A 57,879-nucleotide genomic window follows, 5' to 3' on the forward strand; every position below is an offset into this window, starting at 1 on the left:
TAAATAGTTTTAGTTTCCACGATATTGTTTTTTTTTTTAATTTTAGCCATATTTCAAAATCTCGTATTTTCAGCCCAGCCGCCCAGCGGGTCTGAAGTAGTGTCGTCTGCTTATTTATCTGCTATGGAAATTCTAGTAATCGCGACAGCGCGTACTTAGAACATGGATCGTAAATGCTCTTTTTGGACTGTAGATAGTTCGTGCCATTTGGAAACGTTTGCAGGAAACGGTCGGAATAATTACACGTCTATCTGAAGATGATAAAGTAACTTTAAGTTCCAGAACTTCAATACCTATAACTAAAATTCGAAACATATGCCATCATCACAATGAAGTACATATGAAAAAGTATTCCCTTCGGCAATTAAAGTGCGCGAATCCTTTCAAAATTCATGAAGTTTATAGACGGAAATCTCTTAAAATAATTTCCTTAGACTTGTACCAACAATTGAAGCAAGTGGGTGTCGATGTTGTGGTCGGAAAAAAGTTATGCTTCCAGTGTGTAGTGGCTGTTCAAAATAGAGTTAAGTGTGGATCTTCGGCGGACTGTGGCAATGAAACTGAATCATCAATGGAAATAATAGAAACCTCTTCTCAGTCCGAAACTCAGAAAAGTGACACATCAAGTCCATCTTCTTCGGGACTCCAAAGTCAAAGCGATAAAGAAACTGCTACGCTAGTGGTCAACGAAGTATTTCAGCAATTGGAGGAATCGCCGATAAAATCAAGTAAAACTTTATCAGTTTTGAACGCTGAACAGTGGCACACCCAGGAGTTTATACAGGTGTGAAAAAATTGGTTAAGACAATTCTATGTAAATTGTTGCATTCTGGAGGAAGCCCGGCCTAGTGGCGTAACTAATGTCCTTCGGGCCCGCCCGCGAAACATAGATACCGTTTTTTTCGGAGTGTCTTTCGTAGGCACATCCTCGCCACGGGCCCTATAGTCCGTAATTTACGCCACTTACTTGTCTTGTTCTCTGGGTATGCCAATGGTTCGCGTTCTAGTATATTGTATTATTTCTATAACGCAAAGATGTGTTTTAAATTATCAGAAGGGCTCTCAGTAAATCACAAGGTAAACCTCGCAAAGAAAAAACTTATTTCTGGTAAAGAATCCCTTAAACGCAAACTGGAAGAATCTCTAAATATATCTCTGAAAGATGCGGAAATTGACGCTGATGATATTAAAAATAGAGTGATAGAACACAAATTGTATGAAAATGTTCTAAACGAACTGAAAGTTAAGTTTAACGATTCAAAACATCGTACTCTGAAAAACTTCAAATACTTACTATATCCCCATTTGGAATCCAACGTACAATGACAGAATTTGGAGCAACTCAATATATGGTCAAACGCAGCAGAGAGCTTAAAGCTGAAAAGGGAATCCTTTCACTACCTGAAAAGCAATCAAAAGGACGAATACTTTCCGAGGAAATCAAATCTAAAGTCTCCGATTTTTATGAAAATGATGAGAATAGTCGTATGACACCGGGCCAAAAGCAATACGTATCGGTTAGAAACCCAAAAACTGGCGAAAAAGAACATCGGCAAAAAAGACTTCTTCTACTTAACTTGAAAGAACTATACCAGAAGTTCAAAGAAGACGGTAACGATCCTGTTGGGTTTTCATCATTTTGTTCTCTTCGACCACCATGGTGTATATTAGCAGGTCCAAAGGGCACACATTCTGTATGTGTTTGTACTTACCACCAAAATGACAAATTGATGATATCTTCTTTTCCATCAACACTTCAATTAAAAACCGATGCAGATTTTATGGCTCTTACAGTTTGCGACATTCAAAATAGAAACTGTATGATGAGGGTGTGTAAATATTGTCCCGGGAAACAAGGTTTATTAGAAAATGAACACTTAAATCGGCTATTAGAAGATCATGATGAAATTAAATTCATGCAATGGGTGTCCACTGACAGGACTAAACTAGTTACCTTGAACGAAAGTAGTGAAGATTTTATAAACAACATGGCTACTAAACTTCTTGAATTAAGTAGACATCACTACACCGCCAAATCGCAAGCAAAGTACTTAAACACTCTGAAAAACACACTTTTACCTGGAGATGTTATAGTTCTTGGTGATTTTGCCGAAAACTATTCGTTCGTTATACAAGATGAAGCTCAAGGATTTCATTGGGACTACACGCAGGCCACGGTGCACCCATTCGTTATCTATTTCAATATACTTCCTAAAGGAAAACTAGAGCACAAGAGTTTTTGCGTTATAAGCGACACCAGGGTGCACTCAACTGCTACTGTCTACACCTTTATCTCGAAATTAGTACCAGAAATAAAATATCACGTTCCTGGAGTAAAGAAGCTCATATATTTTACAGATGGTTGCGCTGGTCAATATAAAAACAAGTACAATTTCTCCAATCTTTGTCGCCATAAATTTGACTTCGGTTTGGATGTAGAGTGGCATTTTTTTGCCACTTCACACGGAAAGGGCCCTTGCGATGGAATCGGCGGAACTGTTAAACGAAAAACATCGAAGACAAGTCTTCAAAGGCCGGTATCTGGGCAAATACTAACTCCAACGGACATGTATAATTTTTGTTTGACAGATTTTGAAAACATAAAATTTATCTATGTTGCAAACGAAGAAGTTGTCAAAAATACCGAGCTATTGCAAGAACGATTTTCTAAGGCCATCACTATAAAGGGGACGCAACGATTCCACAAGTTTGTCCCTAAATCTGTCACTGAAGTTATGGTAGCACCGTTGTCTGTGGACGACAATCTAAAAAAGGTCAAGGTATCTTGTGATGAAAGCGGAGACACCAGCTTAGATGAGTCGGAAAATCGGAAAATAGGTGATTTTGTTTCATGTTTATACAAAAACCAACTGTACATTGGAGTTATTGAAGATGAGTCAGTAGAGTTCGCGGACTTTTTCATCAAGTTTATGCGTCCATCTGGTTTATCAGATAACTACCACTGGCCTAGAAGGAATGATTTTGGTTGGGTTCCAAGGGAAAATGTGCTATTCAAAATCGACCCCCCTACCTACAACGGCACTGAATATCTTATAAAATGTGACGATAAATTAAAAATTATGCACGTCTTGCCTAAGTAAAACGCCGTGTCAAACCACTTTCCAACGTAGAAAAACGAATAAATTTTTTTTTAAAAATCAAATGTTATCAATTTATGTTCACATTTTGAAGTACGGGGGTAAATTTCAAAAATCAATATCTCGGGAAATAAAAATAATACTTTGAGATTTTAGGTGATTCGTATGCATTAGAGGGTGACAAACTCGAAAACAACCGAATTTTAATTTTAAAAAAATAGCTACATTTAAAAATTTTAAAATTCCAAAATTTAAAATTTAAAATTTTTGAAAATTATTAACGTATGAAATCGTTGACTACTTATTCTCTTTCGGCTGCTGAAACTCTATAAAATGAGCTCTTGCACGAGTGTTTACGATATTTATGAGCAGAGAAATGAATATAAAAATTTTAGGGTTGGTGGTCATTTTCGAGATTAACCAATCGCCGTAAAAGTTTCAAAATCTTTTTCACTGACCCAAAAAACCCCCTGCACCAAATATAAAGGTTTTCGGAAAAGGTGGGGTTCAAAATTTAATTTATTTTGGTTGATCTGTCGTAGAATTACTCTAAAATCAAACAATCCTCTGCTAAGTCGCACTATCACCTGTTTTTAATGTGACTAGCGCTAATCACTCTTAGTTTCTGTAAACCTGTTCGGGTAATGTGAAATTTGTTGATCCACTATAGACTGCATACAAAGTAATTAATCGAAGCGAAACTCTCACGCATGAGCCATTTTGAATGTTAACAGCGCCCTCTTTAGTTTGTGGTGTTTATGGTCAAATTTCGTTGCTGACGCCACTGGAATCTATAGACCATAGAGGGATTAAGCCAGCTACCGAAACCCAGTAGGGTTAACTTGTAGGTTTAACTTTGCGTGTGCAGCCTGCATCTCCTACAAGTTACTCTAAAGGGCTTTTCACACGAGCCAACTTTTTGATCCAACTAGATGAGGCAACTAGTTGGTTCGTGTGAATAAAAGTTCGATGAGTGGATCCACCAAAAATGTACGCGAGAAAAAAATGGATCACTGATCCATTTTTGCTGACTCAGCATTTTGATTTAAAAAGTTGGCTCGTGTGAAAAGGTCTTTACACGTTTTCTGGTGCTAGCTTCACCCGTTTATTGTCCTAAATATTGTGTAATAATAAATATTAAGTGTTCTTAAATTGATAATTTGTTTTATTTTTGAAATTTAGAAATATCTAATATACTAATTTTAAGTATGCCATTCGGTGATTCCGAAAAAGATTGCTGGTCACATGATGTGGTTATATTCTGTCAGATGGTTAAAGTATTTGAGGTCGTGCTTCTTATTTACATTTTCAAAGCGCGCGAAATCTCGCAAGTCGCAATCTACTAATATATCAAGAACACGCGCCCAAAAAATAACTATTTTATGCATGTATTTGTCGATATGATATTTATGAATCACCTATTGTATCCCGGAACTAATTGTCAGAGCATTTACGCAATTGAGATTTAGTTCAGCACTCATCCCCTTAGTGTCTACATACATTTCTATAAAAGGATATGGGGCTAAGTCATTTTTGTGACTTGTAAGCCCCGAGTTTATATTATAAAATTATAAATATACTACTACTGTTATGTCTTTTATCTTGATATTTGGATGACAAGCAATAACTAAATACCTGTTAATTCGTTAAGCATCGTGAGATGAACGACAAAAACGCCATCTAGTGATACCGCTTGTCATTATTTTTTCTGTGCCCATGGAGTACCCCTTAAACTACTTCTTTCCCTCGGATGAAACCAGTATTTATCTATCCTACCTGATATTGCATTTTTCCTTTATTGCCTATACAGTAGACCCAGTAGCAGCTACAGCCTCAGCGATTTTAAGCCTTGGCAAAATCTCGTAATCACCTATTTTGAAACCTGATTTGTTTGAATGGGTATGGTTCGCTTCTTACTAATATCGTTCAGGTATAGATTACATTGCGTTGACACGTTCATTATAAAAATATTTTAATAGAATGATATTAATTTAATTTGAATAATGGGCGAAAATTTCGTTTAAGCGACCTTTTTTTAACGGTGAATTTCTGAAATTTCTGAAGTTTGAATTTGTCTTCCGATAGGACGATGAGACAAAGAGCTCCCATTTGACAACGGATAAACCTCGTTCTGAAGTCAACAAAAAATTTGTGGTCATTCTTGAAATGACTCTCAGTAAACATTTAGCATGGGAACTGACACACTTATGTAACCGTAATTATAAACTTATGTTAATAACATTGAAATAAAAACGGCAATTTCTAATTTTCGGCGCTACACACAAGTTATTTAAAATATAGTTATAGGATTCATATGCGGTCTTAGAACTCACGTATTTAAGGCCTTGGTCACTGGTGATCTCGATGTTCATAAAGGAAATCCAAATTAAAGGGATATCCGTATTTTCTATGATGCGGTCACTAACAAACGCTAATTTTGATCACAAAAGGGAGCTTCTCTGTCTAGCTCCGATGAATTAATGAATTTGAACATTGAATTAACATGAAACCGTTCCACTTTGGAGATATGAACTTAAAATATCAGAGATAAAAAACTTAAATATTGGGTTCCGTAGTTATCAAATACGAGATTTGCCGAACGTTTTGTTTAATAAATAGTTATCCGATAATATACGAGTTAATGTCTTTTGTGTAATTTGTTTTAATTAATTTTAACATTTTTTAAAATATTCACTTCAACTAGGTGTTTAAGTCATATTTTTGCCTAAAAATTTATAATTTATGTCATTATTACAATAAAAAAATTATTTATAAATTAAATAACCATATAAAAACTTTTATTAATTCATTTACTATGTAGCGGAGGTATCAACTAATTAGTTAGCTAGCTAATAAGTTTGAACTTTTATATGTAAGACTTAAATTTTGTTAATGGAATTATGTACCGATCTGCTGAAGGCATGAACTTTTTCAAAACACTTGTAGATATTAATTTTAAAATTAATCCAGACTTAGTTTTGTAATAAAACTTGTCTCTGAAGAATGTGTCATTTAATATTTTGAAATAATTTATCGTTAATTTTGGAATACTTTTTTAAATAAGGAAGGAGCCAACTTAATGCATTTAGATTATTTATGATAACTGTCATGCTTCAAGACTTTATTTTTTTGCAACGGATCTCACGTTAAACAATTCCCCCATTTAACTAACATACAATGTAAATATATTAATTATTATGGTAAAAAATATTAAACTAGCAACAATATATATTTAAGTTGTTAGTAAAACTTACTATACGTGCAATCTAATAAGCCTAGTACACGAGCACTAAAACTGCTGTTCGTTTTCCAACTTATTTCAATACGTCCTGGACCTGGACCTTCTGCCATGATAATTACTCTTTAGATACTAATCAATATATATTAAATTTAGCGCGTAATAGAAAACCCCTTCGACCAATCGACTAAAAGTCTAATGGAAGCGATAGATTCGTTTAACATTCACGTGTTTATAATATTCGTAATTAATCGATCCCAAAAACATTAACTTCGTAGAAAACCATTGCTTAAAACCGAAATTTGTAGATTACAAACACAAAACATTAACGATAACAAATTATTTGCTAACTCATACATCTGCTCATTTTAACGATTGTTAAGAAACTCCGTTGTTTTTTTTTTCTTAAAAATGATGTCGTAGTTTTTAACTGATAATATTTTGCTACGGATAAAATATTAAATTATTATAAAAAAAAATATTTTTAATTTATTCAATGATCAAATCATTAACGTTAAAGCATTGTTGTATTAAAAATTTCTATAAACAAAGTGTAAATGCCGTTCTGTAAAAAGTTACCGTTAACTGATTAGCGGACCTGAAAAAGAAAGATTTATAAATTAACGATACTACATTGTGCTATTGAATTGGGGAAAATGAAATAACCTTTATATGGTAAATAACTTTAACCCGTTTGCCGAACACTACTCTAAATAGTATTTCTGAAAAGTAAATTTTGTTAAGAATTTAAGTAAAATACTTTTAGCGTAATGAGTTTTCTTTAAATTTAGTTATTTATTAATAACTATCTTCTTACCGTGACAAAAATCAGTCCATCTATGGGTGTAAAACATTCAATTAAATGATCGTAAGGGGAACGCAAGTTTCACTCATTGACTTTCGTGGCAAGACATTAGCGCAATGAAACCTAACTTAAGAGTGATAATGACTAAGATAAAAAAGGTGACCTAAGCAATTAATTTTTCACGACATCTTCAATTGTGAATGTCCTATCCAATTTACTTTGACATCTGAAATGCGGAACTTAATCAACTGTACCCAATAAATTCCGCAATTTAAATTACGACGATGAATATTAATTTGGTGTTTGAAATTTTTTGGGCGTTTAATATTAGAACGTTCTCCGACTAACACTAAAGATTATCATAAATATCTAGCAACCATGGTAGAGCACGGGTACATAAATTTATATTAGAAAAAGTGACAAAATTACCAAATATGTGCTAGTTCTTATACTTTCCAATGATAAAAATTTAATTAATGCAGATATTGAGATAGAGCGCATAGGATAGCACAGGGCTCACGATGCACTCTCTGGTTTGTTCCTTGTTGTTTTGTATAAAAAGGTAATTAGAGGGCGGTAGCTTTACCGTCGATTGCCAAAAAAAAATTAATAAGCCTGCTAACTTTTACCAGTTCTTTATTAGTTTTCGAATATCTCCCCAGGCGACACTATTTTTACTCTTATACTGTATAGCCTACCTCTTCTCAGCGTTTTCTACGCTTCATTTCGAAAACGCTTCCATGTGCACCTTTATTGTATAGGTCTTTTTCACATTATTTTATATTTTCAAATTTTGGTATAATTTCTAAGTACGTTTGAATGTTAAGAAAGACAATTTAGGAATCCCTAAATTAGAATTTTTCTACGGAAATTTAAATAATAAACATTTTAAATAAATGCTTTTTTAAAGTCTCCTCAAAAACGTGCGCCAAGTACCTTTAGCTAAACTTAGACATGGTTACAAACGTTTAACAATTCCTCGCGGTTAACATCTTTTAGAGAACTCTTTGACCTTGTAACTTCAGAACGGAACGTGGTGGGGTTATAGTTCTAATTCAACTTCTTTATTAACAGTTGAAATACAGGGTGCAACAGTTCTTGATGTAGCATCTTCTTTTTAGAAAAAATGCTAGTTTGTACCACGTTATCTTAAAACTTTAATCTAATGTGGTTGATATTGTTACGTAATTTTTTGCGCTTTATATTTTAGTAATTTTTAATTTTGGTTTTTTAATTCAATAAAAACTATCATCTGATATTTAGTACATAATATTTAATCTATAAAAACTTGAAACAATACCATTTGGCGTAAAAACTGTACTAAGTGTTTATCTTTTTTCTTTATTCGAACAGTATCGTCCACTCTTAGCGATACTTGTTTTTCTCAGCTAACCTTGCCCGACTCCCTTAGTGTGATTGGTTTACGGGGGATAAAAACCAGGCTTTCTACCGATCCTCTAAAATCTACTATCCATGCACTACCTTAAACAGGTTACCTCGTTTTAAATCTCAAAGACTGAAGATTAAACGGGATCAAATTATTTAATAATAATAATAATAATATTATTCAGATAGGCTAATACCCAAGCAATCGAAACAGAGAAATTAAAACCTTCAGAAATTTTATTTACAGTAAAATACAAAACAGCATAAATAGAATAATAACGCGTTTAGGCCTTCCTGACGTCCACTTGCATTTGGGCGCAGGCAATGGTCTGTCCCTTCTCGTTCTTCCATTCGTAAGTAGTCTTAAGCAACTTCTGCGAAGAGAAATTGAAATTAAGAGAACGGGATAATTTGTCGCATAGTTTTCAAATTAAATCTTACAGTAGGAATAAATCTCTTAACGGTGTAGTACGTGACATAAGTGTAGACCTTCCCAGGCACCATCGGACATGAAGGCTTGATCTTTCCGGCGCAAATGTCGTCGTTTTCTTTGGGGAACACCAATTGGCGACCACGCAAAAACGCGGTTATGGAAGTGTTCACAGATTGAGCTGGGAACGCTATTGAATAAACATATACCCATTGAAGGATTATCACAGGTAGTTAAAGACTTGTTTAAAAATACTTACGAGCACGAATGGCAGCTTGTATAAGTACCGTGTCACCGTGTTTCAAAACGCACGGCTCGCTCTTGCATAGCGGAACGTGAATTTTCAAGACACTGCCGTTTCCTATTTGGTGACAAAGCAACGTTTCATGATACTAATGTACTCGATATACTACTGGATATAAGTCGCAAAGTTCTGCTTATTTCAAACATATCTTACCACAATCTTTGAATTTGACGGCCAAAATGGTTTCAAACGCGAGGCTGAAAAACACGCAAGTGATCAGAGTTAATACATTTACAGAAGGACTCATTTCCAACGAAAGTACTTTAAACAAAGTAAAATAAAAACGATATTGAACACTCGGAATCTGCTCACGATATAATGATTAAGTTTGGGTTTCGTCGCCTTTTATCTGTTCAAATTGCTGGTTTTTTTTTGCGTTTTTGCGGGTTTTTTTCGAATATATTTTAGAATATAATCCCGAACCAGTGTTTCCAACACCGAAAGATTATCCGTTACTTTGTCTGATAGCACCAAAACATTTCAACTTTATCAAAATCACATTAATTTTTTAAACATTCGCAGATAGCAGTTAGCTGGTTTACAGTAATTCGTATAAGCCGATAAAAATACAATTTCATACGTTTCCTTTAACCAAATGTGTAATAGACAGGTTAAAACCACTTCTCGAAAACGTGAACGTGGGAACTTGTAGAATGTACACAATAAAGTTACATCTACATTGCGACTATTTTCCATACACGTTTTCACATCATAAAATAAAGGTTTTAATGCTTTTAAAAAAATCCCTGTAGCCTAAAATAGAAACCGTTTCTCCAAATGTTTTTTTTATTTACTGATTTTTTCTACAATCTCAAGAGAATAGCTGTTTGATGGACTGATTTTTTTCTTTAAACGCAGATCAGTTAAGGAAGTGAGGGGTGGTGGAGTGGTTAGCACTTTCACAATAAAAAGAGCACGGTTCGATCCCAGCTTGCGGAACTGACTGAAAACTCCGAACCATTCCTTCCGCGTGTTATCTGCCCAATGGTTGAACTGTTTTTTCCCCACCTTCTATTAAAATCTTGTTGAGGTTAACGGTAATAGTAAGTAATGGAAACTGTTGGCTCCCATGGCATGAAGGGCTTACCACCCCTTAATACGCAGCATAACCCGGCCACCGGAAATAATGGAATTTCAAGTGGCTATATGAGTTTGGCATGTGCCAAGGGTATTAGCCTAACTTGCGATAGACCAATTTTGATATTCGTGGACAGGATAATGACTAAGAACTGAAGTTGACCGCCACTGTTTAAAAAACGCTTGATGATTTAGGACTAAGGTGGTGCCTTGGGTATTAGTTTTCTTTTATGCTATCTGTATGAAACAAGAGTATTACTGATATTCCTTAATGGATAAAAATGCCAAACACTATCCTGAACCGAAAAAAAAGGCAGATAACGGCGACGTGTTTTATTGGAACTCCGTCACAGCCTTAGTCAAAATTCGGTCTTCCACATGTGCGTTACAAATAAGCCAGATACTTACACATTTTTACCTCTCCGAGAGGACATAGTCCCCTAGGAGGAGTATTACAATCAGCGTGTCTGTCGGTGTGTGTGTGTGTGTGTGTGTGTGTGTGTGTGTGTGTGTGTGTGTGTGTGTGTGTCTATATATATTAACCGTGATACTATTCAGTATGGACATTATAATTAATGTACTTAAGGTATACTAGTATGGCCACCTTACCTAGTGTTTCAAGCGCCATGTAAAATGACTATGTGCCATAAAGAAGGTATTAAATATGTTTACACAAAGTATTTAGAAAGTGATTAATGGATTATTTATTTATTGTTATGAAAACGGTAAATTTATACAATGTTTTTTACGGGGGGGGGTAGTTTAATTTCGTTTCAAAATAAGAGGGGCGCCAAAAATTCCCCTTTGCCCAGGTGTATAAAATTACTTGAGTCGGCCCTGGCGGGACATGTTTTATTTGATTAGGAGAATTAGGCTAAAGTTTCAACTTTATCCAATCGTGTTGGCGCCATCTGTTTCTATAAGCAGACACTTTTGTAAAACATATTACGGTTTAGTTTTCGAATAACACGATTTGATTAAGTTCATTTACTAGGCCTAACTCTCCAACCCAACAAATACTGTGCCGCGAAACCGTAGGCTCTGGAAGGTGGATTTGGATCTCTATTTACTCTACCTCATTGGTTACACCTCGGGTAGCCTCCTCACGGGTAAACTACTACTAGTAGTTTGCCCATGGTCTCCTTGTGAGTGCAAGCCGGAGACCCTCTTTCAACTTTTGCAGACGACGGGGGAGACAAGCGAGCCTAGCAAGGCAGCGACTGCGAGCATGGCGCTATATAGCGCACGAAACACACAGACGGGTTAGAGAAAGGACAAGATTTTTGTTGGAAACCGCAACACAGTGTTTCAAAATCGACTTTTTTGTGCCAAAATTAAATTTCAACAAAATATAATGAATGTGTATATATTATTGATCACTGTTTTTAGCTCAGTCCGAAAATATAACTTATATTCTGGTAACTGCCACCAGGGGGCCAAACGTTCCCCTTTGGGAATTTTGTGGAATTTCTTTAGTCAATGTGTGTATAGGCTTCTGCTAAACGTAAATTTAAAATTCGGTGAAAATCGGTTGTACAGAAGTTCTGTAAAATGCGCTCAAAGGTTCAAATTTGATCAAAATATGGCATATTCAAACGGCCTTTTTCCAAAATGTTGCAAGTAGTTGCAGAAAAAATCATCATAATTTGGTAGAATAAGTTCCGCATTATAACTTGCAAAAAGTCCGAGTGCGAAGTTGCGCGAAGTTTTCAAGATATATACATTTTTATAACTCCGAAAAACATTTTTTGAAAACGCAATTTCGCCAGGTCTCTGTTCATCTTGTTTTCCTTCTTTCCACTACAAAATATTCTACGCCGGATCATAGCCGGCTGTATTAGAGAAGGCCAGGAAATCCAGGCGATTTTTCTTAACAAAACTTCCCGCGCTCCTGGCGGCTTTATCCACTAGATGGCATCTTTTGGCCCAGTAATATTGTGAGGTCAGAGGCTAGCCGTCTGCTACCGTTAATGTATTTCCATACCATTTGAATTTCGCGCCTATGAAAACTAGGCATATAAGCGCCATCTAGCAACAGGAGCTGCATAAAAAATTTCTTTAGGCCACCCCCTCCGAAAAAACGATTTCCTGGCCTTCTCTAATACAGCCGGCTATGGCCGGATCAACTTCTATTTCATCCTCCTGTTAGTAAGATTTTGCTGTGCGCTTGCGCATGTAATTTCCAACAATTTAAAATTTGAGATACAGTAGTTTCATGAAGGCAAAAATTAAACTAACAAATCTAATGTCAACAAAATATTATTACAATGGAATTTTTTTTAGTTTATTTCTGTCTGTTATTTTTAACTTATTTACACAATCGAGTCTTTGCGTTTCACAGTTAGTAGAAACTATACTTAAAGCAAACCGTGCTTTTAAACAGTGTATATATTGCAAACCAAGTAAGTGATGTGTGCAGTGGTTACTAGTTTTGTTTCAACTCTTAATTTTGTGTTCGTCATGTACCCATTGAATTTAACTTTTTCGAAATCGCCACTTTCTTTAACTGTTTGTCCAATATAAATTTGTTTTTAAACACCTCCTAAGCTCTGAAAAATTATTTTTAAAATTAAATTCAACGCTGGAATGTCAAAATTAAGAACTAATGAGGTTTGTGTTTCTACTTGCGAATCACAAGTGGTTAAGAATAGAGATCTAGTCGAGATTTTCCTGAAGAGAAATGATTTTGCAGAAGAATTACGCCTTTGTTTAGAACTTATCAAGGATCCAGAACATTTAACACTAGATGAAGCAGGATTAAAGTTACAAGTTAAGAAAATAAAAAATTTAAAAACAAAGTTTCTAAACAAGTACAAAAGCAGCCATCGCATCAAAAACCATTTCCTGACAAAGAATGCGGATTGGTTAAGTAAGACGTTCACCAATATTACACTAGAAAAAACCTCGGTTAGCAAAGATATTTGTACCGAACCCAGCACTAGTTCCACTGGAAGGCTAACTAAGGATTTTTCACTGATGCGTCCTCGCACACAAAAAAGGGACATTTCAGTATTATCAAATACCTTGTCTGATCAACCTTTGACAAAGGTTTTGAAGGCTGTACAGTTGTCCGCTAAGCGAGATGGAGAAAAAGACATTTCCACTCTATTGAAAGAGGTGCTAAAAAGTCCAGGTCTCTGTGCATCTTGTTTTCCTTCTTTCCACTACAAAATATTCTACGCCTGATAAACTTCTATTTCATCCCCCTGTTAGTAGGATTTTGCTGTGCGCATGCTCTCGCAGAAATTGATTTAGATTGTCTCACCATAGCCGGCTGTATTAGAGAAGGCCAGGAAATCCAGGCGATTTTTCTTAACAAAACTTCCCGCGCTCCTGGCGGCTTTATCCACTAGATGGCATCTTTTGGCCCAGTAATATTGTGAGGTCAGAGGCTAGCCGTCTGCTACCGTTAATGTATTTCCATACCATTTGAATTTCGCGCCTATGAAAACTAGGCATATAAGCGCCATCTAGCAGCAGGAGCTGCATAAAAAAATTCTTTAGGCCACCCCCTCCGAAAAAACGATTTCCTGGCCTTCTCTAATACAGCCGGCTATGGTCTCACATGTCTTGTTCCTATGTAATTTCATACAATTTAAAATTTTAGATACAGTCGTTTCATGAAGGCAAAAAATAAATTAAATTAAACAAAACTAAATCATTTTAATATTTGCTTTTCCTTTGTTTAGCAACTTTAGAACAGGAACCTACAATAAATTGAAAGTACCATTTGCCGATTATTATATAAAGAATCAATATAAATGAACAAACACACATTTATTATCTTGTATTGTGCATTTTGAACAAATTACGTTGAAATAAGTAATGAAATGAATACTTCATTTTTGAAAACAAAAAATACTCGTGTAACAACAAGTAAAATTAATAATAAATAAAAATACACTTTCATTATTTGCCCGAGTTAAGTTTTTAAGTGATATAAGTAAAATTAAGTAAATATTATTTAAAAATGTTCCTCATTTTCCAAAATAAGACCAAGACCTTGCATATCCGCATGTAAATCAAATGAATCTTCCAAATCGATGTCGAACTCTTCACCAGCATTAGCGCATGGCGGTTGCAAAAATTCTACTTGATAACTTTCTTTCAACAAAAGAATATTTTTTCTCTTTCTTTCAACAAGCGAAAAATCTGAGATTACCGGGTCAGACGAATCTAGAGATCGGTTGAAGATGTCAAGTAGGTTATCTCTTCTGCTAGTTTTTCTAGAATGGAACTCTCTATACTGGCGATACATCTTGTTTTTTGATTCTGCAGCCTGTTCGCTGAGCAATCCCAATGGTAGAGTAGAAAACTTTATTATGTCTTTACCATGAACCAGAAGCTTATGCACGCTTACAGGCATGTAGTACCAACCGTAACTTTCAAGGTATGTGTGAAGTAAACCTCTACAATACTCTCCAAATTTATCTTCGTCTACTGGTAATTCGCATGATATTGCGACGAGAATTACGTGCAGCTGTTCTATTAGCCAGTGCTCCAATCCTAAAATGTCGGCAAATATTCGACGGTTCCTTTCGTGGAACGCTCTTCGTGCTGTGTTGCCATCATTGGAAGACCCACTTCCACCCGGTTTCGGAAAGTCAACCCTAAGTGCCAATTGGGACAACAGTTTCTCTTGAATTTCTCTTTTACGCTTCTGAAAGATTTGCTTTTTCTCGTCCCCGTCTACGCGCCAACATCTTAAACCGTCGCAGTGTCGATAGCCAAGGTGAAGGCAGAATTCTAGACATCGTATCCACGCGTGAAGTGAACTTATTCCGTATTTGAGGTTTTCAGGTTTAGGGGTGAACGTGTAGTTAGAAATGTTGTTGAATTGAGATGGGGTAGCTCCACAAATGGGACACGATTGTTGAGATTTCGTTCCGGTGACGATGCTCAATACCTTTCCATCAATGATAGTAAAGGCTAAATCATATTCGACCGATAACTTTTTATCTATTTTAAAAAAAAAATTCTAGTGGTGAAAGAGCCTTTATTTCTTCATCGACTCGGCGCTTTTCTTCTTTAATTACATCCGCCGTCTCCTTGCAGAAACTAAGTCGTAAAGGTCGACAATATCGAACAGATTGGGGCGTTTGGTTATTCCATAAGACGTGACCATTTTCAGACTTAAACTGAAGTGGAATAACGGTGGTGGCGAACAATCCCTGGTCGTCGTTATTTGCCTGTACTCCCATCAAATCCCCAAGAAATTGTAAGAGTGAATTTCTGCTCTTCCATATGTAACATATCGAAATACTGACTTAAAACTTCAGCTTGTAGGTGTACAATGCGCGTAACCGTATGGTTTAAAAGGAATTGCAATGGAATCACCGCTGATGTGTCGGATATTTGAACAGGGACCATGGGTCTGGACTCTTTTTTTATTTCGAGCACTTCACGGTACGCTGGGTATAAATCGATACCATGGGATTTTGCACCTTCTCTCAAGCGGTTATAAGTCTTCACCGTTAAGCCCTCATCAATTATCAGAGCGAAAGCTTCTTGTGGGGTATATTTCCGAAACATATTAGGTTGTTTAATTTGACTAATAATTTTATGTGGTCGTGCAGGACTTTTTAGCACCTCTTTCAATAGAGTGAAAATGTCTTTTTCTCCATCTCGCTTAGCGGAAACTGTACAGCCTTCAAAACCTTTGTCAAAGGTTGATCAGACAAGGTATTTGATAATACTGAAATGTCCCTTTTTTGTGTGCGAGGACGCATCAGTGAAAAATCCTTAGTTAGCCTTCCAGTGGAACTAGTGCTGGGTTCGGTACAAATATCTTTGCTAACCGAGGTTTTTTCTAGTGTAATATTGGTGAACGTCTTACTTAACCAATCCGCATTCTTTGTCAGGAAATGGTTTTTGATGCGATGGCTGCTTTTGTACTTGTTTAGAAACTTTGTTTTTAAATTTTTTATTTTCTTAACTTGTAACTTTAATCCTGCTTCATCTAGTGTTAAATGTTCTGGATCCTTGATAAGTTCTAAACAAAGGCGTAATTCTTCTGCAAAATCATTTCCCTTCAGGAAAATCTCGACTAGATCTCTATTCTTAACCACTTGTGATTCGCAAGTAGAAACACAAACCTCATTAGTTCTTAATTCTGACATTCCAGCGTTGAATTTAATTTTAAAAATAATTTTTCAGAGCTTAGGAGGTGTTTAAATACAAATTTATATTGGACAAACAGTTAAAGAAAGTGGCGATTTCGAAAAAGTTAAATACAATGGGTACATGACGAACACAAAATTAAGAGTTGAAATAAAACTAGTAACCACTGCACACATCACTTACTTGGTTTGCAATATATACACTGTTTAAAAGCACGATTTGCTTTAAGTATAGTTTCTACTAACTGTGAAACGCAAAGACTCGATTGTGTAAATAAGTTAAAAATAACAGACAGAAATAAACTAAAAAAAATTCCATTGTAATAATATTTTGTTGACATTAGATTTGTTAGTTTAATTTTTGCCTTCATGAAACTACTGTATCTCAAATTTTAAATTGTTGGAAATTACATGCGCAAGCGCACTGCAAAATCTTACTAACAGGAGGATGAAATAGAAGTTGATCCGGCGTAGAATATTTTGTAGTGGCGAAATTGCGTTTTCAAAAAAAGTTTTTCGGAGTTATAAAAATGTATATATCTTAAAAACTTCGCGCAACTTCACACTCGGACTTTTTGCAAGTTATAATGCGGAACTTATTCTACCAAATTACGATGATTTTTTCTGCAACTACTTGCAACATTTTGGAAAAATGCCGTTTGAATATGCCATATTTTGATCAAATTTTAACCTTTGAGCGCATTTTACAGAACTTCTGTACAACCGATTTTCACCGAATTTTAAATTTACGTTTAGCAGAAGCCTATACACACATTGACTAAAGAAATTCCACAAAATTCCCAAAGGGGAACGTTTGGCCCCCTGGTGGCAGTTACCAGAATATAAGTTATATTTTCGGACTGAGCTAAAAACAGTGATCAATAATATATACACATTAATTATATTTTGTTGAAATTTAATTTTGGCACAAAAAAGTCGATTTTGAAACACTGTGCGCAAAAAGCGCGTGGCAGCATTTTAGACAGATTTAATCGGCGTCGCGCTGGAAAAAAATCGGCGTCGCCGGCGTCGCGGTTTAGTCTGTGGGTCTGTCTGTCTGCGCTGCGAAAGCGTTCGCATTTTCGGAGCAAAGTGTAATCGCTGCGTACGCAGTTTCTTGAAATCACTACGGTCGCATTTTCGGAGCAAAGTGCGTACGCAGTTTCTTGAAATCGGAATTAGGGAAAAGGTTTTTCCAAAAGCGCCCTCTTTTCGTTTTTGGGTGTAGTATAATTTTATTTTGCGAATTGCGATTATACATGTGAAGAATCTTTGACTTATTTGACGAACCGAGTGCTGAGGGTTACGGTAAACGTCTTAATGTCCAAATGGCAGGGTTTCCACCAAATGTTCACGGTATACGTCTTATTACCAATTTGCGATAGTATCGGGTAGGATTTGAACCCGAGCCCTCCTGCATGACAGGCGATGGTTCTACCACAGAACCACCGATACATGTTACGTTTCATTGAAAATTACAAACTCAGCTCAGGGGAAGAGTATATTAATAGTTTTTAAAGTCTACATTTTTTACGTATGAAATTTTAAAGGTCAAATCTGGTTTTAGCGAAGTCAGCAGAGATAAGATGGTTAAAGGGTAGAACCCGTGGGTGGTCCACTTAGTTAGTTTTTTTTTCATTTATTTACGGATTTTCTTATAGACTTAGATATAGTCGTTTATTGATACACGAGCTGTCCTGTAGTCGTGTGGGTTTCTGTGCTTTGTTAATGGTAAGGTTTTCGCTTCTTGTTAATACATTTTCTATTGGTGTGGATATTTTGATATCTACGATTCCTAATGCAGTCATTGATTTCCTGGGTGTGATATTGGAAATTGGACGGCATTAGAATTTTTTGTGCGGTATGTGGCACAACATCAACAGGAAGTCTACGAGTCGTCCACTACCAGATGTCCAATAAAGGTATTCTACGGTATCTTCATCAAGGGCGAGTGTTGAAATAAAATGAGCGTTAAAGATGCGGCAAGTATTTCGTAAGCGAGAAAAATACAAATACCCTGTGTAGATATTTCTTTCATTAAAATTTGCTTCGTATTATATTCAACTGATAAACTTGTACTGTAAAAAGGGGTTAAATTCAATTGTGCATTGTTTTAGTACGTCTAACTCACTGTTGTAACTACTTAATTTATAATATTCTGAATAAATTGAAATCGGTTGTTTCGTCTCAATTATTTTAATCATAATTAAAATTTATACCAAGAGGGATAGAACCAGGATTACGTTTTTAGTAAATAACTCTGAAATGCGGAAATATATCTTTAATGGTCATCTCGAGAATTTAATACCACTAGGGACAATTCTTCCGAGGTATATTTTGGCAAGCTTGCCAACTTGTTATATCTGATCTTATTTTTTTCTGTATAATCATTACCTTGAACATTCAGAGTTGCTAGTCACTATTAAAATCTTTGTAAACCTGATTACTGATTTAAGAAAAACATTCGGTGATTTCCACTAGTTTTTCAGTATGCAGATCGCTTGGCGGGTAAATTTGGCCCGTTTAAAAATTAATTTCTCGACATTAAAAAAAGATACAATTTTACGACTGATATTTTTGAGTTTATTTAAACATGATCTTTCAAATAAATCAAATATTACCCAACCTGAACTTTTCCTTTAATTTTCTTAAGATAAAAACTATTTAAACTAATATTTAAATTTCTTATGAAAGTTATCTATCTAATATGTTCTTTAACTTCCTTAAGATAAAATATTTCAACTATTCTTTAACTTTCTTTAGATAAAGTATGTGGCCCGTGTAATTGTTTACGTATCAGTCTAAATAAAATATTTGAATAATAATTTATTTTCAAATATATATTTATTGATATTGGTACGTAAAATATATACATAAACATTTGTATAGATCACAATTATTGGCTTTGCAACACAAGTAGTTTTCACCATCCTGTATTAACACATCTTATCATTGATATGTATTGGACTAGTCAAGAAATTCAAATTCGAAGCTAGGAAGATTGTGTTTCGAATGGAAAATATCATTATAGGCTGAACATATATTTAATTCGTCAACAATTGCTATGCGAAGCGAATCAGTTTCTGCCGAATTCGATAATGCCGTAATACGATTTGGTGTGGTTTCATTAGCTTGTCTAATGTCTGGATTAATAGCAGGGCGATACGGCTGTTTATTATTAGTAGGATCTAAATCTGTATTTATAACATAGTCACCAGGTTCACGTTTCATAAAACTCTCTTGGTTTCCAATAGACGCTTCTCCCACTTTGCTCTTTGATTCATCATCAACAGGTTCTAATTTTACTTTAACAAAACGCGGGTACGTAAAGCTGGAAAATTCTGACTGCTCATTCGCGTTTCCCAGTTTATCACAAGAGTAAACATTTTCTCTTTTTATGAGTAATGGAAGTTTGGATTGATAATCACAATCTGGAATTATAATTTCACTTTCCGATTCGTCAAAAACGCATTCATATTTGACATTTACGTGATCTTGAGTTGATTTTCGATTATGTTCTACGCAAGGCGATTTACGAACGCAAGTATGGCTCTGCAGTAAATTTTCGGATTCAAACAACAATTTACATAAGTTACAATAAGCGTTTTCATTTGTGTTAATTACTTCTGATATTATAGCATTTCCTGGCAGCTTTGGGTCAAATATCATGTTCGCCTTTTTACTTATTGGTATGATATTTGATTGGTTAACCGTTACTGGCTCAGGTATTTGTATTGTACTATCCGAAGACGCAACAGCAATTTTGATATTCGTAACGCCAGAAATCGACGGAGAAATACTTCGTGTAGGTTCATAATCTGTCCGGTGAGATAAGCCCTTTTCAATTTGCTTAATTTCCAACTCCACACTTTTCAAGTCGACATAATATTGTTGAAGCTCGGTATTACAGTATTTTACATTACCAAAATAGCCTACTTTAGGAATGAGTTGTTGTTGGTCCAATGCTTTTTTAATATACGTTTGGATTAAGTCTCTTAGACTGTACAAACCTTGAATTCGCTCTTCCATTTTTTCTGTCGACGAAGAAAGCTTTTCATCAGGATTCGACTCGGTCTCCGTAGCCTTTACAAGGGCAATATGGTTCATATTGTTTGAAGAGGGTGGTTCATAAATAGGAAGAGCTTTGACTTGTTTTTCTGCGTTATAAGCATGATCGTCCAAATTGTTTTCCAAGGGCGATATATAAGTAGGTTTAACTACACCTCCTTTTACTGCAAGATAAATGTTATGGTCCAAATTGTCTGGCGTCGGTGGTAATTGAGCAGATGTCTCTACGATCGGTTTCTCGGCGACAGTTTCTTTTGTGAACTCGTCTCTATTGTACTTTAAATTTTCAAATTTTTTAAATTTATTAATATTAGTACAGTCTAAATTAGGCATATCAGTTTGAAATACACGAGTAGCCGCAGAATTTTCATTTGGTAAATTCACTTCAGTACCAACGTTGGAAAAGGATGGCGTATATGTTGATCTAGAAGATTCGCCAATAAACACTGCATCCGAAAAGGAAATAGACGATGTGTTTTTTAATTCGGTTAGTTTCCTATTTACATTTGTACTAGTGTCGGGCATATCTGAATTAAGAGGACTGATATCACCAGTACCTAAATCTGTATGGCTTTGGCAACTGGTAACATTAATCGTGTCATTGGGAATTATCGAGGTCCTTAAAAGGGAAATGTCTCTATTTACAGGTAAAGTAGTTCTATCGAGTATATTACTCCCAGAGATAAATTCATCGTATTCAATAGATGATTCTTCCACATCGTTCTTCGATTCATCATCAACTGGTTCTAATTTAATTTGAACAAAACATGGGTAGGTAGTGCTAGACAATTCAGACAGTGCATTCGTTTTTGACTTCTCCAGTTTATCACTAGAATTTATAATTTCTGTGCTTATGAGTTCCGAAATTTCAGACTGATCTTTACACTCGGAAATAACAATTTTCCTTTTCGATACGTCAGAAACAGGTTCAGCTTCTACATTAACGTGATCTAGAACTGAGTTCAGAACTAGTTCTACGGAGGGCAATATGCGAACACAAGTATGACTCTGTATATTGATTTCGGATACAAACCATAAATTACATAAGTTACAATACACTTTTTCTTTGGTCTTAATTACTTTTGGAAATTCTGTAATATTCGTATTTGCGGATAGCACGCTACACTTTGGGCCTTTCTTCTTTATCTTTTTACTTCCGGTTATATTTGAATCTTTAGATAATTGAATTATACTATCCGAAGATGCAACAGGGATTTGGCCATTTGAAACACAAGAAATCGACGGGGAACCAACTGGCAATGGATAAACTATATGTGCGTCGTCTAGGTTTGTAGGTGTTTCGGCACTACATGTAGGTTCGCAACTTCTCCCGTGAGATAATAAGCGTTTTGTAATGTCTTTCATTTCCAAATTCACACTCGTCAAGTCATCGTAGTATTGTTGAACCTCTTTCACATCACATTTAGGATAATAACTCACTAAATACCCTTTTTTAGGAATTTTTTTAAGTTTTTCTAATCCTCTTTTAATATATGCTTGAATTACTACCTTGAGACTATATAACCCTCGATATCGCTCTTCCAGTTTTGCAATCAATGAAGAAACGCTATCACCAGAATTTGACACTGCCTCGGTAGGTTTTTGAAGGTCATTTAACAATCTCGGTGAAGTGTTTGCGTTGAGCTGGTTCTTGGTTTCGTTTTGTAGCTTCCGCTTTCGAGATTTAGCTCCCCTAATAGGGGTCTCGGCACTCCTCGACACGTTAACAGCATCAATCATGCTACTAGCAACGTAAGTCGTTGAGCTTGAAACGGGCATGTCTCCCAGTTGTTGTTCATTCGTAGTACGGAACATATTTATTTTCACAGCGTGTTTTATTGCATTGCGCTTGTCCTCCATTTGAATCTTTTCCTCATATCTCAGACGTTTTCGAGTTTCAGGTTTGGTACCATTTTTTAAGGCGTATAGTTCGCGTCGTCGAGCATTGCGCTGGACCTTCCTTTCCTCGTGCAGTTTTCGTTTATGAGCTTCTTTCGCGTATACGTTCTCGGCGTATATTAAGCGTTTTCGAAAATTAATCTTTTCCTTTATTTCTTCATATCTCTTTCGACGTTTTTGGTTTATATTCTTCTTCGATATTGTCGGAAGAGGTACCTGGTTTATATTTGTACTATTAGTGACGCTATTTGATTCATCAACGACTACTGGCACAGGCAATTCAATGGTACCATCCGAAGAAGTAGTACGTCTCAATATTACTTTGCAATCACGGAATATTACTGGTAAACTGACTGACCATCGATTAGCAATATTTTCGATCTCTGGATTAGTCAGTGTGGCGGTACTAAGATTGGGCATAAATGCAGTGTCTGGGTCAGCTGGTGCTGCGGTTTTCAGTTTTAACTTATTTATACCATCATTACTGTCTACGTCAGAACAATTGGTGGATAATACGACACTAAGCTGAGATTGTACGTTCGTTTCAGTAACAAAGTTGGAAAATGACGAGCCAACACTTGATTTCAAAGATTCACTAAACATCGTTGCACCAGCTAAGCGTCCAGCTTCTCGGTTACAAGTTTTTTCGGCTTGTTCGTTTAAACCATTTATACAAGCATCTTCACTAGTAAAAGAAAAAGAAAAAGCAGTTGCCCGACTACTTTCAGACTGTGTGGTAAGACAATCGGTTCCACAATCCAAACTGGAAATAGAACTAAATGACTGAGAATTTACTATCCCTCTCGCTCATTCGTCATTCTCATGCAATCGCTCATTTAAATTGAATGCTTTTCTGAGAATATATTTAAGTTTTTGGATTCGACATTTTCTCGTTCATTGGCCTCTTAATCATGCCCTTTCCCAATGGACCGGTTATTCAATAATCTCTGCTGTATGTGTAGGATTTGAAATTTTAATAGGATTTAAAATGTCATCTTCATTCACACATTTCCCATTTAATCATTTTTCTGCTCCTACTGCAGTTACAAGAACCGGTTCATTTTCTAATGCTGTCTTGGTTAGAGAGACATTTGAGCAATTTCTCATTCCTCGACATTTTGACACTGGATACTGAGCTACCTCGATTAAGCTTTGTTTATTGGACAATCCTTAGGTGTTTCGACACCACAAGATTTCCTTTTGCTTGGTAGTTTCTATCTCAGGGTACCGACCTCGGGAGCATCTCTTTCGTTAAATAATCTGCTTTATATTTATTTAAGGCATTTTATTTTGAAACACTTTCGAATTTCAATGTACAGGATCTTGCCATAATAATATAACTTCATGTTTGTGTAGTCCTTCATGAAAAATTTTTAGAGCATTTGATATCCCCTTTCTTCCTTGCATACGGCTTTGTTTTATGATACCATTATCATTCTTTGTTTTGTGAGTTTTCTTTGTTGAGTTCATAGATAATATTTTCCAGCAATATTTATCCGCGTTTTGTCACATTATTTAATTCAAATAACGTGGATCTTAATGAGTTATAGTTGTATCTATTTTCAATAGCTGCAATAAATTAAAAAAATTAATTTCCTCTTTTAATGATTAAATCAAAGTTAAAACCTCACTTTTCAAGAAAATTTATCCCTCCATTCGATTTTTGGTAATCAAATCTTTTATGTTTTCTTCCAACTACACATGTATCAAATAGAAAAGAGCAAAGTTAATTATAACTTATATTTATTTCAAAGTAATGGTTTTCATTTAATATAATAATGTATCACACCCTATTACGCCTCTGGTTGTTAAAGTAGCACAAATTTAATTTAATCTATAGAAATGATGTCTTTCGTCGCGTTCTTAGCTACACTGAACATGTTAAACATTTATCAAGATACCGACGTGTTGTCCAAAGACGAAGCAATCTGAAACAGTATTAACATAAATAAAGCTTAGTAAAACACGCATTTATATTGAAAATATTAATAATACTGCTGATAGTCGGCTATGATTACGGAATCATCTTCAAACTAGTTCGTAGAGATTTTATAGGTCCATTTCTCATAAAGAGTGAAATCGCCTAGGCCTCGCATTTCGTACCGTTTTTTCAATCTGTAAAATTATTTTCAAAATTCACAAATCCAAAATAACAAAGATATGACTAAGGTTATCAATAAATTACCAGAGACAATTTTAGGTGTATCAGATAAATATAGTCATTTCTATCAATATATTAAACTAGCCGATTTTGACCAGCATCTATCACGGAGCCGATAGAATGATGCGCGACAGTCTACCTCTAACTTTAATAGATTTAGTACCTACTTAGTAAAGCTGGATACGCGACTTCAAAATAGTTTTTTTTTATTATTCTAGATTAAATTATTATTATTTCTTTGTACTTAAAATTAATTTCAAAAAAGGGTAGAAACTCAAGTTTTTCATAGTGTATAAGAATAATAATTTCTTATATATTTTTTAATCTGCCGAGGAGAACCTGAACCCCCATTCTCATAATCCACTGTGGGCGAACCGAAATCCTTTATGCGCCATTCCACATGATTTGTTTCCATGTTATTGCACATTTTATTCGTTCAGAAAGTTATAAAAAAAATTTCGTTTCGAAATTATTAGTTATTCTCACTTTTTGTATCCAAGTTTATTCCTTTCCACGTTATTTATCGTCTCCAACAGAATCGATTGGTTTCCCCGATCCGTTCGGAGCTTTATTTGCTTCTGTAAATATTAAACCTCATCTGAAAGCCTACACCATCACGCCCTTCGGGAGTAACAATTAACATGTAACATAAAAAATATTCTTACAATTCTAAAACCTGCGGCTAAATTTATCATTTTTCAAATAAAGGTTTATCTGTTTTTTTCATCCTCTATATTAATTTCATTTAATTTATTCTAACTAACCCTAAGCCACAAGTCACTTAATCGCACTTTAATTTAGATTTCTAGTAACGTATTTCAAGTTTCGTTTTACCAATCACTATAAATGTAAATTAGAAGTACTAGGTATTTTGAAGTGTTCACCGAACTTTTAAGGTAGGATAAAAAAAATTGCTTTATTTTAACATTAGTGAAACGTCGAAAAAACCAATATTATTTCGATTTGTAGACGATAATTAAGCAAGTTAATGCTTACAAATTTTAATAAACTTATCTAAATTTTATCCATTAAATAAAATTTCGGGCTAAAGCAAGCTTAAGAACTTTCCGCGGAGAGCTCCCAATGTCAAAGGACGAATTAAAACCATCAACTTATCAGAGTCTGTAATTTCTTCTGACTTGATTACGGTCTTTGTGGTGTCATGGTTACATTTACAGTAACTTTTAACCTGAACACAACCGTCATTTGTTCCAAAAATATTCGTATTTATTGTATTAAAAACCAGTTTTATAGATTTTTTTAACCTACTGAAATCAAGAGGGGTAGAGACGGGAGAGCCGTGAGTCCTGGGTATAGGTTAAGTATCGCTTACCTTTACAATTCGCAGATTGTAGTAAGGTCAAGGGATAAATAAGAGACGCTGATTGGTTGTAAATTGATCTCCAGAGCGAAGTCACTACCACCCGGGCCTCTAGGTTTGGGCTTTATTGCGGTCCCTCTGGCTTTGCTGATTTGCTCCCTAAGCCTCGTCTCGGGTCCCCTACCTTTTCGCAGTTTCCGGGGCCCTTAGGTTTGAGCCTACTCAGTCTATTGGCTAATCCGCCACTGGATAATATCTCCTTGCGAAAATGGGAGCAGCACGAGCAAATCGTAAGCCTATGTTTGCGCAAAGTTTTAATTATTTAAAAATTTAATTTCATCGATTAAAATCTCGAATGATCTTTGTTCTAATTATTTTTCGAAAACAAATCGATTGAAAGTAAGTGATATCTCAGGTTGGAATTCAGAGTCCCTTAAATTGTATAAGCGCCTTATTCTTTGTTTTTGACAAGATGATCTTTACATTAATAAGTTAACATATATATATAAATATTAATTTCAATATTTACTTTACCAATAATATGTTATATATAAAATTTCAAATATTTAAATTTTAAGTTAGAAATGCAAACCCTTACTATTTTTATTACTTTTCTAAAGGTTTAAAAAATCGTTTTATTTTACATATTTACTATTAAAATTGTATTAAAATTTAATACCATATATTAAATATCGGAAGAAATGAATTTAACGTCTAAGTGGTTTCTGATAAACCACTATATGGGGTGTAAAACCATACCAAATCGAAAAATGATCGCCCTAAATCGTGCGTCGAGCATAGCGCCACCGATCCAACGCCGATTTTTTTTTAATTTTCAAAAGGGACACCTTCACGCCGCCGCCGATGCCGAAAAAAATTCAAGTTGTACACCGTGACACCGGGTGATTTTCGCCAATCACCGCCGCGCCGCCGACCCAAATCAAATCGGCGCTATCAGACTTGCAAAAAGTGGTCTTTTTGACGGGGATCCTTGGGACCTTCTACCACTCGTAATTTTTATTCATGAGAGTCACTGACTAGTGGGGTAGTGAAAATTAAACAAATATATGCAGAAAAGACAGGAAAAGCATATAGTTTATGATATATCGTTATATTTTATAATACGTTTTTCATTTAAATTATGGGTCCCGATGACCATCGACCGCTCTTTGTATGATTAATTTCGAGGGTCCAGCAAGTAATTAGAGAGTCAATGACCCCTGGACTGCCCCTAATTGTAAGTCTGGGTGCTATGCTCCAATCGTGCGCGCTTCAGATAGTGGCGTAACTAGAGGGGGCGGTCCACCCCGGGTTTCACCCACCTGGGCCCGTTTTGGGAGTGACACCCGACCGTAAAAAAAAAAATTACACAAACTAGATAAATTTGAAAAAACGTTTTACACTTTTTGACTAGTAAGTAGCACACCATGATATCCACACCGGGTGCCACCCATGCTAGCTACGCCACTGGCTTCAGTATTAATTACGTAACTCGTTTCGTATATTCCTCCGAATGGCGCTGCGTATAGCGAGAGCAAAATGGTGCACCTAAAGTATTTTGGAATGTATAAACATATTATGAAAATAAATGCATTATCGCTTACTAAACTTAAAGCATTTTAGACCAAATATTTATCTTTAGATGAGCTAAACGCGTACTAAAACGATACATTTCTCATTACCTAGTCCATACATATTGTCTTGAAGTGTCCTGCTTTACTATCACCGCCAAACTATTAACAATATAGTAAGACGGTCGCGCATCTATTGGCTCGTCGTTAATTAGTCAAATTTCAAAAGGTAGAAAAAATCACTTCAATAATGATGTACGCAACAAAACGAAACTCATCTACAGATTTAACTAGAGGAAAACATTGTTTTGAACTTTGAATAATTATTGTGGAAAAACTTCTTAATCCACTTTCAATTTTCTGCAGCGATAAAACCGAAATCTAAGAGAAACATAATTTCGATGGAGCATATTTAGAAAAATGCTTGGCGATAAGGTTAATTTTATTTACTAAATACATGGATTTTTGATATATTACCTTAAATTTACTATTACAATAGCGTTTTCCAGTGGATGTCTCGACTGCTCTCGGAGCGCTCGTTTAGCCAAGTATTGAGGTTTTCAATCGCAATAACCAGCAGAGTGATGCAATGGCTTGACCCAATAAATAAAATATGAAAGTAATTTATTTATAAAAGCACAAGGTTAAATGAACTGGTAACTAGAGAGCTATGACGAAGTGAAAAGAGCTGCTAAGTGAACCCAAGCTAAGTGACACCGTTAAATGAGCTATGTAATATACTATACAATAAAAAACCAGGCAGATTCTAATCTGACATAACCTTCGGTCGCTCAACGGATCTGGTGGTCAAGCCATCACGCCTTGCATCTGATTCCGGCCCATGAGAATTCGGTAACTGCTCGCCCTGGCTGGAACCTTCAGTGCAGTTATCGTCGATGGATCCGGACAACTGCTCGCCGTGGTTCTCGATATCTCCGGAGTTATTAGTACCATGTATTCTTGGACAACTTCTTTCGATGACTTCTACTCAAATATCTCATTTAGCTTGTCCCACATCTCCTGCGGCGTGTCGCAATTCGTGATCATATCCTGGATCTTTTCGACAGGGTTGATCAGATCAATGAACTCCGGGCAACACTGAAAGCTACTTAAAACGTCTTCTGTTTGGTGGTATACGTGATCATTGCTGATTCTGCTGCAGTTGCAGACGGTGCTGTTGGTGCAAAACGTTCACCAGTGACAATGTCGAAGACATCTCGGATCGTGAGCATGTCTGACCCAGTTAACTTATCAACGTCATTCCGTGGAAACCCTTCCATTGTGATCAGGATGCGAATCGTCAGGAGCATGTCATCACCAGGATACTGATCTTCAGGAACGTGCTACTACCAGAAACCAGGAACATTCGTTGTAGTCTTCGTGGTCCTTAATATCATTTGCGCAGTGGAAGCGTGCGGGGCCCATAACCTATTGAGGTTATTTATCTAAATAACGAGCAGAGGGATGAAATGCCTTGACACAAAAAATTAAATATGAAAGTTATTTATTTATTAAAGCAACATGTTAACTAGAGTTGCTAAGGGACCCAGTAAAATGAGGCAGATAAAACAAGGCAAATTCTAACCATGGGAAAAACATCGTAACGTGAGTAGTTTTGTTATATACGCATAAAAATGTATTTTATCGTAATCTTCAATACTATTTATATTAATTCATTATTATTATATTTAGGGCCGTCCCCTAAACCAACCGATGCTACTGACTAATTACATAATTATTATAATAGTATTGCTTAACCCTCTTTCTATAGTAGTTCTAAACCTTACCACTAGAGGTCTCGAACTTAAGCAATTTATTCAATTTTGACGTCATATGCCAAACGTGTCGCTGTTCCGTATTCAGGTACGCTAGATATAAATCGTCGATGATAACAACTATGTTTTTTAACTTTTTTAACGGTTGTTTGTAAAAGCGAGTGCTCCTAATTTTAATTATTATTTGGCGATAAGTGCTCGAGATCAAACCATTTTTCAGTCAGAGTTAAATCTATTGTTTTCTATTAAAAGGGATTATATTGGCCAGGATTGTTTCAAGAATATTTTGGTAAGAAATTTACTTATTTTAATTATTCGATTCTATTGATTGAAGGGTAGTAATCTTTTTCTTAATTTAATTTTTTTAATGTATTTAAAGCTTGCGGTACTTTTATTATGAACTATGGCAATATTATTGGTTTAAATATTATAATTATAATTGATGCACTCTATTGACTCATTATGAAAATCCGTAGGCCTGGACTAAGCATATACACAGTGCTTAGAGATAATTTAAGAAATTTCACTATCTCAACGAAGCTTTATTGAAATTACCTTAAGAATTGTGTGGTCTACAGTCTTTCTGAAAATATCTCGATAATGGGTAAGAAATCACCCTACCAGGCTACCACTTCATCGTGAATGCGTTATTAAAGGGAATATAACCTGCGAAGCAATCTTTCTTTACGGAAGACCCCTTCAATTTTTCAAATTACCCCGTTGAGTAGCGCCAAAGATTTCTAAAGCCAAGGCAAGAGCGGCCAGAGCTGCAACCTCATTGAAGTCTTTCGCTGCATCTCTAAGGGACGGAGAATCGTTTTCACTTATGGGGGTGGGGCAAAAGAAGGGGGGAAATATACCGCAGGCACATGACCAGAAATCCGACCAGTTTTTCAAATTGTTGCGCGGCCATTGTTTTCAATCATACACCCTTTTGATTTCCCAACCGAAATTGTCCGAATGAAATTATAACTTCTTCCAAAACCAGCTTTACAGATTTACGCTTAAATAGGATGATATACAAAATAATTTTCCATTACAAAATATATTTTTATTTTCCAATTCTAAATGACCAAACTTTGTGAGGTTTCACTTTTAAGAAGATTGATTGATAAGGTTTAAAATGTCTGTAATGTTACGATATTTAAGTTTTTTCACTTGACCATGAAATTTCACGAAGTTAGCGGAATGATTGGGGTTTCTGATAAAGATTCGGGGACACGTGATTTCGTTACTTTGTATAATCCATGAATCTATTCAACCCATGAATATTCAACTCTATCAACAACCACAGTATATTCCGAGAGAACGTGGGGAGGAGCCTATTTTCGCGCCACACGTGTGACTTAATTTTTTAAGTCAATAAGAGTGAATAAAGAAATGTCATTTTAGTGCAAGATAGCTTACGAGAGCTGAATAGCGTTTAAAATAATATTACAAAATGAAGCAATGTAACTCCGATCTTTTGAAAGTGATCTATAGATTATTTTACGGAGAATATTCGTGGGGGAATCCATAGCTTGACTACATGGGGAGGGGACCTGTTAGGGGAAAAAATTCAATAGGTAGTACGTCGGTGGCGGCCGCCACATGGGAGATTGTAAAGGGGTGGTCGATACGCTCGTAAAAGAGTGTATAGAGTACCTGTGAGGTTTTCAACAATTTAAACATACAAACTCTCTCTGAATAGATAAGTCTCAGTGATACTTGGGAAGAAAACCTGAATAACTGTTTGTCATAGCATTTTTTTATTTTATTAATAATAATAATAATCTGTTATAATTTTATTATATTAATAACTATTCTAATAATAATTATATTAAATAAATACATGAATCTATTTAATTAAATAGACTTGGTAATTTAGAGCGCAAAATAAATTTAACACAGCTGGTGCAATATTATACCAAACTTTTGGAGTTCAATGTCTTCAAAAGCACCTAAAAGATGCAAAACAATTTGTTGCGTGCTGTTATGATTTCTCATAACTTGAAGAATGTAGTGGCGGATGTCAAGTAAAAGCAAAACACGAAACCGAATTTTGAGTTAGTTTCTGGCATGCTAGGTGGTTGACAGCCCAGTAACCGGTTTTAATTGTTAAAACATTAATTCAATAAACGAATAATAAAAAAAAAATTAACCGGTACAGACTATATTAAGTATTTATGAAAAACTATTATTTTTACAGTGTGAATGGTAAAAAAATCAAAGTTCAGTAATAATAATAAAAGCTCAATTTAAGCTGAGAAGTGTGTTTTTGGTGAAGAAACACAATTCATTAAAACATAAATATTAAATTTTTTTGTTAAACAAATATAGGATTAAAATCTAAATTATTCTCACAATTTTCAGGTTCTTTATATAGAATCTAAGATAAGTATATCACTAAGATTCTTCTATTCTAACGTCTCGAAGATTTGGAATGTGCCAAGGGTCCTTGATTGACCCAATTCAAAGACGTTACAAGTCACGTTTTGAAGCCTTAAAATATCAACTGCTAAATTTTTCGGAAAACCGATGGCCCAATTTCAAATAGTCACCGCGAGGGCTTCATATTTCTTGACTATTAGTACATAGTTTAAATTTCTTAACTTAATGATCTATAGAGATACCATTGATTTATCTTTAATTCCAGATTTTGAAGCGTCTATTTCCTAAATTGGTTTTGCCCTAGAATATGTAATTGATATTGTTTGAGGTTACCATTAACATTTCTTACTATTAACAAATGTACATCTGGTAATGTAGTTGTCTTACGCAAATGACATCAGCAAAGCAGCGATGATTACTTACCCCGATATTATTTACTTTCACTCTTATTATATGAAAAATATTTATTTCGCAGGGTATTGAAGAAGAAATTCATTTCAATTGTAATTGCTTGACGTCACTCACGAATATGAATAGAAATTCAGTTTCAAACTCTCGCTTCTATGACAAGATTCCTAACAAGAGGTTACCAGATAAGACTGAGAGAAACGTGACTTTTGACCGTGATTTCAATTCAACTTTTCCCAGCGGAGCGTCAAATACACCCGAATCTCCAAGAAGATCCTCTCCAGCCGACGCCACCATGTCATGGTCTGATATGAACACTACATTTACCATGGAAAACGAAAGCGCTATATGCGTACCTCTAAACTCGACGTTCAACCTAGGCATTCACTCTCCGACAAGTTCACCTATAAATACAGATATCAAATATTCGGGTCCTACCGTCGGTACACTTGTTGATATCTCGAAAGCCCACATGGATGAGAGTTTGGGGCTCTTGTCTTTCAAACGCATCAAGGACTTCTCCATTGAACGAAGCTCCAATATTACCACGACATACGTCGAGGACGACTTAAAAAAGTTACGGGAAGGGGACATCTCTGAATATATCCGGAGCAAATGCAGTAAAGTGAGACGAAGCCTTTCTCCCGAGCACTTAACCTCTAAAGTTGTCCTTCAGCATCTCACTTCACCATTAAAAATCACAAATGATCGTCAAAATTTAAATTTAACGGAAGAACTGTTCAATAACGCCAACATTGTTATTGCACAAATAAAATCAAAAAGCAGCTGTTTGATACCAGCAGAATTGGCACCTGGTGGAACACACTCAAATAGAAAGGAAATAGTTGAAACCTCGATGATATTTGATCAATCCATAAGTCTTTGTGATTTAACTGTCGATGATTCAACGAGTCTTGAGGCGACTAACTCAAAAGTTGTTGAATTTAAAACAGCAGCAGAATGCAGCGCAGAACTGAAGCAAGATTTAAGTAGGACTTCAAGAATTTATAACTCGCCATTTCACAAATTAAGTCCAATCACAGATTTTGAAGGGAATTCATCAATTTCTTTATACACTTCGAAGCAAATGGTTTCATCCGCAGAAATGTCACTGAATAGTGATAGCAAATTTCAGGACTGCAAGAAGGTCATGGATGGTTCGCTCTCTTCGAAAGAGTTAGAGTCTTTAACGAGAAGTGCTACTAACAATACGCCCTCAGTCATGTCACCTGTCAGCTCTGTTGCGCGAGAGAAAATGTCATCCGGGATTTCATTAGAGTCCAATTCGTCCTTCAGCCGCACAATTGATACTCCATCTTTCTCCGGGATTTCAGTCTTTACCTCTTCATCGGCTGCCTCTTCAATAAAGGAACTGGATTTCACAAGCAGAATTAAACCACCCAAATATTTTCAAAAAAGCAGTCGCAACATCGGGAGCAGAATAGCCACAACCATTTCTAAGCCAAATCCCACGTTTAATGGCACCAGAATTGTTTCCGGAAGATCAATTAATCCGTCTATTACGAAGACCGGATATTTAAGGAGTGACAAGGTGTCGGTTCATCAAAATGTAACCCAAGATAAGACAGAATTTAAGAAACAACCCTCTAAGAAATTTGGCTGTCCCATACTAAAACCCAATAAGGGTATCGGTGTTAATGTTAAAAGCAACCGCGGTGGCTTAGAATGTTTGAGTGTGCCCTCAAGAATTAAGTCTACGTCCAGTAAAGCTCATGTAATGTGAGAATTTTTTGTAATTATAACACGCTTCAAAATTTAATTATAGATATAATAAGTAAAATTGAAACGAGACATTTTTGTAGTCTGACGCAAACCAGGGTCCCATCTCGCTCTCGAGGCGCAGATATTCCGGCACGATCGAGATCCAGAGCAGCAAATTTCACAAGTCCGAATACGTCCCATCCACGGTCCAGCTCCAAAACCAGAGGGGCAGATGCTTCGTCTCAATTACCCAGTTCCAGATCTGTATTACCAGACTCCTTGGTGGCGCCATTAGAGTCCAAACCGACAGCCGCAATTGTTTCCACAATCTCTGGTAATAAAGGTAAATGTATGCTGTGACATCTGTTCGATTTAAGCTAAATGGGAACTAAAAGGTGGTTTTATCTTTTTATTACAAGAACGTTTCTTTATGTAACTAAAGTGTAAAGCTCGGGCAGTGTTAGGGCCGTTTTACTTGAAAATTGAAATCTTCATAGGTCATTCTTTTATTCTGCAGCTATTAGGCGACCCACGTTAATCATCTCCTTATTTTTGTAAAAGGTAAAATTCCTGTTGTATTGGGACGAGGTTGCAACTTTGGAAGTAGAATTGCAATTTCGTCTAAGGTAGCTGGACCTTTTTTGCCTCCTCCCAACAGACCGAGAACAGCTGCAGCTGCAGTTGCTAGTAAGTGATGTGTGGTAATTTCATTGCTCGAAAAATCAAAAAGTAATTATGTGATCTGTGGCACATAATTGAAGCTTCACCATCTAAGACGGCATCGGCGAAGCAATCTCCTGGAATCCGAAAGTTTTTGAAACCCGAAACAACTGTCATAAAAGGGAGCAAACCCAAAGAGAACAGGGCTGGAAATACGGTTGCAGCCCCAACTAGCATCGCAGTTGTTCGAATACGGCCAATCACTAAACAGACCACAGTGGCCAATACCTCGAAACCAAAGTCCTCGGGAGTTCAATCGGCCAGATTAATGAACAAAAAAGCCGTAGAAAAATAATCCCTAGTTAATTTTAAATTTCATTCGTTGTTTTATAATTGTTTTACTATAGTTTATTCCATTTAAGGAAAGTTCCATTTTACTTCATTTTATTGAAATTGTTTTATAATTATATATTCATTTAAGAATAAATATTTGAAAAGTATTTTTATAATTTTATTGGATATCTTGGTCAGGAGGGCAGTGCTTAGTTGTCTTATCCTTTTAATCAATCGACTTTCAAAAGTATAACAACTTTGGTAATACGCATGATCAAATCGATCACTCTTCATAAATGGTGTGCGTACAAGGCACAAGAAAGTAGCTTTAGTTAAAGTGATTAAGCATCTGATTTCCAATTAAACATCACTTAAAGCTGTCCGGGGCTTAGATTTTTGAGAAGTGATTGGCTTCTCGGTCATATTATTAATCGCACTATTTACGGCTACATACTTGTCTTGCTTAATTTGAAAAATTAGTATACCAAATAAACACAAGGAGAACGCAACCAATCAAAAGTCGTGATTGTGCACATTTTTCATTGGTTAGATGCTTTAGCGCCTGCTGCCGTTGGAAGGGTAAAATTCTTTAAGTCTCCCCCCCCCCCCCACCGCATGCGTAAGGTTCGTCCAATGAAATTTGTACACAACACTGCGTTTGCGTGTTTAAACGCTGGCTGCGTTCTCCTTGTGTTTGTTGCTCCTAGCTAGCAGTAAAGCGCCAACATAAACGAGAGTACACAAAGTGTATCAAATTGAAACTAGTTTAACTTAATAATTAGCATTTGTCAAGTTTACAAATAACAAAACACCACACTCTCAACTGTTTTATGGACTACTTTTGTTGAAATACTTCAAGCAATAGGTTTTACATCTCCCGTGCAATGTCGCAATTCGTTTTCTTGTCCTGGACCCTTTTCGACAAAGATGACCAGATGATTGTACAGGCTGAGCTGAAAGCCACGTAAGTTTTCTATAAGGCAGCTCCATGCGATGCCTTAGATTTCGCAGTCCCTTGCTGAGGCGCATTCAGCTCGACCCAGTCTTAAGTCACAATCTTGGAGAATCCTTTTATCGTGAGGATGTCGACGACGTGTCATTTCCAGATTCGGCAGCTGTCAGGTCCAGACTACTTCTGAAAGTCGTGGTGAAGTTGATCATCCATGACATCAGGAAATAGGATACTAGTCTCAGAAATTGTGGACTTACGGACGTACTTAGATCAGCTCGAGCACGATGGCGCAATGGAAGCGTGCTGGAACCATTACCTGTTTTAAATTAATTCAACTAGCAGCAAAGCGCAAACATGAACGAGTTGACCCAAGACAGTATATCAAAGTAAAACTCGTATATTATAATTATTAGCATTTGAACAAATTTAAAACACCGAACTCTCAACTGTTAAATAAACTATATATTTACAAAAAAAAGATAAGAAAAAGTCTACATCATTTTTTCTACATTAACATTGCACAATAAATAGCCGTCAAGTAGATCTTGAATGGTTTGACGTTGCGTGTTTATGTGCCATTGATTTTGACGAAACAATAGTTAAATACTGGTGTTTTATTTAAAAAATGATGAAATTAAAACACAGATACTACAGGAATAGAGGTCGAACTTTTATTTCTCAATTGAAGAGGAGCTAGATCAAAGTGAATCTCAAAAAAGAGCCCTAAACATTTGCAACTCTCACTGTATAGGTTAGTTTGAAAACAAATACACAAATTTAACATAACTTATAGAAATAAAAATTAACAAATAAATGATAAAAGCTCCCAAATTTAAAAGTTTAAAAATAAATTAAATACAACACATAAAAAGCTAACAAAAAGGTTGCCGTATTTAAAATTAAACAGTTCTTTTAACTTGATGGGAGCTACAAAACAATTCGCGTTTCTACAAAACAAAATCCCTAATGAAGATAATCCTGATCTAAGAGACCAATGCCAACGATATATTTTCAATTAGGGACAGGGTAAAATCATTGTGAAGTTTTTGGACTATGTCATAACTAAGAACCAGTTAGCCTTGTCGAAAGTGAACGATGTTTATTATTACTTCGCCATGTCCAATGATGACAGAGCGAGACTACAATGTCAATTCGGTTTTCTTGATTTAACAAACAAACCGGTTTCGGAACTTCTCGAAGAAAAAGAAACGAACTACTTCTCATGAAACCGATGATTTGCAGGTTTTTCAGTATGGAAACCGAACAATTGTTATTTGAATGTTTACAACTTAACCACAGAACGTCCGTGCCTTCAAGATAACACGATGAAAAGGGAGCCGAAAACATTCGCGTCTTATTAGGGCGAAGTATTCTTTGGTTTAAGTTGATTATTATCCAGTTTACAAGTGAACTATTCTAAAGACACATGCGTAGTTTCTCATGCATTTGCACTAGTAGTTGAACAATCGACGACAGAGTGCAGAACAGCCAAGTTTTACAAGAGACGTTCACGATGGATCAAATCCTAAAAATAAATTTGGTACAAGTGTTATTGAAATTTGATTAAATAAAATTTAAAATAATGAAAGAGTAACACCATAAGTCTATAATATTTTCCATAAGTTTGTCACTTTAGGGAATATTTTACTACGAGCTAATAACGGAGTGACATCATAGGAAGACGAAAATCTCCCCCTAGTGAAGCGCTGTCAAAGGCTACGTATCACACTTTAGCAAGCGGACGCAAAACGGTGACGAAACCCTTAATGCAGTCTGTCTTGTGAATAGCTCTCAGTAAAAACAATGGAATAGGAGGTGTCGCCCTTATGTTATAATATTATACACTTATGGTAGCACTGATCCATCTGGGACTGTAAACATAAACTAAAATTTAATAATATTATAGTTAATTTAGAATTTCATTCTGATCAGAGGTCAGAAATTATAATACTAAAATTTTATTATTAAAAGTATTCTTATTATTATTCTAGTCCATTAAAGGGCCACTTAATCATATGGGAATTGAAGTAAGCTGTTCACGTGATAGCAGATCCGACCAATCAAATTCTAGAGAATAGCTGCGGGATGCATTTTAAATTCAGACGAAACTGTTGTTTCTTTATTTTACCTTCAACTCGAGTTTCAGTAATCATGAGAGCCAATTATTTTAGCTCGTTGGTATAAAGCACCTTTAAGCTGGAGCTTTTGAATTTCCTTTCCTTAGCTGCTTGCTTTTCTTAACTGCCGTTGGAACAAAGCACCAAGGTGAATCATCTGAACTCGGAAACCAGACGACCAGTAGGGCGAACGTTTTGAAACTGAACTGAAAATTTGATGCCAAATTATAACGAATAATGTGACAAAAAAGCGCGCTGTTTTATCTCTTATCAGTGTCGTTATGAAATAGCTCAATTTCAAAGGTTAAATATCAAATATTTATATATCTCAAACAAATAGTACACCTTAAAATCGACCTAACCGATAACCCTTGCGTGTTGGTAGACCAAAAAGTTAACCAACATCTGCTTTTCACACTGCCAGTTAGTTCGACAAGTTTACTACTTAAATAAATTGGCCTTTAAGACGTAAGTCTGATTGAAATAAAGCTTCTCTTGTAAAACCTTAAAAAACAAAAAATTATCTCTTTTGACTAAAAATACAGAAGATGTGAAATAGTTATAGACTTAACCAGATTTAAGAAACATTTGAATACACGTAATTCCATCGATGTGTTGAAAATATGTCCCAAATAGGACGAAACCGGTCTACCGTTGGAATTTCTGGCTAATTTATTTTATTTAATTTAGTTTTGCCATGAATATATCTAGCTATGAATATACAATAGCAATAGCCTCTCTAACCTCCCGCTAAAATTTGGGTTGGTCTTATCTAGTCACGTGATCAATCACATCTTCTCCGACCGAGTGAGGAGCATGCCGTCATTTCCTTCAGTCTCCTGATTGGCTGAAAACGCTTCACTGGTCTCGAAAGTTGCCACCCAAATCAAATCGACATGATAGAAGGGCTATATCGTAGGGTTGGATATTCATAGCTAGATATATTCATGGTTTTGCACTCGAAGATCTATTTGGTCCGAGTTTCGCATCTTTTAGTTTGCTCGAAGACCTATCGGTACGAGCTATTTGAAAGTTTTTAAATTTCTTCAAATTTGTTTAGGGTTTAGCTTTTTTATCCCTTTTCTTAATGTACATATTCGCTAATTTTTTCATCCATTGAAAATATGTTGCATGTTTAAGTTAAAAAATAATCACCCTGTACAAACAACCTAGGTTTAAGGATTTTTATTGAAAGTAGCTTTTCCTCAACTACCCTGTATATAAAGAAAAATTCTTCAACATCTTGTAATTGATTATAATTTCCACAATTATTAACAAACCTAAATTATTCATAAAAAATCCTTCGAAAAAATTATTAGTGCACTTCAAGGCCAGAGTTCAAATATAAAAAAACGGTACAGCATGGTGCGTACGAGTATTGGCATAAAATGTCTTTGAAATTATTAATATAATTTTAGACGAACAAGAAAAAAGTCATGGAAAAAAATAAATAAATTTCATTTCATTAAATCGCCAAATATCACTGAAATTAATTTATCGAGGGTCTGTTATATACTGTGCTGCGACGTATCATCAGTCCCGCATTATACATAAGGATAACTCTGCATAAGCAAGGGGCCAACCAAAGCAGGGCCCTAAAGAAGCCCTTTAGGGGGGCCTATGTAAGGAAAGCATAAAAATGGTACAAATACCATAATTTTGCATCATATTATAAATGGTCCTATTATTTTGAGAGAGGGCTATATAGTACCAAAATGTACCATATTTTCAACCTATTGTACTTTAATGGTACTATATTGATATTTACATTATTTCTACTACTAAAATTATAAGCATTTCTTATTAACTATACATAAAATCGTCGCCTGAAAGCAAAAACCACATAACTTTATACTAATTAAAAGTATAATTAAATTTACGTAATTTTTGCTTTCAGGCGCCGAAATTTTAAGCCCACGATCTAGTGCTGCCAGATCACTCGATAGTCAATACCATAGAAATCAGAATTTCTAATCGTGGCAATATTTCAAAAATCGTTCTAGTTAGTTATTCCGATTTCTATGGTCCATATTGACTACATCAACTCCACATAAAGAAATGTCACGAGAACAGTTATCTGCATGTTATGGCAACAAACACTTTAAATTAAAAGTAATTAATACTATTTTATATTGGTACCATAATTTCCATTGTTGTACTATAATTTTTTACCCTTGGTACAATAACTCAGTCAGAAAAATCTGGCAACGCTGGTTGGATTTAACGCCGCCTCAGAATACCCCTCCCTACTATTACTTCATGGTATTATTCTCTTCGCGTAGCCCTCTGCATCGAAAATAAAAATAATTTGGCAAATTGACTTAGTTGTAGCGGAGCGAGGTGAGTCTCAATTTAAAAAAAACTAACAATTATGCTATTTATTTACTAAACTAATTAATAAAAGATTAGTAGGGAATTTACATGTTTTCAATTAATTTATACCCATTTCATTCCTAACTATGAGATAAATAGCCAAATTTTACATAAAAATTAACAGGTGAAACAGGATAAGGAATTCAGAAAGTGTAACTTTCGGAATAAAGCTAAACTCAGAAAATAGATAAATTAGTTGTTTGGACTAAACTACTCTAGCGCAATTACGAATTTAAATTGCGGTGAAAGTATACAAAGATTTGATTAAGTTATAAATATAGAGTCTAGGTGAAAATGTTAGTTAATTATAAATTTCATTTTAGAGGGAATTTATACTTCGTATAAATAGACGAATCTCTATACTTCAGCTTTAGTTTGTATCTTTTGTTGGCATAATGACTACCAGGTTATATGTAGGCGCTTTTCTTATTCCAAAGTTTGTGGTTCATTTTAATAATTTGTTATTATTTCAGCAACTTAATTTTCATTGGGGTTTGGTCTCAAGAGAAAATTGCTGGCGGAGGAGATTTCTTACCTGGAAGTCACTAGCAGCGCCAAGTTTGTTTGTGGCGTATGTATGAAGTTGATATTTAGGTAGATAGTTTTTAGGTGCCATCGAGGTATATATTACATTTAAAAGATAGCAATAGTACTATTACAATCAAATTCTAAAGACTTGATAGATAAGTTTACGAATAAGAGTTCTACGGCGAACTGTTTATATTCGGATATCGTGCAGTGCCGATGAGTCCCAATCATTTAAGGTTTTCCATTCAGGAATCTGAATAAGAAAATGACGTCTAACATCGAAATTAAGGCTAAAACCGAAGATCTAGAGAGAATAAGAAAAATAGCATTGAGTCTATCTGCTTCGGCCGAGATCGAACTGCTTCAAGAAGATACTTATTTCAATGTTTCTTCTGGAAGACTCAAGTTAAGGGAAACCGCGGTAAGTTTAAATTTTCTTCCATGGCGGCTGAAATGTTGTAACTCTACTACTGCTATCCCTCTCAACGCAGTGGCGTAGTTAGGGAGGAGGGCGGGGTCGTTCGTTTGGGCGTGATTTGTAAATAAAAACTTCCACAAACGAGAGACTAGTAAGTAACACGTCATGATATCCGCCCCGGGTGTTACCCATGCTAGCTACGCCACTGTCTCAACGTCGCCGAATTATCAGACGCCAATTTTAAAACGTTGCTGAACCAGTAATGACTACCACTATTCATGCACATGCATACACAACATTTAAATGTGGTGATGTGATCTTTTTTACAGAATTCTATAAAAATTTAATAGGTGTTTCTTTTAAATGATTTTTCTACGTCACTAGCTATTATAGGATTGTAGGTAAGTTCGGTGTAAACAAATATTGAGTAGGAAAGTTTTAAAATATCATTAATAAAATTCATAAGTTATTTTGTTTAAAACCCTTCATGGCTTGAAACGCCTCTCGAAAAATATTTTAAAATATTGTTTAGATCAAATAAAATGACTGAGATAGGTGAAAAAAGCATAATTTGACATTGATATCTGGGTACACGTCTCAGATCGCTTTAGCCAGAGCTATTTCGAACTGGAGCATGATACTTTTCTTAGCGAACTGAGTTTCAATCTGTGCTACATTTCGAGCGTGTATTCATTTATTTCAATGTTACGCAGCCTCTTATTTCACTATGTTTTCTGAGATATTATATGTTAATTATGTGTATGCTCAAGCCATGTGAGGTTTTGAAAAAGTGAGATTTTTATAATTTTTCTTCACAACAAATTTTCTATACACCAAACTTTCCTTACAGAGAATTTCCTACACCAAACTTTCCTTACAGAGAATTCCCTACACCAAACTTTCCTTACAGAGAATTGCCTACACCAAACTTTCCTTACAGAGAATTCCCTACACCAAACTTTCCTTACAGAGAATGTTGCAATTGACGTTAAGCGAAATAAAAACGAATGATTTAACTATTACAAAATAAAGGGTTTAATAATATACTTCAAGTTAAAACTGGTTATACATAGATATAAACATTACTGATGTTTTAGAGAGGCATAGTGAGAGCGTGAGTTATCTTACTCATCTAAAAGTAAAACCAAAACTAAAAAACAATATTGGGTCACATGACCAATGACGTCATGCGCCATACCTAGTTATATTAAAGGGCATATGACACCTGTTATCTTTTACACTCCCCCTATTTAATATAAAAAGTATTACTCTATTAGTTGTAACATTTTGCGACAATTCATAAAGTTAGATTTATTAAGAATCTTAGTTAAGATATCGGCGACGTTATCAACTGATTTAACATATTCTAGGTTAAATAAATTCTTATCAATGTTTTCCCATACAAAATGATACCGTAAATCGATATGCTTGGATCGTTGATTTTCAACTGTATTTTTAGTAAGGGCAATAGCGGATTGATTGTCACATAGAACCAATGGTTTGTCAAACGGTATATTGAATGTTTTAAGTTCATCTATAATTGGTTGAATCCATAAAAGTTCTTTAATAGCTTCTGTTAAAGCGACATATTCAGCTTCCGCTGTTGACAGGGCCACGGACTTCTGTTTGATAGCACGCCAGGAAAATAGACTGGTACCTAGATATACCATGTAACCGCAATGAGAGCGTCTGTTGTCACGATCACTCCCCCAGTCACTGTCACTATAGATTGTTATTTGTGGATTCTTTTCACTGTGATAAATCAGTCCATATGTTGATGTTGATAATACATAGCGAGTTAGCTGACACAGTTTTGTCCAATGATTACGACCCGGATTAGCATTATATTGTGACAAGGCGATTACTGCAAATAGAATATCGGGTCTCGTGCGCTGCGCAAGAAACAGAAGTGAGCCAATAAGAGCTTGATAAGGAATATTTGCCATATATTCCTTGTCTTCTTTGGTTGTTGGGCTATCTTCGTTGGTTAATACTGTGTTTTGAACCATGGGAAGACTGACAGGTTTGTCAACAGAAATTCCAAATTTCTTCCCAATCTTGTTTATGTAGGGTGTCTGGTGAATTTTCAAAGTTCCATTGTCTTGGAAATCAAACACAACACCTAGAAGGTGACGAATTGGTCCGAGCTGTTTTAACGCGTATTTTGTTGATATTATATTAAATGTGTCAACTATTACATTGTTGCTTTTCGCTAGTACCACCAAATCATCCACGTATACGAGAATGATCACTTTATATGGTAAGTAATAGATACAGTTGGTACCACGTAGTTTTGAAAATCCCAGCTGCTTGAAACTTTGATCCAACTCCAAAAACCAGTGTCTTCCACTCTGAGGTAAACCATAGAGGGCTTTGTGTAGTTTTAAACAATGGCTAGAATCTTCCTTTTCATACCCTGGAATCTGCCTCATGTATACCGGGGTATCCAAAGTGCCATACAAGTACGCATTTGATACATCTATATGGCTATGTACCCAGCCAAGGCACAAGACAAACAATGAGATAAATAGACGGATCAGTGAAAAACTGATGACAGGGGAAAACGAATCTTCATAGTCCACTCCCGCCACTTGTGCAAAACCTTGGGCTACTAGGCGAGCCTTGTATCGTATTATTTGTCCATCATGATTCTTTTTTAGCGTGTAGACCCATCTGCATCCAATAATACGTCTATCAGGTTTATTTACTACTGTTGCCACTTTCCGTTCCTCCAATGTTTTTATCTCTTGATCCATAGCTTGTTTCCATTGGACTTTTTGAGGAGATTGAATCGCTTCTTGATAATTTGTGGGCACTTTAATTTCTGTACAGTATGATTCATAAATCGCTGATGTATCATCTTGTGCGATGCAGGACAGATGGGTAGCTGCATTTGGAACCACTTTTCTTGAAAAATCGAATAAATTTAAGTCATAATTTAGGCCATTTTCTTTCATATATCTCACAACATCTGGTTTTGATCGTAGTTGTATCCCATCAGGATCGTAAACGTAAATATCCTTCAGACCGGCAGTGGCACCAGACTTCCTTAGCTTCTCTTCCCTTGTCCAGCCAGTTGGCAAACCCGCAATCGGCCTCCTTGTTGGTTGTGTGGGTTGATCAGCAGGTACCATTTCTTGACTGTCAACTGTTATTTCAGAGGATATTGGTTCATTGTTTTCAGTTTCTATTTCTTCCGTAGGAGGGTCTTCAATTGGCCAGAATAAGTTATCATGATCTTGTGTTACACCTTTGACAACATCTATTCCTAACTTGTTTTCATCGAACGAGACATGTTTCGACTCTTTGACTTCTCTGTCCTCCGGTAACCAGACACGGTACCCTTTTGTATTTGTGGCGTACCCTATGAGAATTCCTGGTTTGGCTCGTGGTTGAAACTTATTTTTACGGCGCTGTGGTGGGACATGTACGAACACCAAACATCCTATGCGCTTAAGAAAACGTGCACTCGGTTTCTTTTTTCTCCACAACTCCAAAGGTACCTTATCACCCAGCTTCGAGTGTCGGGAACGATTTTTTAAGGTAGTTGCTGTTTGCACCAATTCGGCCCAAAGAGAATATGGCAATTTAGCGTCATCCGTCAGAGCTCGCACTGTGTTTAACAGAGTTCTGTTTGCTCGCTCGGCAACTCCATTCATTTGTGGTGAATAGGTATTGCTTCGTTCATGTTTTATTCCCGCAGCCTTACAATAGCTTTCAAATCGCTCGGCACAATACTCCATGCCATTATCAGTTCGCAATGCTTTGATACTGTGGCCGGTATAATTTTCTACCTCAGCCTTGTACACTTTGAACCAGTCATAAGCCTGGTTTTTGTTTTTCATCACATATACCTGCATAAATCGACTGTTATCATCAATAAAAGTTATGTAGTACTTCGCACCACCCAATGATGTGACTGGGGATGGTCCCCAAACGTCCGAATGAACCAACTCTAAGAGACTCTTGCTTCGTACATTTGGCAGTGGTTTATGGGTGCTTCGTGTGCTTTTGGCCATACGACATGGCATACAAACACTAAGACTGCCCTTTGGGAATTCCAAACCTTCCAACATTTTATTTGATACCATATATTTTATATCCTCTTCATTTAAATGGCCGAGGCGCTTATGCCACAATTCAATCCCTTCAAGAACTGTTGTATTATGTGTCTCAGGTAGTTCATCTGTTTCCTCTTCGGAAAAACCATCCACTTTGACCTGCGCTTTTACAGTATAGAAGTGTTCGTCAGACAATAATGCTTCAAACCCAAAATCCCCATTTGGAAACAAGGTAGTACATTGTGACTTCTCTATTATAACTTTATAACCGGCTTGGTCAAGTAGTCTACCAGAAATCAGATTTCGGCGCATGCCGGGCGTATATATAACTCCCATCAGCCTGAATACATTTCCACCTTTATCTTTCATCTTTAACCAAATATCGCCACTACCTTCGACCTTTGATATTCCTTCCCCTACGGTGGCTTCAGTGTTCCTTGGCGAGTAACTGGAAAACCATTCTCTGCGGTTACAGAAGTGGTGAGTTGCTGCTGAGTCTATAATCCAGTCATCAGCGTTGGTAGTTGTAGATGACAAAAAAGCGGAAGTAATAAACGCTCCTCTTATTGGCTTCTTGTCTTTAATTATCGCTTTGGTTTTCCCATCTTTGTCTTTTGATCGTTGTGCTACTTTGTCTTTATTGCGACAGTCAGATGCACGATGCCCCCATATATTGCATATGGAACATCGGCCATTATACCTCCCAGTATTCGACCTTGTTGTACCTCGAGATTTCCCAACTTGAGCTGTATATGCATTTGCAGTTTGACCATCAGACGTTTCATTCATGGTTTGACGTCCATGCTCGGCGATAAGTTGATTTTTGATAATTGTCGGAGTGAACTTAGTATCGTCAGCGTCATATATCACTGACACCAGGCTTTGGTAGGATTCTGGTAAGGAACCAATCAGTTGGTAGGATATTTCCTTTTCGGCCACTGTTTCTCCAGCTTCGTCCAATTGTCTCTTGGCATAATAAACCCTTCCTATAAAAGCTGGCATACCTTCACCATCCTGGTAAGTGAGGTTATAAAATTGTTTACGCAGCATCCCGATACGTGCCCGTGTAATTGGCTCAAATGCATCTCGTAATGCTTTCCATATCCCATCTGGTGTAGTCTGACCCTCAATCAAACTTCTTATATCAGCTGATAATCCTAATGCTAGGTTGGAATAGGCCTTGGAATGTCTATCTGCATATCGACGTTTGACGTCATCAGCGGCTGTGCTTGCAGGTGGAACTTCTGTTCCATCTATTATTCCCCATAGGCCTTGGCTCCTCAGAACCATTTCCATTTCAAACCGCCAGCTTCTATAATTGTTGGAAGTCAATTTGGTAACTTGCCCTAGCATGGTTAACCCTCCTTCTGCCATAGTAATAATTGCACTTGGTCTTGTATGCGTGTATACAAAAAGGCCTTGGCTGTCGTCTTGTTTCCTTTACTTCACTTTTGATGTCCCCAGCAGAGATGCCATTTGTTGCAATTGACGTTAAGCGAAATAAAAACGAATGATTTAACTATTACAAAATAAAGGGTTTAATAATATACTTCAAGTTAAAACTGGTTATACATAGATATAAACATTACTGATGTTTTAGAGAGGCATAGTGAGAGCGTGAGTTATCTTACTCATCTAAAAGTAAAACCAAAACTAAAAAACAATATTGGGTCACATGACCAATGACGTCATGCGCCATACGTAGTTATATTAAAGGGCATATGACACCTGTTATCTTTTACAGAGAATTCCTACACCAAACTTTCCCTACAGAGAATTTCCTACACCAAACTTTCCTTACAGAGAATTCCCTACACCAAACTTTCCTTACAGAGAATTGCCTACACCAAACTTCCCTTACAGAGAATTCCCAACACTGAATTTGCGTACTCCCCTATTATAGCTATGACATCAATCCATAGCTCTACTCGGAATGCTCATCGCGGCAGATTTTCATCTCGATGTGGCTGACGGTTTTTTTGACGTCACTATGTTAACTTAACAAACAACAACGCGAGAGGGAAGCGTGCGCGGAGTGGATTTTTCCCTCGTAGGCGGGGCCAAAGCCGTCAGAGTGATCTTACCATACGCGATACGGCAGGACAAGCATTCTAAGTAGAGAGCACGCGCTTGATTCGATTAAGATTTTGGAATTTAAAGTCCACGTTTGAAACGCGCGTGCCATTAAAACATTATAAAGCTTAAGATTGTGACGCCCATAAATCATTTCATACGTTTAAATTTTTTTGTTTTATTTTATGGAAACACCTATTGAAATTCTTAGAGAATTAAGCCACTAGAAAAATTCGGTGTACATTAGGAACAAATAGAGTTAACTAGTTTAAGTAATACAAAACTCATTAATAAACCCAAAAAGATTCTAAATTTTAAGAAATCCGTGAAATTAAAAATTAACCTTAAAAATACAAGGTTACCTCAAAAATCAAACATTGTTTTAGAAATCATAAAATCATTGGGAAACAGAAGTTAACTTTAAAAATCCGAGAAATCTTAGATTTAATCAACTCAATCTCGATTTAATCACAATCTATTTTTTTGAATATATATTTTAATCGTGATTTAATCAGCGCAATCTCGATTTCATCTGCTTTATCACTAACTCGATTTAATCGGCTCAATCACCAACTCGATTTAATCGGCTCAATCACCAACTCGATTTAATCGGCTCAATCACCAACTCGATTTAATCGGCTCAATCACCAACTCGATTTAATCGGCTCAATCACCAACTCGATTTAATCGGCTTAATCACTAACTCGATTTAATCGGCTCAATCACTAACTCGATTTAATCGGCTCAATCACTAACTCGATTTAATCGGCTCAATCACTAACTCGATTTATTCGATCAATGGTGCAAACTTAATCATCGCAGTGAACTGCCCCTCGCTAATAAGCTACATGTAGCTTAAGTATTTATAATTTCTTATATCCATCCGAGGGTCAACCGTCCCAGTTGGTACATTACGATAGGCCTGATTCTGAAGGACCGAAGTTGTCAAAATATACGAAACAAGATTTTGGCACAACTGACGTCAGTGCACTAAAAGTAAAGGTTTTCAAATTAAAGCGATTTGTTTTGGAAATGAAAATAAGTTAATTTCCAGGAAATATTGAAGAACTGCCTCGGAGTTCGAGGAATTGTTAAGAAAAAAAGGATTCTAATTATGGTCGCTCAAACGAGAGTTCATCTGGACACGGTTGAAAATCTTGGCTCCTTTATGGAATTAGAAGTAAGGAAATAGTGATGTTAAGTCCGTATGATTTATCCAGGATGACCAATTTCCCATATTTCCTATATTTCACTATACAGGGTGTTAACTTAAAAATGGACCAGGGTGAATATCTCAAAATGTGTTTTAGCTACGATTTTGAAATTTTAGGTTGTTATAGAGTGCTCAGGGGGTCAACCAACTATGAAAATGACCTTGAACCATGTCTTCAAGGTCATTCGAAAATTAACTTGAGAACCGTAAGAGCTACGAAGTTGGTTCCAATTAGAAAGTTGTTCCCGTCACATTTGATGGTTAACTATCTTTGACTCGATCTGATTTGCGAAATACTAAGTTGAGCAATGGTAGGCCAAAATCAAGAAGGCCGTTAAGTTGATAACGTGTTAAAGACGATGTTCAACTGATAAAGTACTCTTTTTAGGGTACTGAAATTTGTTAGACAACCTCATCGTGGTTGAGGGTCTTTAGTTTGAAAATTTCAGCTCCCAAAACTATAATTTTTCAAAGGCCCAAAAATAATAATTAATTTATAAATAATATAATAATATATTGATATAATAATACAATTTAAAAAGTTACTTAATTCTGTACAGAATTAGACTTGCTTTTTCTAAACACTGCTTTTTACACACAATTCTAAGGGATTTAGTGTGTACTGGGCCCACGTACAGTGTAGCCGATGCCGCCGATTAAATCTACATACTTTTTTAAAATTAAGTCCGACTTGGTTGGAAATTATATATTTAGTTAGTACTGATTATTTCTGAACTACGTTTTCAGTTTCATTATGAAATATTAGATAAAGTGAGATTTCTGGCCAATTCGCGGGAACTCATAACGCACTATTGTGATATTTGAATTTAGTACCAATTGATACATGGCTACCTTATTTCCAAAACCAGGTAACTCGAAAAATTCGGTTTGTCTAAAAATTAATTTTAACTAACGCGTTTGGGTTTCGCTACCTTATTTCCAAAACCAGGTAACTCGAAAAATTCGGTTTGTCTAAATATTAATTTAAATTAGGTTGTTCGCGTTTCGCTACTTAATTTCCAAAACCAGGTAACTCGAAAAATTCTTTTTCGATAAAATTTCTCTTGGCTTTATTAAGTTGACGTACAAAATGATTGGAAATTTGTTCAAATTTAAATTTAATGTTTGAAATATAGTTAATACACAGGGGCGTATTAACCATTAGGCAGAGTAGGCACGTGCCTAGGGCGCCATTTTTCTAGGGCCGCCAAAACTCTGATAAAGCCCCACGGTCGAAGTACTTGGATTTGTCACCTGTCCGGGCTTGGGGACGCTGACGTAGGGCATTCTGATGAGACCACCGGTGTAGTAGGCTTTTTGATTAGCTTGGAGCACCGGTATATAAATTCTGACCACATGGCTTGCCCCTACTTACAATGTTAGTTGACCAACCCTTTAGACAATGCCAAGGGGCGCCAAAGTTTTCTGTGCCTAGAGGCGCCGAAATGGTTAATCTGCCCCTGTTAATACATCGGGGGATTGTGTGTACTTAAATGTCTGTGACATCTTGTTCTGTCATATAATTTTTAGATTTTCATATTTGTACAGGGTGTTTCAATTTGGTCAATCATGGTATATTTATTGGTTAGGGAGCTCTTTAATTTTGAAATTAGAAAATTTATTTTTTACTAGTAGATGATACCGTGGTAGACAAAGTGACAATGAGAAAGTTGTAAACCATACTCTGAGGGTTACAGCTAAAATTGCTTTTGTTGAAATAAGCTTATTTTCAATGAGATTTGAGGTCATGCAAATAAAACAGGTGGATTCTACCTAAATTCCAATTGTGTCGGAAGTGTATTCCAATTATGTGTCAGCAGGAATTCTAAGTTTATTTTTGTCTAAAACCTACCAGTGAAAAACAAATTCTAAAACTACGAAATGTTATGTGTTTTTTCAGAAATTTACTAATTAAAGAGTTCCCTTACTAATAAATAAAATCTCAAAAAATTTAAATTTCTAGAATAGACCTTTCCATAAAATGTTCGTTACGCTAAGAAGGGGAAGGAAAACTGTTTTGCAAGGATTATTTGGATCAACGTTATATATATTACTCCTTGTTTTTACCCTTTCTCGACTCTTGAGCTTGGTATAACGTCTGCTACCGAGTGTAACAACACACGGCAGATTAAAATTAATCCAAGTGATATTAACAAATTTGTTATATCAAATGTTTAAAGTTTAAAAGTATTTCGTTTACTTAACTAGTCATAAGAGAAGAAGATTTAAATATTTTATATGAGTATTGCAATAATTATTCATTTACTTAGTATCGAAAATAAATTAAAATCAGTTTGAACTCCGAAGTCACTAAATCTAACCCGAGCTCCGTGTAAAACGTTTGGGGAAATCATGGAAGAAGAAAGCTATCTAAGTTCTTACAGGAAAATGCTAAAAGTACAGCCAACGTTTTGTTTTGATATAGCGAAATTGGTGGTGGGTGGCGTAGAGAAAAACCGTGAAAGCACGTAGAAATATTTTATAGAAAGGCCTATTAATAGTTTTCGAGAAAAATAGTCCCGTTATTAGTTACATAATAATTTTAAAATATTTTCGATCAAGCTTTAATAATTTGCTCAGAACGAAAAATCGCACGCAGGTCATGATGCAAGAAGGCCAGTCAATAGAAGAAGGCCAAGCAATTGCTGAAAGTTTAATGCAAGAACTTGGAATCAGTAAGGACGACTTACTATCAGGCTCTTACATTGATTTCATCCTTCAGGCTGAAGGAAAATAAGTTCTTTTAATGTTTTGAAATTAAATATTTTTTCATTATTGCTGTAAATACTTTTTACATCCAATTCATTTAAATATGCAAATTGTCCTTTATTATTATTAAATTATTCTGGTAGATAAATTACGCGCAAAGGTAGAAAATTCCATAATAAAAAGGGGACAAAAAAGAGCTAAACTCTGACAAATTTATAGTAATGATCAAACTTACGGAATACTGGGACCAATAGGTCTTAGAGAATAAATAAATGAGATTGGTAGGCTTCACAAAGAAACTAGAAGGCTTTTCAACAAAGCTAAGAGGTCGGGAGACTGGGCTGCCTAAGAGCAGACCCTCACTGCCTACCATAAGTCTATCCGCGATGCTAAAAACCTTCGTGGAGAAACTTCTGTGAGAACATATCAGATGTTCCCAGTTCAGCCAAGGTAGAAAATTCCATAATAAAAAGGGGACAAAAAAGAGCTAAACTCTGACAAATTTATAGTAATGATCAAACTTACGGAATACTGGGACCAATAGGTCTTAGAGAATAAATAATTGAGATTGGTAGTCTTCACAAAGAAACTAGAAGGCTTTTCAACAAAGCTAAGAGGTCGGGAGACTGGGCTGCCTAAGAGCAGACCCTCACTGCCTACCATAAGTCTATCCGCGATGCTAAAAACCTTCGTGGAGAAACTTCTGTGAGAACATATCAGATGTTCCCAGTTCAGCCAAATTAATGAAAATTATTACTATTAAGTTGAAAGATGGTAGTTTCTCTACTTCTGGCAAGGACACTTTAACTCATATGTTAGAAGTGCACTTTCCAGATTCCAGAGTCACAGATCAAACGTACCAAAAGGGAAGATTGGGCAGTGGCAAATAAGGTTGTCACGCACTCTAGACTCATATAGGCTATACAATCATTTAAGCCCTATAAGTCACCAGGACCTGATGGGATCTTTCCCATTCTGTTTCAAGAGGGCATTGATTATCTCTGCCCTTTGCTGTTAAGGATCTATAGGGCTTGTATTGCCCTAGGGCATATACTAAGCACTTGGAAACTGTCTCGGGCCATATTCATACCCAAGCTTGGTAAGTCGAATTACCTTGAGGCTAAGGCGTTTAGGCCAATTAGTCTAACCTCTTCTCTCTTAAAAATGTTTGGAAAAGTTGGTGGACAGTTATATTAGAGAGGAGGTTGTCTCTAAAATCCTCTCTCCTCCGCACAGTTTGCTTATCAGAAAGGCAGGTCTACTGAGACCGCCCTTCATGGCATAAGCAACTGCCTCGAAAAGGCAATTGATTTCAAGGAAATAGCGTTAGCGGTTTTTCTTGTTATCGAAGGGGCCTTTGATAAGGTCTCTAGCACAGTCATTATGAAGGCTGCTAAGAGGTTTTGTATCAATGACACATTGTGTCTCTGGATCAAATCCAAGTTAAGTGACCGGAAACTCATGTCCTCCCTGCTCGGTGACTCCCTTATGGTCTCCACCAGCCATGGCTGCCCTCAGGGGTGGTTCTCTCTCCCCTTTTGTGGTGCCTGGTGGTGGACGATCTAATGCGGAGTCTGAATAGGGGGGGGGTGTCCCTGTTTCGGTTACGCTGATGATATTGCCATCATTGTCACTGGGAAATTCTCAACGACAGATAAGGATGTAATGAGGAGGGCTCTGGCATCAGTCGAGTGCTGGTGCAAGGAGTTCAACCTCACAGTTAATCCTAGTAAGACGGTCCTGGTTCCATTTACTCGTAAAAGGATCCAGGGGTCGTTCAATGGTATTTCCTTATTTGGAACTAACCTAGCGGTAAGCACCGAGGTGAAATACCTCGGTGTCATCCTTGACAGCAAATTTACATGGAAACCACATCTTGATTATATTATCAAGAAGGGCAAAGTTTTATTTTGTAGGATTAGGAGTGCAATCAGTAAATCCTGGGGCCTTAGTCCCAGAGTTGTATACTGGCTGTATACTATTATCATCAGACCTATTCTGTCTTACGCAGCTGTGGTCTGGTGGCCAAGGGTAACATTAAAAACCGTGCAGTCTGAACTGCGCATCCTGCAAAGGTTAGCCTGTATTAGCATTACTGAAGCTATGAGAACAGCCCCAAGTGCTCCTCTAGAAGTTCTCCTGAACATTCTTCCTCTGCATCTTTTTATAGAGCAGCTGCTGCTTTTGGTGCCTATAGGCTTAACCAAAATGGTTGGTGGAAAGCTAATAATTGGGTAAACAGTCACACCAAACTCTATCTTGATATTTCTAGTCATTTACCCGAACTTAAGATGGGTTCTGACATCTCTGCTGCTAAATTACACTATAGCAAGCCCTTTGAGGTTAACTTCCCAAGCCGCACGGATTGGGCTAACATTACCCTCGGTACCAGAGGTGAGGTGGTCTGGTTTACCGACGGATCTAAGAGCAATTCTGGTACAGGCGCGGGGATGTGCTGCCTTTATAATAACTATGGTTTTTACAAAACCCTGGTGGAATACGCTACCGTTTTCCAAGCAGACATTTCTGCTATCTGCTTCTGTGCCAACTATTGTCTGGAAAAGAAGCATCGAGGGAAGGTTATCCAAATCTACACGGATAGTCAGGCCGCTCTTAAAGCTCTTAACCAGTCTAGTATCACTTCTAAACTGGTTCTTAGCTGCTTAGATCTTATTTCTGATCTTGGGATGCACAATAAAGCTCAACTTTATTGGATACCTGGTCATAAAGGGCATCACGGGAATGAAAAGGCTGATGCCTTGGCCCGGGAGTGTGCAAGAGCTGGGTTTAGTGGGCCTGAACCTGCTCTACCCATCCCCCGTGGCCTGGCACGCAGCCTAGTCTCCAAGTATAGGTCGGATCGTCAACTCAAGCTTTGGCTTGAGATGGATGGTCAAAGGCTGGCCAAGGAGTTTGTCCCTGGCCCGTCTCGCTACTTACAGGCCATTGCCAACTTAACCCAATTTGTAGGGCTTGTCTAACTGAGGAGGAAACTGCCTCTCACATTCTTTGTAGCTGTGACTATTATGCGGCTCAAAGGTTTTAGCATCTTGGTATGCATCGGTTGGAGACGCATGACTTCTTCAACATCCCGGCCAAACAGATTCTTAACTTTGTGGCGGAAATTGGACTTTTTACCTAAAGTCACAGATTAGGGGTTGCACAATGGACCTTATTTAATATTATCCCTTCTATAGAGTTATAACTAAATTTTTCTTTTCTTTTAATTTTTTTAGTTGTGTATTTCCATGATTAGATCAGTATTAATCAAAAGGGACGGTAGTCCCTACGCAAGGTCCGGGTATAGAGTAGAGCACCTACCCGAGCACTTGCTATATTATCTCGAGTCAGAATGAAGCCTTTTTACCCCCTCGTATCTCAAAACCTATAGGTCGTATCAAAGCAAGTGATGTATCGTTTGAAAGGTTACAGGAATGCGACAAACATATACGAATTCCATCGAACAGGGTTGAGGCGACGTTTCGTAGTAATGGGGCAAAGTAAGGCTTAATTTTTCTTCTTCTTCTTCTTCCATCTTCTCCTCGCAGACCGCTCTACAGCAAAAACTACTGACCAGATTTAAATGAAATTTGGTATACAGTTTCAAATTAAGCTCCCATTGTGTCTTTCTAAAGGAGAAGTTCATATCTGGTATAGTTCTTGAGCTATGGCGAAAAATGTGCAGTTCAGAGAGTCGGTAACGAAACCATGGAGTAATAAACACATAACAAGCACTATACCGGAACGACCAGCGATGAAAAAAAATAATGCAAAAGGTTTGAGGGTTGATTCTAGGTGAAAAAGTGGCGGTGTGTTCGAAAAAATAGTCCATTATGACGGATATACTTGGAAAATATATGTATGCAACATATTTATAGGTGGATTGTAGGTAAAAATGGGCGCTGAGTTCGACAACAATAGTCTTGCGAGTGTCCGGGTGGGGATTGTCCGCCATAGGGCTTGTCGATAAATAAGTCCCTTTGCTTCACTGTGTATCTTCACTACAAAAGTAAATGCTTTTGGATTCAGTATTTTTAGTCCTCCCTTGTTAAAGTCTTCACTCCACTTTGTGAAATCATTTGATTTCTCGCTCTTCAATTTAATAGCATTTTTAATGAATTCTTTTGACAAGGAACCGTACGTCAATATTAACTGGCGGACCATATTAACTGGCGGACCATATATCCTCCAATGTGGTGAATAACAAATCGCTCTTTTTGGGTAGCACGTTTCTCCATCAAAAGTGGAATTTGATGATAATTAGTGTCAGTAGTGTTGTCTGCTGTTTTTTTGACAGCTGAAGATTGTATTTCCACTCTTTTTATCAACCGGTTATTCATTAGTCTTCTTGTTAAACATTGAGATAGTAAATTTTTATCTGTCTCGTGTAGCAACTCAAATTCCTGAACAAATGTTCAAATTATAATAAAAAATGAATTTTCAATTAATTATTTAAATTCCTTACATCTATTTAAAAACACTTTCCAATTTCATCTACAAAATGATCATTGCTTGTGGATACCTGCCGATAACATAATTTTTTCCGGATGATTTTGAACTTCTTCAGACAAACTCGATTAAAAATTAAAGTATTAGTAATGAAGTAATTTATGTTTAATCCACAGTTTAATGAAGCATTCCTTACACATTGCGGGGCTAAGATTCTTTGTCAACATCTTTTCTAAATCTTTGATGGCACTTTTGATTAAGATCTCACTGTACATCTTCAAAAACGAATGGCTTATATCATTAACTTTTTGTTTCTTTTCGTTTAATATAAAGAAATAATGATATATTTACCGTTATCTGTTGCGTTGCTAACGGGCTTAGACAATGCACTATAATTATGTTCTAGTAATAATGAATTTATCACTATCCCCAAATTTGAAGGTTGTATAATTTTCCTTGCTTGCTTTTTAATTTGCATATTGCACCTATTTTGTTAAGGAAATAAACTAAATGTTCATTGTCTATTACTACTAAAAAATACGAGACTAGAAATACGCGAGCAGAAAAACTTGCAGACGAAAAGTGCAAAATTTCTACGATTTTTTTACTGCCCCGCCTAAAACGGGAGACGACCACTCCAGGTTAGACCCCGACGCCGCGAAATTTTGATCGGCGGCGACGAGCCGGTCAACTTTAGTCGGCGGCGGCGGCGCGAACGGCGTACGCCGATTTTTTTGTCGGCGGCGGCGTGAGCCGGCGTTTCTTTATAAAGAAAAATAATTTTATACTAGAGAGTAGAAATCAACCTACCTGTGGTCCCAGGGCCATCTTTACCTTACGGGTGCCCCTGGGCTAATAATATCAGACACTCTTTTTCATATCACCGCGTCTTTATTGAATACTTTACAATTAAATTATAAACAAATATAAAGGGCCGGACGGCGCCCCTTCAGAGCGCGGCGCCCTAGGGCTTAGCCCTTCCTAGCCCAATGGTAGAGATGGGCCTGTGTGGTCCTCCTCCTGGTTTAATTTATTTATTCCGAGTATAAGCTTATTTTATTTACGCTAGTTTAGAATAATAATTAACAGCATATAATAATTCAAACAAATCTATTTTTTTTAAAGTATCAGCTACGTTATGTAAATACTACCATTTTGGTAGTTGGAAAATATATATTATGCCATATCCAATTTCCGTCTTCATAACGTTTCAATTGTCCAAAGTAATTCCAAGCTTCGCTACTGCTGATTGCAGAACTTATTTTATGCAAATTACTTTAAACTTCCCACGCTCAAAATCATCATCTCTAACTTTATTACTCTTTACTCGTTTAGTAAAGTTAAAAAATACAACGTCTAATAAAATAATACACAACTGAAATGACGAAAGGCTGACAAGGAGACTATCCAAGGTGTAACACACCAATTTTGTTCAAACTCGGGGGTTTTATCAAATCATCAAAATTCCTTAAAGGAAAAGTTTCAACGGGCATTAGTTTTGCCATGGCAACCGAAAATGAACACAAAATTTAAAATTCCTTACCGAAAAAAACATGGGATTTTGAAAATTCTAAGGGTGGCCACTTGGAAAATTTTCCAAAAAATTAAAAAATTTTAAAATGCAAAAACTAAAAAAAAAATTATCAAAATTGACGAAAAAAATAAAATTTATCAAAATTTTATTTTTTTTTCAATTTATTGAAAATGGGAAAAAATGCAAATTAATAAAAATGGATTTTATTAATAAAAAAATCTTAAATGTGATAAAAATCAATTGTGTTTATCAAATTGATTAGAATGAGATAAATTCTATCAAATCATTTGCATTTTTACTTATTTTCATCAAATTGAAATTTTTTTTCATCAATTTGATTTTTTTTTCAGTTTTTTTCGGTAAGGAATTTTCCATTTGGTGTTGTCAAAAACATTTTCGGTTGCCATGGCAAAACTTATGCCCGTTGAAACTTTTCCTTTTTGGAATTTTCATGATTCATTAAGGCATACTTAACCCCCGAGTTTGAACAAAATCGGTGTGTTACACCCAATGAGGTAGAATAAATAGAGATCCAAACAAATCTGGGATTCGCGTCATCTGTTTCTATAAGCAGACACTTTTGCAAAATATGTTAAGGTTTAGTTTTCCAATAACACGATAGATGGCGCCAACACGATTTGATTAAGTTCATATACTAGGCCTAACTCTCCAACTCAACAAATGCTGTCCCGCGAAACGGGTGGAAT

General features: G+C 36.2%; 5 protein-coding genes and 1 long non-coding RNA gene across 6 annotated transcripts; 3 read left to right on the top strand and 3 right to left on the bottom strand.

Moving 5' to 3' along the window:
• Window positions 1-8,762: 8,762 nt before the first annotated feature.
• LOC149956109 (NPC intracellular cholesterol transporter 2-like) lies at window positions 8,763-9,576 on the bottom strand. Its single transcript, XM_090164624.1, has 4 exons — window positions 9,415-9,576; window positions 9,217-9,318; window positions 8,969-9,147; window positions 8,763-8,901 (listed from the first exon to the last, which is right to left on the bottom strand). Exons 1-4 carry the CDS (start codon window positions 9,506-9,508, stop codon window positions 8,812-8,814), a joined length of 465 nt encoding a protein of 154 aa, XP_090020750.1. The 5' UTR covers window positions 9,509-9,576; the 3' UTR covers window positions 8,763-8,811.
• A 9,789-nt stretch (window positions 9,577-19,365) lies between these two features.
• Window positions 19,366-23,027, bottom strand: LOC149956110 (uncharacterized). The gene is made up of 2 exons (XM_090166764.1): window positions 21,083-23,027; window positions 19,366-20,971 (listed from the first exon to the last, which is right to left on the bottom strand). The coding sequence occupies exons 1-2, from the start codon at window positions 23,025-23,027 to the stop codon at window positions 19,425-19,427; spliced, it is 3,492 nt and encodes a 1,163-aa protein (XP_090022890.1). The 3' UTR covers window positions 19,366-19,424.
• Window positions 23,028-23,106: 79 nt separating this feature from the next.
• Window positions 23,107-24,684, bottom strand: LOC149956111 (uncharacterized). Its single transcript, XR_016478159.1, has 5 exons — window positions 24,610-24,684; window positions 24,420-24,539; window positions 24,214-24,352; window positions 24,056-24,119; window positions 23,107-23,993 (listed from the first exon to the last, which is right to left on the bottom strand). It is a non-coding gene; the product is annotated as an uncharacterized LOC149956111 (long non-coding RNA).
• A 6,983-nt stretch (window positions 24,685-31,667) lies between these two features.
• LOC149956112 (uncharacterized) lies at window positions 31,668-33,236 on the top strand. The gene is made up of 3 exons (XM_090166765.1): window positions 31,668-31,787; window positions 32,098-33,177; window positions 33,228-33,236. Exons 1-3 carry the CDS (start codon window positions 31,770-31,772, stop codon window positions 33,234-33,236), a joined length of 1,107 nt encoding a protein of 368 aa, XP_090022891.1. The 5' UTR covers window positions 31,668-31,769.
• A 6,892-nt stretch (window positions 33,237-40,128) lies between these two features.
• On the top strand, window positions 40,129-51,255 carry LOC149956113 (uncharacterized). The gene is made up of 6 exons (XM_090164625.1): window positions 40,129-40,154; window positions 40,661-40,758; window positions 40,965-41,136; window positions 48,156-48,263; window positions 48,322-48,447; window positions 51,080-51,255. Exons 3-6 carry the CDS (start codon window positions 40,981-40,983, stop codon window positions 51,215-51,217), a joined length of 528 nt encoding a protein of 175 aa, XP_090020751.1. The 5' UTR covers window positions 40,129-40,154; window positions 40,661-40,758; window positions 40,965-40,980; the 3' UTR covers window positions 51,218-51,255.
• Window positions 51,256-52,854: 1,599 nt separating this feature from the next.
• Window positions 52,855-54,170, top strand: LOC149956114 (uncharacterized). The gene is made up of 2 exons (XM_090166766.1): window positions 52,855-53,264; window positions 53,360-54,170. Exons 1-2 carry the CDS (start codon window positions 52,855-52,857, stop codon window positions 54,168-54,170), a joined length of 1,221 nt encoding a protein of 406 aa, XP_090022892.1.
• The last annotated feature ends 3,709 nt before the right edge of the window (window positions 54,171-57,879 follow it).

This window comes from Leiobunum rupestre, chromosome 2, assembly GCF_980474605.1.
Source record: "Leiobunum rupestre chromosome 2, qqLeiRupe1.1.hap1, whole genome shotgun sequence".
NCBI lineage: Eukaryota > Metazoa > Arthropoda > Arachnida > Opiliones > Sclerosomatidae > Leiobunum > Leiobunum rupestre.

Coding starts and splice junctions, on each gene's coding strand:
- LOC149956109 (XM_090164624.1), bottom strand. CDS start 9,508: ATGAGTCCTTCTGTAAATGTATTAACTCTGATCACTTGCGTGTTTTTC. Junction 9,319..9,414: donor CGTCAAATTCAAAGATTGTG/GTAAGATATGTT, acceptor GTCACCAAATAG/GAAACGGCAGTGTCTTGAAA. Junction 8,902..8,968: donor TTAAGAGATTTATTCCTACT/GTAAGATTTAAT, acceptor TTCTCTTCGCAG/AAGTTGCTTAAGACTACTTA.
- LOC149956110 (XM_090166764.1), bottom strand. CDS start 23,027: ATGTTTAGTGAATCTTTGAAATCAAGTGTTGGCTCGTCATTTTCCAAC. Junction 20,972..21,082: donor CCAAAGCCATACAGATTTAG/GTACTGGTGATA, acceptor TTTCGGATGCAG/TGTTTATTGGCGAATCTTCT.
- LOC149956113 (XM_090164625.1), top strand. CDS start 40,981: ATGACGTCTAACATCGAAATTAAGGCTAAAACCGAAGATCTAGAGAGA. Junction 48,264..48,321: donor CTGACGTCAGTGCACTAAAA/GTAAAGGTTTTC, acceptor GTTAATTTCCAG/GAAATATTGAAGAACTGCCT. Junction 48,448..51,079: donor GCTCCTTTATGGAATTAGAA/GTAAGGAAATAG, acceptor AATCGCACGCAG/GTCATGATGCAAGAAGGCCA.
- LOC149956114 (XM_090166766.1), top strand. CDS start 52,855: ATGAGGAGGGCTCTGGCATCAGTCGAGTGCTGGTGCAAGGAGTTCAAC. Junction 53,265..53,359: donor GAACTGCGCATCCTGCAAAG/GTTAGCCTGTAT, acceptor ATCTTTTTATAG/AGCAGCTGCTGCTTTTGGTG.